The sequence below is a fragment of the Lactuca sativa genome, chromosome 5 (genome assembly GCF_002870075.4).
Source record: "Lactuca sativa cultivar Salinas chromosome 5, Lsat_Salinas_v11, whole genome shotgun sequence".
In the NCBI taxonomy this organism is placed as follows: domain Eukaryota; kingdom Viridiplantae; phylum Streptophyta; class Magnoliopsida; order Asterales; family Asteraceae; genus Lactuca; species Lactuca sativa.
In genome coordinates, this window is record NC_056627.2 from 316,144,424 (window position 1) to 316,216,512 (window position 72,089).

The 72,089-nt window shown below is 38.4% G+C and overlaps 5 protein-coding genes and 1 long non-coding RNA gene across 7 annotated transcripts; 2 read left to right on the forward strand and 4 right to left on the reverse strand.

Annotated features, from left to right (window-relative positions):
- The first annotated feature begins 7,405 nt into the window (after positions 1–7,405).
- LOC111904940 (protein FAR1-RELATED SEQUENCE 7-like) lies at positions 7,406–8,553 on the forward strand. The gene is made up of 2 exons (XM_023900640.1): positions 7,406–7,867; positions 7,942–8,553. Exons 1-2 carry the CDS (start codon positions 7,406–7,408, stop codon positions 8,551–8,553), a joined length of 1,074 nt encoding a protein of 357 aa, XP_023756408.1.
- A 5,119-nt stretch (positions 8,554–13,672) lies between these two features.
- LOC111904939 (F-box/LRR-repeat protein At3g03360) lies at positions 13,673–16,176 on the reverse strand. Its single transcript, XM_052763817.1, has 2 exons — positions 15,427–16,176; positions 13,673–13,990 (listed from the first exon to the last, which is right to left on the reverse strand). The coding sequence occupies exons 1-2, from the start codon at positions 16,174–16,176 to the stop codon at positions 13,673–13,675; spliced, it is 1,068 nt and encodes a 355-aa protein (XP_052619777.1).
- A 2,630-nt stretch (positions 16,177–18,806) lies between these two features.
- LOC111904932 (serine/threonine-protein kinase Aurora-3) lies at positions 18,807–20,420 on the reverse strand. Its single transcript, XM_023900629.3, has 6 exons — positions 20,253–20,420; positions 19,907–20,149; positions 19,735–19,830; positions 19,338–19,552; positions 19,177–19,249; positions 18,807–19,090 (listed from the first exon to the last, which is right to left on the reverse strand). The coding sequence occupies exons 1-6, from the start codon at positions 20,358–20,360 to the stop codon at positions 18,992–18,994; spliced, it is 834 nt and encodes a 277-aa protein (XP_023756397.1). The 5' UTR covers positions 20,361–20,420; the 3' UTR covers positions 18,807–18,991.
- A 17,270-nt stretch (positions 20,421–37,690) lies between these two features.
- On the reverse strand, positions 37,691–39,537 carry LOC111904930 (protein RETICULATA-RELATED 3, chloroplastic). The gene is made up of 2 exons (XM_023900628.2): positions 39,313–39,537; positions 37,691–39,016 (listed from the first exon to the last, which is right to left on the reverse strand). The coding sequence occupies exon 2, from the start codon at positions 38,959–38,961 to the stop codon at positions 37,864–37,866; it is 1,098 nt and encodes a 365-aa protein (XP_023756396.1). The 5' UTR covers positions 38,962–39,016; positions 39,313–39,537; the 3' UTR covers positions 37,691–37,863.
- Positions 39,538–63,698: 24,161 nt separating this feature from the next.
- Positions 63,699–64,842, forward strand: LOC122194511 (uncharacterized). 2 transcript variants are annotated; one of them, XR_006183332.1, is made up of 3 exons: positions 63,699–64,025; positions 64,110–64,151; positions 64,527–64,842. It is a non-coding gene; the product is annotated as an uncharacterized LOC122194511 (long non-coding RNA). The 2 variants fall into 2 exon arrangements; XR_006183333.1 differs by having other exon boundaries at positions 63,699–64,151.
- A 342-nt stretch (positions 64,843–65,184) lies between these two features.
- LOC111904948 (uncharacterized) lies at positions 65,185–67,071 on the reverse strand. Its single transcript, XM_023900646.2, has one exon. It carries the CDS (start codon positions 66,353–66,355, stop codon positions 65,393–65,395), a length of 963 nt encoding a protein of 320 aa, XP_023756414.1. The 5' UTR covers positions 66,356–67,071; the 3' UTR covers positions 65,185–65,392.
- Between the last annotated feature and the right edge of the window lie 5,018 nt (positions 67,072–72,089).

Sequence of the window (72,089 nt, forward strand, 5' to 3'; positions counted from 1 at the left end):
GTTGATAACTAATGCTAGCTGTTTCTTGTCTTATAAAAAAAAATGCTAAACAAAGGTTTTAATTAAATATGAGTTGTGCCTCCTATTTTTCAGTTAGTTGATGAAACACTGGATTCGTTTAGGCTTTTTTAATGAAGCAGTTTAAAAAAAAAACACAAGTGTCAAAAAAACTGAAGCACTTGAATTGAATCACTGGAATCGGTAATACATATATGATGAAATGGATTCGTTTCGGTGTTTTTAATGAAGCAGTTAAAAAAAACAAGTATAACAAAAAGTGAAGCACTTGAATTGAATCACTTGAATCACTTGAACAACTTGAATCAGTAAGTATAAAAACAATGATTTTACAGCACATATAATATGTATAAAAATTAAATAATGTAAGATTTAAAGTATGTGAATCAGTTTATAGATGAATCATTTTTTAGATTAAAGATGTTGTCTGCATCATTTTATGATGTTTCCTAGACTACATTTCTAATAAACCCAGCAGGAAATAGCTTAAAGTTGGTAATCTTTATTAATTGTGTGTTAAATGAATCTGACATAAATCTTTTTATGTGTTACAGATATGTCTGAATCACAACCAACAAGTATTCAGTCTGATGAGGTTCAATGTCTAGAACTTGTGGAAAAAGGTTGGACACCAGAAGTGGAGTTGAAACCATATGTAGGGCAAGTGTTTCCTTCATATGATGAAGCATTGGCATTTTACAGAGAATATGCACGCAATAGTGGGTTTGAAATACGAAAGGCTACTACAGAGCAGTCAAAAAAGGGAGATGGTTATTCACGTAGGTACATAGTATGTAATAGGGAGGGAGAGAAAAAAAAACGTTCATTTGATAGTTTGAAAGACCGGAGCAAACAGCGTCGTAATCGGCCAAGTCACCGAACCCGATGTAAAGCTTGTATCCGATTGAAGGTTAATGATGAAAATCTTTGGGTGGTCAAATATTTTGAGGAGAAAAACACACATGAACTAGTTAATCCAGAAGATTTTGTTTTTTTGAAAAGTAACAGGAGGCTTACATATCATCAGAAACAACTTGTAAATGATGTTTCAGATATAAATATTGGTCCGGTTAGAGCATTCAAGATATTGAAGCAAACACAAGGTGGATTTGTCAATGTAGGGGCAATAGAAGTTGAATGTAAGAATTTGAAAAGGGATATGATAACATATATTGGTGAGAGTGATGCGGACATGGTAATTGAGAAGCTTACTAAAAAAAGGAGTATTTACACGACTTTACTTTTGAATATTGTGTGGATAGTGAGGGGAAGCTATGTGGGTTATTTTGGGCAGATGAAGAAGCAAAACGTAATTATTTTGTATTTGGAGATGTTGTTGGATTCGATGCTACTTACCGAACAAACAAGTATGCAGTAGCTTTACTTATTAAAAAATTATCATCTTTCGGTTTGGGAGTATCATATGAACTTATAGTGAGTAATAACAAGTTTAATTCATATCATATTACTTGTTTTACATTACCTTTTTACAGGTACTTCATGATTTTCGTGCCATTTACCGGTATCGACAATCACAAAAAATGTGTCACTTTTGTTGTTGGCTTACTTGCTAGTGAGTCAATAGAATCATATAAATGGATGTTAATGGCTTTTAAAAGTACTTTTGGACGGGAACCAACAGTGTTGATGACCGATCAAGACCCGGCTATCAAGCAAGCGATTCCAGCTGTTTTCTCACCATCATGTAGGCATCGATTGTGTATGTGGCACATATCACAGAAGTTCACCGATAAGGTAGAGAATATACCCACATAATACATTGTATGCATTACTTGAATTGATAAATTTTTATGTAATGATGATTACTAGTTTATTTTTCAGTTGGGTTCACATATGTCGTAGACGGGGGTGTTGAAACGTTTAAACAGTCTGATATGGAATGAACCACTACAAGAAAAAGACCCTTTTACGACGCGCAAACAACGACACTCGGAGATATATGTTACGCAAAAGAGAGTAACGTTAAATAAGTGTCATCTCTTCAAAAAAATTAAGGATTTAGGTCGCGCATTATTGCGTGCCCTTAAATTAGTGTCTAATGTAAAAAAATAAAAAACACGGAGGGCACTTTAGCTAAAAGGTGCGTCGTCTATGAATGTCGTTTTATATTTTTTTTAAGAAACGCGCTTCTCACTTCTCCTTAGAGGGAAAATGAAATCCCCAAATTTTTTAAACCCCCGCCTTCTTCTCCCTCGTCTCCACCCTCACCCACATCCATTGCCTCCAATCCTCGTTGCCTCTTCTAGTCTCAAACCCGATCCTCGCGTTAAATGGTTCAGTGACTGCAACTCCTTTCGATTGTAGCGCTGATCGACAACTACGACTCATCAACCGTCAATCGAAGCTACCTGTTGAACAACTCCTAATCGAAACCTCAACCTTCTCGTCTCTCCTTCCCTCAAAATTTTGAACATCCGCCTTCCTCTTCCTCTGTACTCTCTACACCCGCCAGATCAATTTCATTCTCTCCCTTCCTTCTCTCTACAAACCCCTTCCTCAACGATCGACTTTCACTCCTTCTCTATGCAAACCCTAATCAGACATAACGCATTTGCAATGGTAATATCTTCTTTCACAAAATAGACGATTGACCGAAGAACTAGGGCTTTTGATGAATCATGCATTACCAACAACGATAGCTACCCATCATAATTTGTGTTTTCTCTCGGACTCCACCATTCCAACATCGCACCACAACAACGATTCCAGCCACGAATCAACAGTTTTGAGTTTTTTGGCTTCAATTTTGAAGGTACGTAGACATGATTTTAAAGTTCTAAACTTTTTTCTTTCCTATGCTACCACTTCCCCCTTTCCTTTTTATTTCACTCTCCTTGTAATTACAAATAAATTGAGATAGAGAGTCGGTCTATCGATTAATCAACCATGGTGGATGATTTGGTGTAACTATCACCTGTTATAGTTTTTTGAATTTTTTTATTCGAACAATGCATGCCAACTGTTCGTTGAATTGCTCAAACAAAACTTCCATCACAAAAAATGAACTGATGGTCGACTTTTTTGTCCAGATTGCCCAGAGAGTGAAATATTAGCCGTTGGGATGGCACCTTATGCTCATCTGGCGGTTTATAAAGTATGTTTTGGTCTAGATTGGCCAGAGAGTGACATCTTAACCGGGCTTGATGCTGCAGTAGCTGATGGAGCTGATGTGATATCAATTTCTATTGGAGAAGAAAACATGCCTTTTTTTCAAGACAGCATTGCAATAGCCTCATTTCAAGAAAAAATGCCTTTTTTTCCCAATGTAATGTTCGGTAAACTGATGCAAATCACCAAGAGGAGCTAATAGTCGAAGTGGCACAATAAGACATTCAAGAGTATATTCTCAAGGGTAAGTCTCAAAGCAACCTTTATATAGAAAAAAAACTAATTATAAAGTATATAATGTAAATAATTTGCTTATATTTGGTATTACAGTAAGTCATATAGCATACTATATTTCTTTGCTTGATAACTAACTATTTTTATATTGGCTCCATGTGATATAAGAAATAGATACTAAATATTATTAGATTTATTATGTTTCGTATTTACAGAACTCTTTGGTAATTTGTGGTTCCATCCATTTATTTAAAATATCTACTTTTTATTATTATTATTATACATTGAATTATTTATTCATTGAATTTTTTTCTAAATTTTAGTTTACAAAATAATTAATATTTACACCTTCATATTTAAAGTTTGTTTTAATCTTATAATACACCAGTCTCATACTTAGTATATGATAAAGTTAGAAATATAGTAAACCAAATAATGAGAACTTCATTTAATCAATCTGATCATTCTTTTGTCAAATAATAGAAAAATTGGTGTTGGGTTTTATGTATTAACCGGGTATGATCGTTCCTTACGTGCCTGGGACTATAGATCTCACAGCACTGAGCCAATTCAGGTTTAGCTTTCTTTCCCTTTCCCTTTCCCTTTTCTACATCTACGTTTGTACTAAGTTTTTTTATATATATATTTATATTATCAAAAGTTGATGACAGTTTTAATTGATTCACAGATCATTGACACCTTTCTAGACAGCATTATGTCTATCTGTTTAACAAAAACTGAGATTATTGCTGGAAGTGTTGACGGAACTGTACGGACATTTGACATCCGGATTGATGGAACTGTATCTCTCTATCAAATGATGGTAACTGTGTATTATCTTGGAGCACAAGAGCATTGAATATTGATGTGACCACCATGCGGTTTGAAAGGAGTAGAAAGAGGGGCATAACAGTCTTTTCAGATTATGCTTGGAGTAGTGGAGATCAAGTTGATGTTTGGGTACAAGATAGGTAACCATTTAACTCAACTCATTACATTTTCAATCGTTAATACTTATTAATCATCACAAACTCTATTTTTTTACTGTTTTTTGTAGCTGGCATGAAGCAATTGTTATGGACACAAATAAGATTGATTTGACTTCTTTAACTGTCCAGTTTCCTGGTAGGTATTGTTATACGACTTTTCTTTCAAAATTTATAAAATGTGTTAACTTTTTACCTTTTTTCCCTTTCCAGCTCAATGAAAGACATCAATTGTTAGGTCATGGCATGTGAGGCCAACTCTTGTCTGGAAGGATGACAAGTAGATTGAGTGGTCTAGTTTGAAAGGACTCCATTCTTTTGAGGTTAGCTACTATCTCTTTTCCCCATTTATTTGGTTTCTTAATTTTTTTTATATAAAATATGTATATATATTCCTAAAGGCTAAATCCAATCCTCTCAAATCTACTAGAAAACCACCAATTCCAACGATTGTCAGAACTTTAGCTCAAAACGACAAATAAAAACCCTCTCTTAGTGATAAAAATGTCAAGGATTCTTCTGTTAGTGCTGATGAAAACATGCCAGGTCAGCAGCAAAAGGATATGGGGTTTGGTTCTTCTTTTCCCCATTTATTTGGTTTCAATTTATGTTCACAAGTTTAATAAATTCTCTAGATTTAAAAAGAAGTATTGCTATTTAGTGTGCCCTTTAACTGACCTATTACTATTGTAGATTGAGGAAGTAAGTCATTCAGTGATTCAAAATATGGAAAACATGTCTAAATTGCTTTACTACTTTTTTTCAAGTTTCTTTTCTTCATATCATGTCATCTCTTCTATTTGTTTCAGTCTTTTACCACTTTATATTCCTATCATATTCAGTCTTTTAACATCCAATTATCATCTTTGAGTATTGGGTTTTCTTTCTTTTTTGCTGTTGTGTTACCCTGCGTTAGGCTTTATAAAATGAATTTCTTTGCTGAAAATTGTGTATAATTTTTGTTAGAGCTTCTTTGGGCAGTTGGAGAAGGACATCTTATCTTTAGGTACTACATAAAATGGTGTTTTTATCTCTGATGATTCCCCTAACTTTTTGTTGTTTGATGATTTTATGGACCCAAATAGAGAAGAAAAAAGGTACATTTTTTTTATTTTTCCACATTTACCCTCCATGATCAATGAAACTAACATCATCCAATATCTATACATATACTTCGTTATCTGGAAATAGTAAGACCACATCAATTACTGGAGCAAATGGTGTGTACTGCTTTCAGAGTTGCAACTGACACTCTTAACCAGACTAGCTTATGAGAATAAAAATCGACCAATTATACTTCACCGTTGCTTCTGGATTGAGGCCTTTGCAAGGTATGTGTAATGTCTCATTTACAATTTTTTGACACAAGGGTAAAGTAGTCATTTTTTTAATCTGACTTATTGCATTGGCAACAAACAAGCTACCGGGTGATATGGAAATAATCCAAGATGTAAAACGGCTTTGTGTTGTATTCGAACACGTGGAGAAGCTGCTAACACTTGGCAGTGGCAGTGGGAAAAATAAATTGGAAGCAAGCATACCAGATCAGTATCAGGATCTGAGAAAGGCATCATGATATTAACTTCAGTTGCTTTAGTAGTTGTTATAGAAGTTTTGCCTTTTCTATTCAAAATTATAACTTAAAAACACCACTTGTTCCCTCTTTTCTAGCTTGTATTACTGTTGCTGGCTTCCAAATGAGGCCTTAATTGTCATAAACATTCTACTGTTAGATTTGGCCCTAATTTCTTTACTAGTCAACGATAGTGGGGTAGCATATTGAATTATTTGCTTAAGAAAGACACTGTATCTTGTCCAATTTATATTTGAATTCAAGTTATGCATAATGTCAATATTGTTGGATTAATAAATACATTATACCTAAAGAATAAAGATTGTATGATGAAAGAAAGATTGTAAATTACCAACTATTGGTTTATCATTTGCTGAGTTAACCTACATTTTTTTTTTCTGTAGTTTTATCTTGTTTCTGATATAGCCGTGAAAGAACTCATTGCAGTTGCCACCAACATAGAAGGTAAGCTATAATATGCCAAAGTTGAATTACTTTTTAAGAAATAGCAACCTACTTTTAGTTATTTGTTTATTATATCAACATACAACATCAGATTCAAAAAGTGTTGTAGAGCTAACAAATGGTTCTTTAGGTATGCAATACTCTAGGCATAATTATAATATAAAACTATAAAAAATTTAATTTTTTGATATATATTTTTTATTTTGTTTTGCAGAGGATACTAAAGAGCAAATCTTGCAAAGGATATTTTTTGTTTTGTTTTGCAGAGGATACCCCTCACATTTTCCCAAATTACCCCTTCCTCTACAATGTTTTTTTGTTTCTGTGTATTTTGTGCATCAGGTAAAGTTGGTGGAAGAAAGGAATATGAAGCCACTTGATTCAAATCTTGCAGCATTAGTCTTAAAGAATTATGAAAGGCAAGATGCAACTTTACTTAGTTGGAATTTGATGTAGAGAGTAGATTAGATGCAAATTTAGATATTGTAAAAAATAGAATTGTATGACATTAAATTTTATGCAATGGATTGTATTTTTTGTATATGATATTTTATTTCTATTATGAGACATTAAATGCAAACTTAATTTAAAAATTAATAAATATATAAATATTTTTTTTAGAACATTTAAAATTATGATACGCAAAAATGTGTGTCATCTTCATTTATGACATGGCCTTTCTTGACAGGGGCTTCCTTGATACGCATTGCGTGTCATAAACACGCGCGTCGTAAGGTTACGACATGCAAATGCGTGTCGTCTACCTTTATGACAGGGCCTTCCTTGATACGCAATGCGTGTCATAACCGCGCGTCGTAAATGAGCGTCATAAATGCGCGTCGTAAATGCGCGTCGTCTCTCTTTATGACAGGGCCTTCCTTGACACGCATTTGCGCGTTGTCTGAGCGTTTTACGACGCGCAATGAGCGTCGTAAAAGGCCTTTTTTCTAGTAGTGAACGAATCAGTGCAAGCGAGTTTGATATAGAATGGCAATCAATAATGGATGAATACGATTTAAATAGTAACAATTGGTTTAACGAAATGTTTGCAATACGAGATAAATGGATTCCTGCTTATTTTCAGGATTGCTACTTATCAGGGTTAATGCGAACGACATCAAGATCGGAAGGTGAAAATTACTTCTACGGGTTGATGACAAATGCAGATTTGCACTTAATTGAGTATGTCAGTCATTTTGAAACGGCAATGGAAGCACAACGTTTTTTTCAACGTAAAAACAATCATGACTCGCGTTACACGAATCCTAAAATTATAACTAAATTGCTTATTGAAGAGGAGGCAGCTCAAACATTCACACGAACTGTGTTCTTTGAAGTTCAAACAGAGATAATGGCATCGATGCTTACATGCTACTCAATTAAAGTAGTAGAATATGATGGAATAACTAAATTCAGCATCAAGGATACCAACAAAGATGTAAAACATTTTGGTGATTTTGAGGTATGTATAATATAGTCTGTTGTATCTAGTATTGGTTTAAAAAAATTGATATTATTATTTTGTAATATTGACAGGTTTCATTCATGAAATCCGATTGCACTGTTAGTTGCTCGTGTTTACGATTCGAATTAACTGGGTGTCTATGTAGACACTGCTTTTATGTATTAAGGATGTCGGGTGTGGAGCATTTCCCTAAAAAATATGTTTCAAGAAGATGGACAAAGGATGTGGTGCCGAGATCAGCAAGCGGATATAATACGTGTCAGTTTCCTACAAATGATGCAAATGAAGATTTTAAAGCAATGATCCGGGACATATACTTTTCAGTTGATTATTGTGTTGATCGGCTAGTTTCGAATATGGAAAAGCTGAAGTTATATAGACAGAAAGTAAAGGAGTTGACGAAAGATGTTGAAGAAGAAACACGAAATGCACGACCCATGACGAACACAGCCTTCATCGGATCGGTACTTGGTGTTGAGAAGAGAGATAAAGTAACGGTTAAAATTCCAGAAGGAATCAGAAACAAAGGTAGTGGCCCGATAAAGAAAAGGATGATAGGACAAAAAGAGACTGCGATTGTGAATGCTAAAAAGGGTTCGAGAAAATATGGACGATGCGGAAAGTATGTTGATCATAATGCTCGCACTTGCCAGCAAAAAGCTATTGTTTCTACTTTTAAATAGTTCGGTTTTTCCTTCTTATATATTAAGTTTTCAAGAAAAAAAATGTTATTTTACAAATAAAAATGAATGTTTGAGTTCTACATTTATGCAATGTACTTGCAAGAATAAATGCAGATAGTTGAAGTGTTATTTTTAATAAATTACTATCTATGCCTGAATCCACGTTATGGTATTGTTAATGCTTAGATGATACGTGATGTCATAACTACATGGAGCATCGGTTTATGTGGCATACGCTAGTTAAATGGCATGAATTAAAAAATGATTTAAATATATTAATTATTGCTTAAAAGGATTGGTCAAGAAATAAGTAGACTTGATCTGACATGGTAGCAGTATTTGTAAATGGTAAGAGTATTAATAAATTAAGCCAACTTTTTTGGATGAATCCAATATTTCATTTTGTCCATATAACACACTAAGTAGTAAGACATGAAGCTAATTTTGTTTACTTAATGTATTGAGACAGTAAGTGCATTTGTGTAGGTCACATGCTATACTAGCTCTAATTCTTACATGATAAGTTTACTTAATGTATTCACATGCTATAGTAGCTCTAATGTATTAAGACAGTAAGTGCATATGTCTAAATCACATGTTATAGTAGCTCTAATGCTTATATGATAAGTGATGCCTTAACAAACTTGAGAATTACTTTATGTGGCATATGTAGTTTAATGGCATGAATTATAAACTGATGAAAGTGATTCATGACAACCTAAGTAATAAAAAGAATCAACTTGAGGCTTAAGGTTTAGTTTTATTTTAATAATCCATGTGATTAATACATACATCATAAAAATGTTATTAAACAGGTAAGTGCAGTAAATATCAAAGACTGTAACTTCGTTTCGAATTTGATATCAGAAATATCATAAACGATTTTGATAGGGGAAATTACAGTAATCATCAAAAACTCATAATAAATTAATGAATAATAAGGAAAGATTGGTCACTTAAAACAAATAACATATAACATAACACTGAATCATTTTCACTTGAAACAGATAACAAAACACTGAATCATTGTCACATCAAAAACAAAGCCAAATAAAAAAGAGAATAAAACATGCTTGAAAGCTTAATGAAAATCTAATAAAACAAATTGATTTTGCATTCAATCCGTTGGAGATGTTCTTCGGTGTTGAAGTTTTCCTTTTCTAAGTCAGATAACTTATCGTATGATGCCAACTTTTTGTGCAGAGATGGTTTGATAAGGTTTCAATCGGATGTCAAAATTTTCGTAACATACTTTTTTCTCAATTCATTTAACTGCATCTATTGGTCATCGTTGTCTGGGAACTCAGGCTCCAAACCAACATTCCATTTATCCAAATCCTGACCTTTATATGTTTCCATGTGCCTCAAAACGAATACTCCACAATCTATGTAGTTCATTTTTGTCATCCATGCCATGGACAATCGAACTGTGACCGCACGCTTAATTGAATTTCTTTTTGGATGATTCAAAGCGTCTATGTACAGAGTAAACAATATTTTCTGGAATAAATATGATAGGTGATTAGAATATAATATATGATCATGGGTAAGTTAAATTAAAATGAAATTTCCTTACCAGATCGTTAGGCACATTTCCATAAATTACTTCAATCAACTCTTCAGAGTAAATGTTGTCTATTATTATGCATTCTGATTTTTTGAAATCAAAGACAATAAGGTAGTAATGATCATTTTCAAGCACCGGGAAGAATACCTGATGTCCATAACAAAATTGGTTGAATGCAGTTTGTCTAAAACAAGTGAATTAGTGTAATGAAAATGACTTACAAGGTCCACGTCATTAAAGCTTGTGCATTGCTTGAACTTTTCGATATGTTCATTCATGCGATCAACGAACATTTTGTATCGTTGTTCTATACAAATCGCCTCATCCAGTATGAAGTTGCTCTACAATTAAAATGTATATATTATTGAATCATTTAAAGTAAGTATACACCCTAAGTGTAATTTTACCAGGAGTGTGCATGATAAAAACATCCTTGCCGGTGACTTTTTATTTCTATGCAGTTCTAGATGGTTTAGAATAGTAGCCTAAATGTCAATTATTGTTCCATGGATTTTGGATCCAGGAATCATACTCTCAAAAATTCCCCGAGGTCCACTATCTCCAAACATTGTTTCAAATACAAGATCCCTAAATCAAAATAAGCTTGCATCAATTTCATTATAGTTAGTGTGATTATTTGTTTAATGTAGAGGGGATATATTAATTTAGAAAATGTACCATTCATCTTCCAGCCCTGCGAAAATCCAACCTGACACTCTCTCCTCAATTGATCTAATCGGTTGGTTTGGATCAACGGTCCTCCTATAATGAGGTGATCTAAGTTTGTCGGTTAGTTGAACCAATCTTCTCGACCGTCTTGGTGCCACAATAGTAACAGGAACAATGTTTACATCATCATTTTTGATATTTGGTTCACGCTGATCCGAATGAGTGAGACTTTGATGACTTGAATGTCTAATAGAGGTAGCTAATGCTGATTCCAACAGCATGTCAAAAGTATCTTCGTTTAGAATTTGAGTAAAAGGTGTACACACAACATCAGCAACTGCATCATCATCACCCACCATTGTTGATTCCTGAAACTGATCATCTTTAATTGTGGTTGTATTTTGTTGATAATGCATAACAGGTGTGGTGGTGCCATTGAAAGTTGTCCCATCGTCAGAATCATCGGAAGTTGAAAAATCTGGCCATGCCAGATTGAATTCATGATTTGTTTTTGTTACTAGCATGCGCAGTTCGACAGAATCGGGAAACTTCTTTATACCTCGCATCAACAACTTATCTATAGCTCTCTTTGCATTGTGATATGCATTGAAATTGAAGTTTATTTCCCTCATAATTTGCTGGGAAGAAACATAAGATAAGTAGAATGCTATAAAAGTAATATTGTGACAATATATGAACTAGAATCAGTAAAAATATGTGATGAAGCACTTGATTCATTTTGGTTTTATAATGAATCACTGCAAAGCATAGTTTTCACAAGTATCCTATAAGTGTCACAAAAAAGTGAAGCACTTGAATCAGTAAAACAAATTGCATAATTTTCACTAAAAAGCACTTGCATCAATAAAACAAAATGTGATGAAGCAATTGATTCATTTTACTTTTATAATGAATCACTAAAAAGCATAGTTTTCATAAGTGTCACAAAAAGTGAAGTACTTGAATCAGTAATTAGGTGAATCGGTTTAAAAATTAAAGAACGTAAAATAAAAATTATGTGAATGAGTTTATAGATGAAGCACTAAAACCACAATGTTTACCATGTGTAATGCTATTGATAAACAAAATGGCATCACAACTTGAATCAGTTTATACATGAAGCACGTGAATCAGTATTTATAAAAAGAATGTTTTTTACCTTGACGTTGTTGTCTGCATCATTTTCTGATGTTTCTTGAACTACATTTCCAATAAACCCATCAGGAGATATGCAATCTCTTTCAGATCCAACAACATCATCATCCTCGCCATCTTCTGTTTTGTAATTATCTTCTGTGAATTAATATTTTGTACGTTTTATTTGTTTGATACCACAAAAATAGTTTGAAAATGCTCGAATATACCTTGTTCAGTGCGGTTCATGTTCATGTGTTGTAATGATATGGTTACATTTCCGAAACCTCCTTTAGATAGCTCTTCTAATTCCCTCCTTTTCAACATGTCTGTTGTCCAGTGAGTCATTCCAGCAGTTGGACTTTGAATTGTGCCATCCTCAACTTTTGTAAAATTAAGGTAAAACAACTGCAAAGAATATGTTGATGAAGAATATATAAGATATATATAAGCATCTTGAATAATGTTTTGATACATTTAAGGAAATTTTTTTACCAGAAGAAATACAATGGGACCGGTGTAAACGCACTTATCGTCCAAGGGTTTCCACATCTTTCGGCTTGATTTCAAGCATGACACGACAAATCCGCACCAATCTAGTTGTTTGATATCCATATCACCCGGAATATTTTCCAAAAACCCTTGATTGACAATCCCCATCGTTGAATACTCAATCATCACCGATACAAACAACACAAGAAAATTCATGACAAAAAATGGACCGGCATTTGTATCCTTTACTATCATGTTAATAACATGTGTTAGCCGTATTCTTTTTATTGTTTTTGGAAATTGGGATTTCCAAAGTTTGACAACCTTATTTTGAGAATTTGCTTTGGAAGGGTTAGACATTGGTATGTCACCCATTGGAATCCCATATACCTCGTGCACTCTTTCCCTTGTCACTAAAAGTCTTTGGTCTTGTACATGAATGGAATTGCTAGTTGGGTTGTAGTTTTCAACGACCCAGTAACATATCCTACGAGGTAGCTTTTCTAACTGCATATTTAGAGCTGATCCAAATCCAATAGATTGTACACATCTTTGTTGATCTTTGTTCAACAAGGGCATGGTTTTGGTTATGTGTTCCGAAGGGAACCTGGTATTCAAACATCTTAATGAATCTTCCACGTTTCTTGGCTTTTCTATTCTGGTTTGCTTTTTCACAATCTTTTGTATCGGCATTGTAACAGGTGGCGGGTTTACAAAATCGTCGTCATCATTATTTGGACGCTTTCGAGAATAAGTATCTGATGTAATCACTTTAGAACCAAATATGTAAAAATAAATTACTTAAACAATTATTAATGTAAAATTAAAGAGAAAATATAATAAATTTGACGTGCATACCTAACTGAATATATGTTACAGTATTTTGAATCAGTTAAAGATCTATCAATATAACTTATACAGCCCTAATACCAAAAACCTGTTTAACCGGATTCATTTGACAGATAAACATTGGTAACCAAAATCATTTCTACTAACATAATCACTTTACTACCTAGGTTTTATTACCAAGACTCTAAATTCACATCATATATAGTAATAAAAAAAACACTCGATTCACTTAAACACTTGACAACTATTATCATTAAGAACAAATATATATATAACTTGCATAAATAATGTCAAGCGCTGATGTCTTGTTGACAACAAGTGAATACTAAAAAGCTTATCAAAAAGTACTTACCCATCAAGTCTGTATGAGGTTGTGCTTCACGAGGATACTCCATTAGTCAAAAAAATTCAAACACCAGCGCAAAACCCACAAGAAATTGTATCTGATTGCTGAATTTCGGTATGAAGCCTTCGACCATCTTTATATTGCTTTACCAGCCATTTAATCTTTGTAAAACCATCATAACAGAAAAATCCGTAGTACAATATCTCCAATTTAATGGTATCCGATCTCCAATAATAAACCATCAATTCTTCTTTTTCAATTTGCAAATACGAATGATTTTTTTGGGCGAAAATTATGGTTTTGTATAACCGGATTCGTAGAGGAATATTGAAGTTTGGTATAAACCCTTCGAGTAGAAATTCAATATCGTAGAGCATGATCTTCAATTTTATAGTTTTCATTTAAACTATTGATTTTTCTTTATCAATCACTGATGCCGACTTCGGTTTTGGGCGGAAATTAGGGCAAGGAAGACATAAAGACATGTGATAATATTAGGGATAACAAAGAGATAAGTTTTAACCGTATTTATCTTATTTTAATTCATCATTTAAATGAAAGTTATTATTTGCTGGAAGTTGTAACGTATTTATATATTTCATTATTTAACTGTAGGATAACTTCCATATATATATGTCTTCCTACCTTCCTACAAATAATTCAGTTCTTATTTGATCTAGAATCTATATATATATATATATATATATATATATATATATATATATATATATATATATATATATATATATATATATATATATATATATATATATATATATCTCGATGTATTCTGTTTCACGGGAATGAGAATGATACGTCTCAACAAACTCATTTAAATCTATGTCATGGGTAATTCCTTATCTAACATTTTCAAAGCATCAATAGAAACCAACTGAGAAAAATAGAACAAAAAACCAATAGCATCCTACTTGTTGTCTTCAATTACGTCATGCAATGAGCCAACAAATTTGCTACTGAAAAGTAATAGAAAATAATTCACGATAACTTAAATGCGTAAACATGAACTTAAAGCATCATTAATCAGTTAAGCTCGGTGACTTCAGGAAACTTCACATTTGATGGAAAAATGAAACCATTAGCTTGTAAACAAGAAACAACCTACCAAGTGAGAAGACAACAAAAGTGATAAAATAATTAGGAATACTAATTGAGACAAGTTTATCTAACTAATTGCCCCAACTGGATTAACCATGCATCCATGTAATGTCATATCAGTAAAACATGACTGAAGAAAAGAGTTTGATCTAGCATAAACTCAGACTCGAATCAGTTAGTCCATAAAGAGTATTTTTTGAAAAAAAAAAATTATTCTTAGAGTTTGTTAGTGTAAATAAAGGGGATGCTTTCGATTTGCACCTTGTGCACCAAGGTAAAAGAAACATATAGAACAGGGGAAAAGAAGGGGGGAACAACAATTGATTGGAGCCTATAAGTATTTAATGGAAGAAACTTGGTTCCGAATGATTAAAATACCACACGTTGGGATCTATTTAATATTTATACTAGACAAATTAGAACCCTAGTCATTGGTAGTTTGGAATGCTTTAATCATGCTCTTCTCCAAAAATAGAGGTGCTGGTTTCAGAGCTTATACATGGTGAGCGGAGGATAAAAGAAAAGCTTATACATGGTAAGTATTCTTACTTTTAAGTTAGAATTCATGGCAATAATTATTTAAAAAAAAAAAAAAAAAAAAAAAAACAAGGGAGAAAATAAGATAAGAAAAACTAGCAATATTTAAGCTGCTGTAAAACAAAAGAGTTAGTGATTTCAACTTAATATCATTATTGGAAACCAATTTGAATTTCTTGAGCTTCGGTTGGGGACATTGAGTTAGTGATAAACTATTAGAAGCGTTGCTTTTCATGATATTGGCTTCAGATTCATCATCTGAAGTAGTATATATCCCCGTATAATCATCTAAATCTACCAACACCAAAGTTTCCAATAGAGGACTTCCAGATAATATATTTACAATCAAGTCTTCATCTAATTTCATATAAGAAATATACAAACTCTTAAGATTTTTCCAACTAATCGCCCCACTTGGATTCAACTTGCAGCCTGCTAATTTCAGATCAGTAAAACAAGAATTGATGAAAATAAATTCATCTAACCAAAACTCATCCGGATACATAAACTCCAAGTTAAGCTCTTCAACGTTACAACTTATGGCATGACGAATCCAATTCTTGAACAGAGATTTAAATCGAATATCATAATGGGTTCGCAGTTCGAATTTCTTGAGCTTCAAATGGCAACATTGAGTTAGGGTTTTCTCCACCGATCGAGCGAAGTCGTAAATTGAGTTAGGCTTTCGTAAGCACTTACAACTGGACCAGGGATAGGGATGATTGTAATGTGCAAAAATAAGAGTAGGTACCCAAGTCCAAAGATGTGCCCATCGCTTAGAGAGTGTCCCTGTTCTAATGGCATCTTTTGTGGAGGGTAAACGAGAGAGGATTTCAAGAAGCAAACAATCAGGCAACCCACTAATTCCATCCTCTTCCTCCTTTTGATTTTGACCTTCTTCCAACATCTTCATGGTAGCAACAAAGCCCTCGGTGTTTTCTCCATAAAAAACTCGATCCGTAAATTTATAAATCTCAAGTTTTCTTTTACCCCCTCAACTTTGAAAATATACTATTATTTCTATATATTTTTACATTAATGAAGCCAAAATGTTAAAAACTAGGGTTGTTCACTGTTTGGATAAAACCGAATTGTCCAATTGGACAATTTGGATTGAACTATTTGGTTCGGATATTCGGATTTTTTGATTGGTTTTCAACAAAACATAATTATTATTTTGAATTTCGGATTGGTTTTGGTTTATAAAATAAGAACCAAATAGCTCAAAAAAACCGAATAAATATTTATTATTTATTTATTTATAATATATACTTATAGTTATTTATTATTTTTGTAATTTATTTTTTTAAATATGGTTCAAAACGTTTCACCCGAGAAAAAAATATTAATATGCATTTCTCTCAAAAAATTTCTATCTATAAAATATTTAATTATAATATATCTTCTTAGTAGTTGTTTATAAATTTCGAATCACAACTAAATAATTTGTTTTTGTTTCTTGTGTAAAGCTGGAAAATATTATAATTATATGTCGTTTTAAAATGTTATGGTTTTTGAAAACCAAATTATAAAAACCGATCCAACCGAATTGTAATCAGATCGGATCGGATCGGATTTGAATTTAATTTGGACTATTCGGATCCATGTTTTGAAAACCGAAATCAAATGGGATTCTCTTGATTTGATCGAATCAAACTGATCCATCCAAACAAACACCCGTAGTAAAAACTACAGTTGCGGAGAAAATTCAATGGAACAACTAGCAATGTATTGTTGTTAATTTATTTATTATAACATCTTATTTATTTTTACTGTTTCGAAAAATCTATCCAAATACAACATTGTGTGAAAATAACAATAAACACTGGGTAGAGTTTTCAAACTTTGATGTTTTAATACGAATTTTTTTGGGTTTCCAATACATATCTTTTATACTATCACAATAACAAAGTAGCAAAAATAAACCCTAACCTTTTTGAAACATGTAGGGAACGTGAATGATTCTTCATAAGACATCATGAGTCCATATTTACGCTTATCCAATTGCGGTGAATCTACTACAAAAGTCCTAGTTTTAAATTTTGAAATTAATATTACTAAAAAATGAATGATGTAATAAGATTATATTCTTGCATTTTGTATTGTTTTCAACCTAAATGATAAAAGCAAGGTAAATCCAGCAGCTACATAGACAAGTTTTAAAAGCAAGTGCTTATGATTACTCATTTCATAGACATGTTAATTTAATGAAACAAACTACAAAGATACATACCTAGAACAATTCTTTTTCGAAAAGCCATACCTACAACAATTAACGCGCGCGCGCGCACACACACACATAAATATATATATATATATATATATATATATATATATATATATATATATATATATATATATATATATATATATATATATATATATATATATATGTTTTTTTTGGAAATATGGATTTATGCATAATCAGCAGTTATAGACTGGATTTGCACAATCAACATTCATATGGACTGCTGATGAGCACAATTAGCAGTCATCAGCAGTCATAACTGTTGATGAGCACAATCAATAGCTGATTGTGCTCATCAGCAATCCATATAACTACTGATTGTACATACATGTAAATTTCCAATATAAATTAAAAAAAATTCTCAAATCTTTTTTTAGCCTGAAAATAGCTTAAACGCACCATTTGGAAAAGATTGGTGTTTTTGGTTTTGAAAAATAATAAGCAGATTACGATGTGTTTGGTTGTGGAAAACTATTTTCTTTTTTTAAGAAAATGTTTTCAGAAAATAATACTGAGTTTTCATTTTTAGTTTGTAATGAAAATTTTAGAAAACACGTTTGGTTGGAAGCGGTGGAGCTTTCATTTTCCACCTTAGAAATTTGGAAAATTTTGAAAAACTATAGAACTCGTTTTTCTAACTTGCATACAATTTGGAAAACTAAAAATTTTCATTTTCTTAGAAAATTTTGGAAAACTGAACGAACCAAACGCGTTTTGAAAATTTCCGTTTTTCTTGGAAAATTTCCATAACCAAACGCACTCTTAGGAGTTCCAAAATTCTCACAAATCTTTTGTAATATATATATATATATATATATATATATATATATATATATATATATATATATATATATATATATATATATATATATATATATATATATATATATCACTTTACAATCTATATCTCATTTTAACTCTCTTTTTTTCATACTTGATGTGTGTCCAACAATATCATCCAAATACAAAGCAATTTCACTGCTATGATATAATTTCAAGCATGGTTTAGAGGTTATTGGGCAGTTTAAATTTGTTTCTTTCATTTAGCCTAAACTGGTTAGACACAAAAAATAGCAACTGTGTTCTTTTTTTTTGTCATTATAGGTCTCTACTTCCATTTCTTCATCTAGACACAAACAAGAAATAGCTCTATGTATGTTTAAAAAAAAAAGAAGCCAACACATGTTAGTATTTAGATATGTATTTTGATGAGAGTCAAAATGTTTTCAATAACAAAATATCATTTTTCAAAAATCACAAACCAACACCGATTGATACAAAAGGAGGCAACAAAAGATTGAACATCCTTTAATCATTTTCCTAACACTTATACAAATTTCTTTGAGGCCTAACAACATAAACACCCTTCACATACAGTTTCAAATCAACTTAATGATACCAAAAGAAGAAGCTGCTATTGGCTACCAATAAAAACTGTTTGTCTTAAATCTTAATTCTTATTTAAAAACTACAACTTGTATTAAGAGCAAGTACCATCAGGATCAGCATTCACAATAATCCAAGGATGCTCCAAGATCTTCTCAAGTGGAAGCCTTTTATCTGAATCCTTCACCAAAAGCTGCATTTGTTCAAATCATTGAATTAAAGAAAATGAAAGAATCAACACATTATTAGGTGAAAACCTTCAGTAAACACATAACTTACTCGAGTGATGAGATGTTTAGCTTCCTTAGATACTTGAGGGCTTGAAGGGAAGGTGAGATCAATCTTCATAATCCTGAGCACATACCAAATCTTGTTACTTATTACACAACTAACAAACACACACACACAGAGAAAGAAAAAGGAGCAAAGTTGTTGATTACCTTCTAAAGGTATCTGCTTGGCTATCTGCCTCAAAAGGAGGGACACCATAAAGAAACTCATAACACAGAATGCCTAATGTCCAATTGTCAACTGCATAATCATGAGCTTTTTGTTCCACCATTTCTGGTGCCAGATAATCTAATGTTCCACACATTGTGTGTCTCTTGTCTTTTGACCTAACAGACCACCCAAAGTCTGCTATCTTCAGTCTTCCCTACAACCAAAACTCTCATGTTATCATATTGCAGAAGTAATGGAAGATGCTGCTGCTAACAACTTCAAGGAGCAGTGACAGTATCACAGTGTTGTACAACAAACAGTCTTCCATGACTCCATAATTTGTTCAAATATGTCAATCACATAATCAACAGCTAGTGGAAATTCATCTTAACATACCTCATGATCTAGCAACAAATTCTCAGGCTTTATATCTCGATGGATCACATGCTTCTCATGACAATAAGCTAATGCCCGTGTAAGGCTAGCAATATACTGAAGATCACCATCAATAAATCAGATTAGAAAAATGGATATAAGAGAGAGATAGAGAGAGGGATAGGAATATTACAGTGGCAGCTTGCTTCTCGGACAAATGACCAGATTTACGAAGCTCTCCATAGAGCTCACCTCCATGAGCGTACTCCAAAATTAGGAAGATTCTTTCTGAATCGTGAAACCACCCGTAAAGTCTGAGAACATTGGGATGACGAAGGCTATTTTGGATCGCCATCTCTCTTTTGAGCTGGTGTTGGAGTTTGTACTTTTCAATCTGTTCTTTAAATATCACTTTCAGGGCGACTATGTACTTGCTCTGATAGGAACAGACAAAGCCATATCCGTCGAATTAAACCCTAATTTCATGGAAATCGAGTGATTTAACAGCCTAATTGCATAATTTGAAATGAATGTGTTACCTTGACTTCACGGGCGAGGTAGACTCGGCCGAATTTGCCCTTGCCAAGGGGTTTCCCGATCTCGAAATCTTTAAGAGACCAATCTCTTTTCACAGATCCGGAAGCCATTTACGAAAGAGTCGTAACACGAAACGAATAATAGGGGAACGGGGAGGGAAGTTCTGAATTTGAAATAAAGATTTGGATGGAGTAATTTACAAAGTTAGTCCCCAAACTCTCTTTCCCTTTTCATTTCTCCAAAATCCCAAATTCATACACAAACTCAAACTGTGGTTTCCAAATGGGTTAATGACATAGAAATGTAATGTAGTTTAGGGTTTGTACACATTAAGGTAACAATATTTTTTTCGTATACATTTGACAATTGAACGTGTTTGACCTATACACATTAAGGCAATATGTCTGATGATCTTAAGTTTTTGCTGATTTGGCATTTTACGTGGCATTAAATAAAATTACTTGACATTTTTGACACATTATATGAATGGTAATTGGAATTAGGGCTCATAAACAAAAAATAAAACAAAACCACCGCTTTCGTTCCTTCGTTCCCCTTTCTCTTCATTATCAATGTCGAACTTTTGCAATTGAAATCCCTTTCTGTTTCTTCAACTGTAATGACGAAGGGATCATCCCTGATCGTGGATGTCCACTATAATGGTGTATTTTCCCCCAACCCTCTTGTATATTTCGACCCATTCATTGCATCTGTACGAGATGTCGACTTCAATGCTATGGTATTTTCCGATTTCATTACATTCCTTGAAAAGCTCACAAAGAAGACCAACTGCAAGAATGTTTACTATTGTCTTCCACATGAAAGGTTGAGTGAAGGGTTAGGAGTAATTCAGAATGAAAGAGATTACAAAGAGTTCCTTAATGTTGGTAATGGAAGCCAACAAAAAAGAATTAATGTGTCCATTGATCAGTACAATGAACCCATTTTCGATTGGATCAATGAGGAGAATCATGATGAATATGATTCGGTTGTAGAGGATGAAGACGAAGTTGATGATTCTACATTTTCAAGCGCAATTTGAAGTAAGATTTGGTTTGGGGTGTTAACTTGCTTTTTTTTTTAATTTACATTAGCTAATGATTGATTTGATTTGGAGTGTTAACTTGCTTTTTTTTTTGACAAAATTTTGGGAGTTTATCCAAGTGGCTATCAAAAATTTGAAGTAAGATTTGGTAATGATGCATTTGCTATGGATCTAATCATAAGGGTATGTGAATATAGAAGTTGGCAGTTGAGAGGTATCCCATGCTTGCATGGCTTGGCTGCAATTGCATACCTGAATCATAATGTAGAGTCGTATATGGCACCTTGCTTTAGCAAACAAAGTTTCCTTTCAAGCTACACTTACAATGTCCACCCTTTAAATTGTAGTCCAATGTGGTCGAAAACAACTTATCGAAAGCCTTTACCTCCAAAAAAAAAAGACTACCAGGCAAACCAAAAGTTAAACGAACAAAGGATAAGTCAGAATTAGAAGGTACTGGTAAAAAGAGGCATACAATCTCACGTGAAAAAGGGTTGCAAAAGTGTAGTACTTGCAGGGGCATTGGACACAAGAAATCAAGTTGTCCACGAAAAGGTAAAAATGAATTTATTTAGTGTAATTCTATGTAACTGGAAACTAATATTAGTTTGTTTTCTCAGGAAAGGGAAGTACAATTGGAAGTGGAAGTGGACATATTGGATCTCTAACCGTCCCCGTACTGAAAAAGGATGGGAAGGACTTATCTTTTAGAAAGCTAAACTACATGTACCCGTACAAGAACCTACACAAGAATACGTTCAAGAACGTGTACAAGAACATGTACAAGAACGTGTACAAGAACTTGTTCAAGCTCCCAGAGCTTCAAGAATTGGAAAAATGCATGTGCGAAAGAGGAAAGTTTCAAAACATATAACCGAGATTGGTCTAAGAAAGAAAGTTGTCCCCAAAGGAGGGATTGGTTGCAGTCAAAACAAGCCAGAAACTTTAGAATGATGTGCTTGTTTACTACTAGTTCTTTTGTCTAACACAAACTTTTAGTCTTTTGCATGGAATTGGTCACAAACCTTAAGTCTTTTGAATGTAACTATGCTACCTTACTACTAGAATTATGTAATGCTACTATGATACTAGTTGAGGGGTAGTTTGGTCATAACATGCTTCAAGGTTAAGTTGATTAATGTGTTAAGGGTATTTTGTAGTACAATTGTTTCTATTAATGTGCATCCTACTTTGAAATCTGTTTCTATGAAATTTGTTTTACCAAAATTGCAAATCCAATAGTAAATTGGTCAAAACAATTTCTATTTTATCATAATCTGTTTCTGTGAAATCTATTTCATATCAAAATAATATAACAAATTAGATCCCATTCATATCAAAATAAGTGTTACAAAGTACATTACATCTTAATACAACTTCAAAAGATTAGAAATACTATTTCACAATCTAAAAGATTACAACCAACACAACCTTAGCATCAATCTACTTCTTGATGATTACAATTATTACTTCAAAAGACTAAATAAACACATCACAATGAAAACAACCAACAAACACTTAATAGTAAATTGTTTATTCTTTACTTATCCCGACTCTTTTCTAAGGCTCAAAATGTCACATTGCACAACTTCAAGTGTTTCATCAGGTTCTACCCATTCCCAAAAACCCCACTTTTCTTCTACTTTCTACATAAACCAATAACATAAAACAAAGGATCAAGGAGTGAAATAACCAATACAATAACAAATATGAACCAAACTCTAAAAATCAAAAAAATGGCATACCGAGCATATCATAAACTTACTTTCAGGGTTGTTTTCTATAACGCCTCATTCCTGATACACATTTAATTGTAATTTGTTTATTTTCGTAGAGCTACTCGAAGAGTTGGGAGCCCCATAATCATCGAGTAGAAGCGAGATTGGACACGAGTTTTAAGCCATCTACTCAACGAGTTGAGAGCCCTCAACTCGGCGAGTAGGCCCACCAGAATGAAACCCTAATTTTGGGGTTTTGCACCCTATCTAAGCAACTTAATCCCCACCTTATGGCCTCATTTCCAGCCGCCAAGTCCCAAACCCTAATCCACGAAACCCTAGAGCATTTTGTGAGTCTGTGAGCCATTTGTGAGTAATCTTGTGTGTTCTTGAAGCTTAAAGAATAAGAAGGAGTTAGAAGGATCAAGGAGAAGATAGTGGATCCAGAAATTGTTGGGTTTTAAGCACTATAACACTCCTATGGTGCACATGCAACCCTAAATGCTTTGGATCTATGTTTTGTCTAATTATACATGCAATAAAATTTCCAAAGCATGAAACCTACATCTAGCATACAATTTGGTTCATGAATCATAAAACTAGTTGGAATAATACCTCTTTATTGTAGTTTATAGTTTTGGCCTTTCAAGAGCTTAGCACCTCAAGTGTGATGCCTCAAATGGTTCACAAACACCATGAACAAAGGAAGACTTTGAGAGAGAGGTTAGACACCACCAAACTCGGTTATGATTCTCTTAGAATGCATTAAGCACATGATTTTGGCTAATAGGCAACATTTATATAGTGTAGGATTCCAAGAGTCATGGTTAAACCCTAATCCATACACTTGGGTTATGATCCATATCTCATGTGGGTTAATTCTTATGGATACTTTCATAAACTTAGCCCAACATGGATCAATAGCCCAAACACTATATATCACAGATTTACATAATCAGTCCCCGTTAATTTAATTAGTCTCGTTTGATCACTAAATTAATTCCAAATTAATTCTTGATCAATACTAATTAAATAATATGATTTCATATTAATATATTATACTTGTAATATATTAATAAATCATAAATAACCTCATTGTCAAATATCCATCCTATCAAATTGTTCTAGTGAAGGCAACCCAAATGGACCATGCTACTCTCGGGTCGAGTACATACCAATTATATTTATGGGCTTAGACATCAAATCCAACAGAAACTTCCTTCCATCCTCATCATTTTCTGGTAATCAAGTCTTCATCTTGGCTTTTAGTTCATTAGATATTCTTATGTCCATTTATGGGAGATTTTGACTCAAGAACCTTAATCCTTGGGATATGGACGTCCCAAGTGGTTTACCTTTTAGATTTGGGATCTAGAAGGGGTTTCATGGCATAAAGGTGCAAGATTTATGATCATGGAAGCCCCATGCAAGCTTAAGGATGTTTTTATGGCCTTTTGAGCCCAAAAGGGCCATGCATGGAAGTAAAGTCCGAGACTTTACATATTCTTTGGGTGCTTAGGACCTAGATCGGGTTTTCATGCTTTGGATTGGAGTAACAAGGCTTTTGGACAAGGATCTATGTCCTAGAGAACTAGGGTTTAAGCTAAACCCATTCAGAAGGATTATAAGCGGGTAAAGTTGGAAACTTTACCCTTAAGAAGGCATTTTCATTACTTAGAGGAGTTATGGTATCTGGATCTGAAGAGAAGAGGCTTAACCCATTAAGATGGCCTAATCAAACGGAGGAACTCGACGAGTTGAGTCATGTTTTCATGTTTTCTGTTTATGGTAGAACTCGTCGAGTCTGAGGATAACTCAGTGAGTTTGTGACAACCCGAAATTTCTATCTTGTACACCTATTCAAATCTAGCAAAGTTAGACTCGTTTTGCTATCTTTTAGCGCAGTTTATGGTCTATTTGAGTGTTCTAAGCCTAGTATAATCTAGGTATGGGTCCAGGGATGAGTATTCATGAGTATATCGCCTTGCAAATAAGCCAAACACACCAACACAAGGTGTGTGCAGCCACACACCCAGCCCAACCGCACACTCCTACGTATATATATATGGTCCTTGGTCATTTTGAACACTTTTTCCACTTCTTCAAGTCTAGAACTCGTTTTCTCTCAAGTATCCACCATCTTTTCTCTTCAAATCTTCAAATCAAGTAATTATTGTTTCATTGAATCATTAATACAAGGCCTTAACTAGCCTTTTCCTTTGATTTGATCCATGAAAACACCTATTTGGTGTTAGATCTTCAAGAACACCAAGAACACACACTACTTTTTGGACTTTAACTACACTTTTAAGCCTCTAAATCGGGTATACACTTGCAATAGCTTGATATAAGATAAGGACCCTTGAATTTATGCATGAAAAACGCCATTTCATATGATCTTCAAGTGTGTACGGCCGCACACACCATGTGTAGCCGTACACACCCTTTTAAAGGCCCAAAATGGAATCAAACTTCCATTTCGGCTAAGCAATGGTCAAAACACCTTCCCTAGAACATTCCTAAGGCTTGGAAACACGTTTTGGCACACTTCATAGTGAGTGTGCGGCCGCACACACATGTGGCCACACACTCTGGCCGCACACACATAAAACCCATGATTTTGTGGCCTTACACTCCAATATAGGGCCACACACCCCCTTATGTGCAACCATAGGTGTTGGTAACACTTAATTCTAAGTGTTTTTATGTCCCTAAGGCGTGTCCCTATCACCATTAGTGGTTATATACATTAAATGTATTCATATATGTGTAATTATATGTTAAATAGGATTCGTTTGTGCTCAAGACTCCAATTGACACCCAACAATCCTATATCGATCTTTCATTCGAGTTACTCACTATAGGTGAGTTCATACCCCTTAATCTACATTTTAAATGATTTTAAATGTTTTTATGGGGGGGGGGGGGGGGAATACAAGTTGAAACATTATAATTATTATATCAATCACATGTGATTAATAACTATCAAACAAATGGATTTACTATGCTTTTAACTATTTTATCAAACAAACTACTTCAAAATGTTATCAAACTCTTTTACATACTAAACCCCTTATCAAACCCTTTTATGCTTAAACTCTTTTAAACCCTTTTAGGAATGATAATTCGCTTTATTTCTTGTTCCTTGTTTGGTTGTGGACTTAGAGTATTCAGTTGTTTGTCCGAGTGTTGTTTGAACCTTAGTTATATATTATGTATATGTATATATAGATATAAAAGATTTTATTTCAACTCAATGCATATACACATTCATTCAAACAACATTAACAGTAAACTATAATAGGTATAGTTTAAGAGATTACTACTCACTATTACTAGTACAATGAAACATACAAGAGTCAGTTCATTTATGAGTCAATACAAACTTACTAATATCATAAAGAACATACTATGATGAGAAACTAAGAGAACATACACTATACTATACAAGAGAGCATACTATACAAACACTAGAATACGATAACTAGAATGTGAAATACTACTTCATGATACAACAATACATTGTTATATCACAATGTAACCAGAGTCTACTGGAGGGAGAGCGGGCATCATGTGTATAGATCTATACGGGACATACACTCTCACACCCCGACTGCTATCTACAGTCCTAGTCGGTAAGGCCAAGGGGTGACATAATGTCACCTCACTATTTTATGACCCCGAAAGGTCGTCAGGTATTCAGCCGTCAATCAGCATGGTTACAAAATAGTTCACATCTAAACCTTTAATTAACCAAATAAGAATTAAAGGCAATAAGATTCCCCAAGGAGTATAGCACATTTAATACGACCTTGAGTCTTCATTTTATCACCTCATAGTTAGTAGTGTCACTGCGGAGATAAAACGTTCCACTTTCCCTAATAGATGATAGTGATAAATGGGAGAAAACATACTTTTTACATAGTAATAAGTAATACCATATTTTTCTTACTATAAAAGTACAAATACAAACATTACATTCTTATACAAAAACAAACATGTAAAACAGTCGAGCCTCGGGTATAAGGTTACTTTATTTATAAGCAGGAAATATAGGATTTTCTGGGAAAACTTTTCAAGGTTTTAATACAAACATTTTGAGGTTTTTAACTACTAAATGACACTAAATACTTATGAACTCGCCAACATTTTATGTTGATTCTCTTTATCAAAATAATTTGTATTCTCAGGGAACCAGTAAGACAGGTACACCCAAGCAGCTTTTGAAGGACGAAGTGGATCCAAGACTCGTCTTTATTTTGATTATACATTTTTGGTGTCATTTAAACCTTACAAAAGAACACACATGTATTTAACTATTTTATTAATTCAATAGATGTTGTTGCTTGTTTTTACTGTTATGCATTGTTATGATATTGTACATGACGTCCTCCACCCCCGAATGTTTCTGCCAATTCAGTTTGGAGGTGTGACAGATTGATATCAGAGCATTGCTTATAGTGAATCGAGTATATCAACCCATAAAAGATATACAAACTATAAACACAACGGGATTAAAATACTCTGACCAATAGTTTATACTATTAAATAATAAAATATTTAACCAAGTATACATACCTGCATTCATACTAAAATCAGTGTCACTAGGACAGAACAAAAGTATTACGATTGTTGAACAACACAATTAGGCTTAGAGACATATAGTCAAATTTGGGGTGATATAGCCTAATCAACTATATTTTCCGAGGAGTGACTAGCATGTGCCTAAGAATGATTGTGAGGTTGCAACAAGTCTAAAAACTTACCAACACTACTACAATGAGAACATTAGAAAAAAAAAACATTAACCTAAAATACTATAGGAGTATTTTGTGTACTATAATTACTTAGTTGAGAACTAAAAAAAAGGTCTTTACTAGTAGGTCAATAGTTGCTAAGTGGATACGCTAAAGTTATATGTGACTAAGGTGTCATAGACTTAGAATCTGTGATCTTTGCTTTACTTCATGTTCCTTGTTTGGTTGTGGATTTGGAGTTAGGGTTACTTATTCGAAGGTCTATCCTGTTTTGGTTTCATATAACTGGTATGCACTATCCAAGTATCGAAGTAACTGGTAAGGATCATCTTATAATTATCTTAAGTAGTACGTCTATTTTTATAAGATTCTTATACCCCTTTTCTCGCGTAGATATCATGGTTGGATTCCATCCTCCTGGTGACCCGTATTTCCCAAATCAAGACAATGCTGGATGGCTTGAAGAAGAGCCAGAAGATGATCATCCCATCCCTTTGGATGATCACCTTGCATAAGGCTTTTCGGATAGTCCTGACTCCGGTCCTGAGGTCAACAACCTACCACAAGAGGCTCCAATCCCAAACCTTAACCCCCGACCAGCATTTCAAGGTCCCACACCCTTGTGGGCGACAAACTTGAACCGTTGGAGCGATGAACAGGGTCAACCTTTACCCTTTAATGGAGACTGAAGCTTTTACAATCTAAGCGAGGGGGCTCAGCTGACCGAGTCCTGCTCGGAACGTCGAACAAGGTCGGTCAACCATCGACCGAGTCATGGAAATTGACGCTAACTCTAGTGTTAACACGGTCCGCATTCGCCAACTCGAAGAGGTTATGGAAAGGACTAGGAGAACCAATAAGGCTCTGCAGCAAAAGCTAGCTTCATCCTGAGAAAAAGTCATAGAACTTCGAGTGCGTCAGAGGACTCATGAACGACATCTTCAAGAAGTGGTGTGTCAAATGGCAGATCTGAGGGTTCACCCGAGGAATGCCCGTCGCCGGTAGAAGATGTCTGACTCGTATTTTCTTTTGGTTTAAGGAATATCCTTTCTTATATGTGCTTTATGAAGCACTTATCTGTAAAATATTCCTATCTTTCAAGTACTTTAACTAGACTTCTAAGCTGTCAACATTTTCCCTATATGGTTTGATGTAAGACTTACTATTAGGTCATTTTTCCCGAACTCATTTACATCATTAATACCAGTAATACTGGCAGTTATCTAATCTATTGGAAAGTCTTTACTCTTGTGTGTTCCCTACTCTATTGTTGTGTCTCTATTTCGATCATACACTCATTCTAACGGTTGGGCTATGATGATTTAGTCCATGGATTACTCTCATTATACTTACAGTTGATTCTTACCATTATCATCATCTCTATAAACTTTCAGTTAAAAGATGTCGCCTTGCAAGCGTCCAAACAGAGGTGTAACATCCCGGTATAGCAAGGGTAAGTTGAAGGGCTAAAAGAGTAAGGTGGGAAGAAGCGACTCGACGAGTCCACGAGTGGAATCGGCGAGTAGGGTCGCGATTCTAGTCGTGTGTTAAATGACCAACTCGGCGAGTAGCATGGGTGGACTCGGCGAGTTGGTGCTGAGTGGAGAAAACCCTAAATCCGGAGGTTGAGCCCTATATAAAGAACATAACATCCTTTCCCCCAGCCTCTCTACTCTCTCTTAAGTCCAGAAACCCTAGTTGTCACGTGTGAGAGGATCAAAGTGCATTTGGAGGCTTGAAGAAGTAATTATTGAGGAGATCTTGAAGGTTAGGAGGCTTGGAACAAGGGGCTTTGCTTAGATTCGGGTTTCATTGCTGTTGGGGCTTCTTTTTGAGGTAATTATCTTGTTCTTGGGCTGTATTCATATAGATGCATCATTTTGGGGTTTATGGGGAAACATATCTTGTGATGAATTGGAGTTTAGAGGTTAAATCTGAGGTTGCTACCTCAAATCTGGAATGGAGAAAGGCTTGAATGCATAAAAGTCCCTGTTGATGAGTGTTTGAAGGAGCCATTTGTCCCAAACCCTAGCCCTAGAGTGTAAAAGGCCTAGATCTGTTTGGATTCACATAAAGTTTGCCACTTTACGTGATGGATGGCCTTAGGAAGGATAGATCTATGGTTTGTATCATCTGCATGGCTTGGAGAGCCTCTGTATGGATTCAGACCCGGTGGTACTCGGCGAGTCACATGGGTGGACTCGGCGAGTTGCTTGAAGATAGGTTGGAACTCGACGAGTTGGAAGAACAACTCGGCGAGTTGGATGGAGATGGCCTGGAACTCGACGAGTTGAAAGAACAACTCGGCGAGTAGGTTGAAGATAGCCTTAGACTCGACGAGTCTGTTCTTGGACTCGGCGAGTCTTGTCGAAGAGTCCCAATCTTTTCTGGTCGAGTCGTGAATCGGTGAGTCAAGGGATGACTCGGTGAGTTGTGTGTGAGTGGACTCAGAGTTGTTGGACTCGGCGAGTCTCAGGGTGACTCGACGAGTTGAGTCGCGGATTGGGGAATTCTGAGCATGGGGGACTCGGCGAGTCATTGGGTTGACTCGGCGAGTAGACTCAGTCAGGGGTTGACTTTGACTTTGACTTTGACCAAGGGTTAACCAGTGGTTTCCAGGGGCATTTTGGTAATTGTTGGATATTGTTTTGAGTTCAGTGCCTTGGTGGTTGTCCAGTGGTGGAGATCGTATCAGGGATCGGAGCGGCTTGAGTTATCTGTTCAGTCGGCAGTTTCGAGGTGAGTTATCCTCACTATATCAACATGGTCTAAGGCACCAAGGTCGGCCCTTATCGGATTGAGATCCGGGTAGTTGTTATTATGTTATTGCTTTGATATGTTTGCATCCTGGTAGCTAGGATGGTATATGTTAGAGACATGGTTGAGATAGGTATCCCGAGATGTAGGGTGATGCTATGCTAGTGACCGGTTAGGTCGGTATCCTGGTTAGGATGATGATATGTTATGTGATCTGTTTGATCGGCTTGTTGACTGTGAATTGCTATATGATTGTATGTTTATGTGCACATGGTTGTTTGGACTGGAGTTGGGTTGAGGCGGGTCCTGCTTTGTGCTGTAGGCCAAGATACCCAGGGCGGACCGGTTGTCCCGAAGGCCCAGCGAGCGGTCCGGATAGGCTGTAGGCCCCAAGAGGGCGGACCAGACGTGCCGAGGCTCGGAGAGTGGACCAGGCCGACTGAAGGCCCGGTGCGGACGGACCAGTCATACTGTAGACCCAGAGAGTGGACCAGGTGGATTGAAATCCCGGTACGGGCGGACCAATCACACTGTAGACTCAAGGTATATGGCTAGACTCAGAGGGTGGACCAGGTGGACTGTTGGCCGGTGCGGCAGACCAGTCCCACAGTAGACCCGAAGTGCATGGCTGTTCTGTGATCGGATATGTTATGGCATGTTATGCGTGTATGGTATATGTGGTTGGTATTTTGGGGGTATCTCACTAAGCTTTCGGGCTTACAGTTGTGGTTTAATGTTTTTCAGGTTCTTCAGGAGACCGTGGCAAGGCGAAGGCGTGATCGTACCGCTCCTCGTGTTATTATATTGTGATGAGATTTTGGGAATACTTAATATAAATTGCATTGAAAACCTTTTTGTAATAAACTTTAATGGAATCGGGTTGTTTTCGAAAATTTTAAATTGGTTGAAATTTTGGTCGTTACAAGAGGCACGCCTGTAAATCAAACTCCACCACCACCACCCCATCCGCAGTTCGATGCGGTGATGCTCCAAGCTGCTGTGACCGCAGCCATGACTCAAGTAAACTCTGGTGGTGCCAGTGGAGCTGGAACGGGCACCAACTCTAACCATGGTGAAAGCCAATCACGTACACGGGAGTGTACCTATAAAGACTTCATCAGCTGCAAACCGGTGTTCTTTAACGGAACCGGAGGAATCATTGCACTATCCCAATGGATCGAAAGAACAGAAGCAATCTTTGAGATTTGCTCCTATCCCGAAGGAAACAAAGTAAAATTTGTTGCATGTACCTTCTCTAAAAGGCCCCTGACATGGTGGAATGGCCATGTCAAGTCACTTACTCTGGTAGTGGCTAACGTTATGGGCTGGGAGACACTGAAGGACCTAATGACAAAAGAGTACTGCCCGAGGGGCGAGGTGTAAAAACTTGAAGAGAAACTTTGGAGCCTTAAGATGAAGGGTTCTGACATAGTGGCTTATACAGCCAGATTCAACGATCTGGTGATTCTATGTCTAAATATGGTCCCCACAGAAAGCAGGAAAATTGAGAGGTACATTTGGAGTTTAGTACCCCCCGTATCAAGGGAACGTTATAGCATCAAACCCTGCAACCTTTGATAGTGCCAAGCAATTGGCCCAAAGGCTTATCAATCACGGGGTCCCTCCTCCAACGACAACTACAACTGCTGTCTCAGCACCATCCAAAGCGGTCGACAACAAGAGGAAGCGTTGGGACCGAAAGAAGGGCAAGTCAGCTCAACCCTCTTCCAAGAACCAACAGGTTGTGACTCGTACTTGGATCAAGGAAAGTCATAAGGTTACCAAGAAGCTAGTAATTGATTCCATTTTATTCATGTATGTCATTACCATCGTTTTGGTAATGACTGAAAAGATGATTGTTGTTCCGACCATAGTGGTCATACCAAATCGAGTCCGACTAAGATGAGTATGTTAAATGGTTCAGAGAACCAAGTTCGATGTCGCATCTGACTTAAGCCAAAAGATTGAAATAAAGGATAAACAAAGCGATCAGTAGAAGTACCGCGATCGTTGTTAAAGTAAGAAAATTGTAGCTAGAAGTTCTATATGCTAGAATGTGATTATATCACATTAGAACATGAAAGAAGGTATAGTCTGTTCTGGAATTTGACTCTAAAGGACCTGAGTCTAAGAGTCGCATCATACGATGAAAGGTCATTAGAACATGACCCATTGGTCCATGGTGGGAATCAAAGAACTTATCTTAATTTTTTTAAGAAGAAGGAGTCTCTAATAAGGAATCTATATTGTGACTCGAAGGTCATGATTGGAAGACTAACGTGAGATAGAGAGTGCGTGCACGATCGAGTACTGCGTGTAGTCAATAAGTCTAAGAGATAGATATTGATTCGAAGGAATATAGAAGTTACGATTATTACCTAGGATGAAGAGATAATGTATGGAGTCATTATACAAGACATGTTTTGTTGATGATTCCAGGACGTAATCATCCTAAGGGGGGATAATTGTAACGCCTGCAGATTCGGGCTAGTCAATTTAGAGACAATAACCATCAAAAATGACTTTTTGATGGACGATTATTTTGAATGAATAATCTTAACCAAGTTATAGTATATGTCACAAGGGTTCCGTACATATAAATAACGTCAAAATCCGAATTATAACGAAGAAGTTATGGCTCGTCGAAGTTTTACGGCAAAATTGACACAACACTGCGTAACGTAAAAAGTGAATTTTTAATAAAGTACTTTTTAGCCTTAGAGATCTAAATGAAAGTTGTAGTATACGTTAAACCAAGAGTGTGCATAAAAAGAACGCCCAAATCTGACTTCGTATGAGGAAGTTATGATTTTTCTAAGATTTGGCATAACAGTTCACAACCCGGAATTCGAATTTTAGATCAGTCCATTTTAGGCCAACACAACCTAAATGAGAATTAAAGATCTCTTTAATAGTAGCTCGACGGTAAAAAGGCAGACAAAAACGGACGTCGGATGAAGAAGTTATGAATTTTTAATGGACTTTTCTTGTCCCGGCCTCTTAAAAATATAACTTTAAAAATAAACTCAAAATTAGACAATGGAGTCTAAACGAAGTTTTAGAGTACGGTCCCACCTATAGACCTGGCAATGGGGCGGGTTTGGAGCGAATCGAACTTGATCCAAACCCTTTTAACAAATTTCAAAATCCGATCCAAACCCGCTCCGTAATCCGCAGGGTTTTGAATAATCAAATTCATACCCTTATCCACCGAATCAGCAAATATCCATACCCGCCCCGTAACCCGTAGGTTTTTTTGAATAATCAAACACATTTTACTTAAATCATAAAATCACATTTATTAAATAAAACTAAGTTTTGATTTAGAAAACACAGTATGTACTCGAGAACTTTCTATTGGAATTAAAATCATTATTTTAGTTACTTCCAATTGGTTTTTGATCGTCAATTGCATTGATAGAGAATAGAAATTACAAACTTTCTTTCGGTTGATAAATGACCTTATTGATTTATAAATGAAATTTGTGATTACATGATGAAATATAAATGAATTGAAATCATGACTCTTGGGACAAGACTGAAAGTCTAGAAATTGAGTCCTCGAATCCTATGTAAAAACAATTTAGTCTTTGGCCTTTTCTCTTTGGACTTCTGATTGGAATTTAATGTAAACTTTAGGTAATATAAAATATAAATTTATATTTCTAAAATTTATATGGGGCGGGTTATAAACGGAGCGGATCGGTGATGATCCATACCCAACCCTTTTAATAAAAGGGTTAGCGGGTACGGGTCGTTAATGGGTAAACGGATCAAAAATTATGCTCCAAACCCATATAATTATTAAGGGTTTGGATCGGATCAGGGTCAAAACCCGCTCCATTGCTAGGCCTACCCACCTACGTGTGGATATAAAGAATGTTAAAAACGGAGCTCGTATGCAAAAGTTATGGATTTTAGAATATACGAAGTTTTAAAGTACGATCCCAATATAAGTGAGTTATGTATACCCTACTTTAAGTATAGCTTATGTTTAAATATAATATCATTATTATGAACCTATAAATAAGATTTATCAATGATTCAAAGTCGTTATACTAATTGATCTACTTACGGGGATGATGTCTAGGTTGTGATTTAGTGAGGTGTTTAAAGTGGGATTTCCAAACAGTATACTTCGTATACCAAACGGACACTACCTCCGATATGATCCTACCTGGTTGTTCATTACTTGATAGATCATGAAAGTATACTTTGAGTTAACGATGAATCTAAACTAATAATTAGTCGCAATAAATATTAGACTAAAACTTAGCGATAATAATGTTAGGTTTCGTCGAAGGAAAATAGCTAGAATCGTTAAAAGCGAAGCGCTGCCCGAGTTTGGAATCATCACTTTAACAATTAGTGCATAGTTACTTTCATCTTACACATAGATATGAAATATTTTATATAAATTATGTTTTATGTGTGCATATAACCTGTATACTTGCTATTTATGCTGGATGAGCGATTTTATACATGTTTTGAATAATTTAAACTGTATATGTATTTTATATCTACAATATGTTGGATAAAACATAGGTAGATGAATGATGAGAGATGAAAGATGATATGAGTGAACATTGGCAACTATAGACTTAGTGCCTAATAAATAACATCGATATCTATGGACTTAGTGTCTATTGGATAAACGTTGGTAGCTATGGACTTGGTACCCGATAGATAAACGTTGGTAGCTATGGACTTACTACCTATTAGATAAACACTGGTAGCTATGGATTTAGTACCCGATGAATGAACTTTAGCAGCTATTGAATTAGTGATTTACGAATGAGCATTCGCAACTATGGACTTAGTGTCTGTCATATAAACCCTGGAAGTATTGGACTTCGGAATGAACGAATGCAGGATAGATGATTCTTAGGGTAGGCCCTTAAGAGTAAATAAGATAATGGGGATGGGTAATTGAGTTGATTGTTTGATGTTTAAACATAATAATTATATTATTGTGGGTTGAAAACCCTATGTGCTCACCAGGTTTCCCAACCTGACCTACTCAATTTATTTGTATCATTGGTGTCGATATGAAGCTACATTACACCGAGAGATTAAAGAGATGCAAATCACTAGTGTAAATGAATGTAAGGTCTGTTTATGCTTATGTTTCTGTATTGACGATGACATCCCAAAATTTTAAAATGAATAAAATACATTTCTTCGTAAATGCTTTGATAACATATTATCATGTTTTTCTAGGAACAAATTCCGCAACACTTTTCTTTAAAATGTTACTCTGATTTTTTTTATAAAGCATAAACAAAAAAATCGGTCATTTATGGCCGTGAAAATAGGAATGTCACACACGCTGCTCTGCAACCCACACTAATGGTCACCTTTACGAATAACAATAACCAAAACTCAGACTACCATTCAAATATCAAAAATACCCCTAGGTCAAACCCTATACAAAAATCCAAGTCAAAGTCAACTGAGTCACCCGGGTTAACTTAGTCAGTACGCGGGGCGTACTCCTCGTGTACACAGGGCGTACTTCACAGTTGACCAAGGATCGAGGAGCTGACCTCGTACATGTAGTGTACCCCTCATTACGCCCAATGTATGCAACTGCTCACCACCCCTCTTATTAAGTGCTTAATCCTTTAAGCACTTACGTTAAAACTTCAGATCTGGGCAATAAAAGATGTTCTTGACTATAAAGTTTCCAACTTTATGGTCTAACATGGTATTAGTTGACTTGGGTTAAATGATAATTTTAATGTTTTTGGTTTTGAAAAAGTAAGTTTTTTTTATTTAATGTAATAAAAAATAAAATCAAATAAATAAGTATTGATGACGTGGAGTGTTAATAATTTTCAAAGGTTTATAAGGAGGTAGTAGAGATGTGATGAAGATGATTTGACATTATTTTTCTAATATATATGTAATGACCATACCCATTAGCATAAGAGTTTCTTCTTAAACGAATTCATGGATTTATTATTTTTATTATTATTATTATTATTATTATTATCTTTTTTTCATTGAATTTTTTTCTTCGTCTTTAACCTTTATTTTAGAGTTTCGATCATAGCCATTGGTCTATAATATATTTGTCTCTTTGTATTTGGCCATTATGTTATCATTTTCTACGAGCATTTATGAGGAAGAGGTTAAAAATTAAGGTGAAACTTCTTTTTTTTATTCGATCATACAGGAAAAATGATATTCCTTAATCATTTGAGATTTGGCTATGCCGGAGGGTGTAAAGCAGAAATATGGATGTTGGTCGGATTCCATTCAGGAACACCATAAACACCACAAGTGTGAGGTAGGTCTAATCATCAATCGTCATCAAGTATATAAAGCCAAATTTTTTATTGAATACACCAACTCTAATGAATTTATCTATCATCAAAAGTCAAAAACATTGTACTTTTGTTGCATAGTAATCACAACACCTACAATTATGCATTAAAAAAATGTGAAAGTTACACTTAAAAGGGATTGTAAAGTTAGAATGTTAAAAAAAATGTTTTCCACCTATATAATAATAACATTATATTCAATCTTGTATCTTGAAATAAAGCTTGTTATTAATTATTGTTGTTTTGTCATTACAGGGACCAAACTTGATTAAATGCAAGTTGGTGCAATGAAGTGTAACAATTAAGACTTAAAGGGAAAAAGATGGTGGGTCCATGGCATTACTTGGTGTTTGAAGGTTGAAAGAGACTAATCTTCAAAGATAAGGGACCTTCATGGAAATCTGGAGTAAGGTCATGTACATAATAAATAGTATAATACTTGTATTTTGGAATGGGAAGTATATTAGGAGAAGAATATATTCATTTTGGATGATGATGGTTCTAGTCAAATTCAAACCACTATAACATCCAAATACGTTCTCTAATATAAATTTCCCTTTTGTCTTTTGTCGTTGGCATTGATGCACAAATCTATTTTGGTATCAAGTTCCAAGTATGAATATGATGTAGGGACAGATCAAATATGTTAAAAAGCCGAGTCAAAACAGATACGGAAAAAACAAGTAACTTATTATTGGTACGTGTAACATCAACTTCACATACAAACATTTTTATTTTTAATCTTTATTCATTCAAACTTTCGACCCATTTTCTCAACAACTTTTAATGAATAAAACATATCTTAAAACGAGGTGTGTTAGTTGGCTACTAGAGTTGGAAGGCATAAAATGTATTAATATATAATACAAAAGCTTATTCAAGCACTAAACTCTAATCACCCATCAAAACTACAATTACACATATAATCAACCATCACAAAACCCCTAAAAATCTTTTTTCTTTTCTTTAATTATTTTGTTAAATAAACATAAAACAGTAAAACAAAATTACTTGGAAGGAATTTCATTGCTCAACAACTTCACTTTCTCCTCTGAACTCTCCTCTTCATCACTGCTAGCCACCATCTTCTTCTCCTCGGTTTCTCCGCCGGCGTTTTGTGATCCGGTCATCCTTGCCAGAATCACAAACGACATCCCTCCAAGCACGTTATTCACCAATCTCAACCCAACCACAGAGGTCTTGAACAACAATGGCGGCATCCCTTTTGCTAAAACGAACTCAATCCCATTCAGAGTTTGGTACCTGAAATTGCTGCTTAAACCCATATGAATCGCCCATGTCATGGCGTTTAAAACAGTTGGTGGAGCTTTGTTTGGTGACTCGAAGCTCGGATCCATCTTCTTCCTCATCTGGATTAGTCCGTTTGACAGAGCAGTTCCGACTAAACCGGCTGCAAAACCCACGGCGGCGAACACTGTTCCTTTGTAAACGAAAGTTCCTAACCTGTTGACAAGGCTGTAGGCGCCGGGCTCGAACATGTGGCTTGTTGGAGAATTGGAGAAGATGAAAGGGAGAGTTGCGGATGAAGATGCCATAGTCGGTGCTAGAAGATACATCAAGGTGAAATTCATGATAGATCCGACGACAAGAGTGGAGAAGACGAAATCAAGCTCGTTTAGGCCAAAATTTGGACGGGATGCCATGTCGCCGAGAACGCATGCACTCACACCAACAACTTCCTCCATTAAAACCTTGAAAGGAAATTGGGGATCAGCAGCAACTCTTGATCTCCATCCACTAAGAAAAGCCCCGATTGGGCCGAAACCGTCGAAGGAAGAAGAGTCGTCGGATTTTCCACCTCCACTCCGATCGCCACTGCCACCGTCACCTCCTCCACCACCACTTCCATGGCCGACACCAGAACCGCCGCCGCCGCCAGCACATGGAATAGGTTGTCTTTTAGATAGTAAATCAAGGTTGATCGGTTTTAATCGGAGGGAGGAAGAGGTAAGATCTTGAGAGGAATTGCAGACAAATTTATTACCAGTTAGATTCGGTAACTTGATGTTAGGGATATGCCTAGCAGGATTCAAATGACGATCGTTTCCGACATGAGAGCAATGAAGCGGAGCAAAAGAAGCCATATTCCGTTTCGAAAAGAACGGATGTTGATCGCTTCTTCTCTACGCGAAAATGAAGCTGAAAATCAAAACACGACATAAATACACAATAAAAATCTACAGATCTAACAAACATATTAAAAAACTTCTTAAATCAATGAATAGAAACTAAAATGCAGAGAGACATAGTTTATAACGATCTTCATAAATATATACGATATATCAAAGAATGAATGAATCACCACAAGAAGAATTAAACAACTGAAAAAATCCCTGATTAGGATATATAAACGTATAGAGATACAAATTCAGGTATCAAAAATATATGAAATTATATTTTTGTGATCATTAGAAGGAGAAGGAAAGGCATATAACCTTTAAATGTAGAATGGATTGTAGCGTTTGAAGAGATGATGAGCGGTATGATCTATTGCCGGCGGCGACAGAAGACGGTGAATCGAGAGAGAAAATAGAAGAAGTAAATGTGGAAATGGGTTTTATATGAGAAAACTAAGGAAACTAAAAACCCTAAAAAATGAGAGAGAGAAAGAGTGGGGGGTTTGGTGAGCAGGGAGAAGAGAGACGGAATCCGAAGATCTGTGCATTGTCTGACTGACACGTAACTATCACCCTATTTAAAGTGTTATTATTAGCACTCCTTGTTTGCTTAATTTTATTTTTAAGCAATATTCACTCAAGTAATTACAATCAGAAAGTCTTTGTCACATTATCAATACAAAATATTTAATAGATGTTGTTATATGTAGTTATGTACTTCTTGTATTCACCCACTTATAATAGATGTTGTTATATGTAGTTATATAACAAGTCAATTATAGTGACCTACCTTTTTTTTTTTTATTTCATTCTATAATTGTTAGTTTGTAAAGAACCTAAGATAAAATTTTATAAAGAATACGAATTAAGAAGGAGAAAACTAGAGAATTTTGAAATTGCTTAAAGAGATAATGACTTGATAGAGTAAGATACTTTTTGAAATGTACATATTTAGTCATTATTCTTTTTTTTCTTGTAAAATAAACCCTTATACTTTATTAATATGTACACATTAGGTTCTTTTCACCGGATTCTACAGGTTTTGCTGACGTGGAAGGGTTTATTTTACAAAAAAAAAATAAGGACTAAATGTGTACATTTCAAAAAGTATCTTACCCTATCAAGTCATTTTCCCTTTTTTTTATTTTGTTGAAATGAAATACTCAGGTGGCATCCACATATCCACAACGAGATTTTTTCAACTTTTATTCATCATGAAAAAGAGGGAGAACCCCGATCTCTGATGACTCCTTTGTGTATTCCTACACATCATGGGTAGCAAGGAGGAATGATGGCAAAAACAACAAGGTCGAAGGGGGAGGCAGGAGGAAGTAGAGACGGTAGTTGGCTGCGAGGAGCTGCTCTGGTAGCCCCTTCATCGATTCTTTCTTCTTTTCTGGTAACATATCTCAAAGATGGATGCAAAGAGAGACAGGTCGGAGAAACACAACATGTAAAGGGTGTTTGGTTGTTGTTGTTCGACTGGAAGGAAGAGAGACGAGAAAGAGAAGGGTCGCCGCCCTTTTCTTGTTGCTGGAGGATCACCCACCTCCGATGACTAAGCTAATTAAGTGCCAATTATGCTTCCACATCAGCAAAACCTGTAAAATCCGGTGAAAATGACCTAATGTGTACATATTAATAAAGTATAAGGGTTTATTTTACAAAAAAAAAAAAGAATAAGGACTAAATGTGTATATTTCAAAAAGTATCTTACCATATCAAGTCATTTTCCCTAAAAGAAAATTCGTATATGACCGATATACCGGGTATAGCCGGTCACAAGGACTGCATTGTTACAAAAAATAAAGTATAAGGGTTTATTTTACAAGAAAAAAAAATAAGGACTAAATGTGTACATTTCAAAAAGTATCTTACCCTATTAAGTCAGTATCCCTTGCTTAAACATGAAAACCTCTTTAAGCAATTCCACAAGAGAGTGAGTTTTTAACAATATATATTGACGAATGACAAAGGCGAAGCTATGAGAGGGTCTTTGGCTCTTTGCCAATAGAGTTTCAAAGTTGCATTTTGGTCTCTTTGGGTTAGTTTGGTTATATATTTGGTCCCTCAACTTGTAGTTATCAAAAAGAATATTTTAACCCTTCCATGTACCCCTCACATGAGGGTATCTTTTATCTTTTTAGCTTTCTCTCATCATTTTTATAAATCTCTTTCTTTTTATATTTCAAAAAGAATATGATGTCTTCTTCTTTGACATATTTCTTTTCTTCTTTCATAACTCTTCTCTCCATCGAAATGGTTCGCTGCTTTTTCAGAAGATTTCAATTGTAAAAACTTTATAGATGTCCATTTAAATTAGGTCGGCATTTTATATGTGCCTAAAGAGGTAACTGTTCATCCATTTTCTAAATCGAGAACTAATTTTCGTTGTTTGAAAGTTAAAGGAATCAACAACGTGGTTTAATTAGATAGGTTGACCCATCCATAAAAACTTTGTTTTTCTCATGGTTGACAATTGGAAAACAAGGCCTAAATAGGCAAAAACATAAGAAAGGAAAGACACTAATCTAGGCACTAATCTAGGAATAAAGAAAGAAAATAAAATAAGAAAATATTTTTCATTTATACTCCCCTCAAGATGGAGCGCGTAGATTACAAACGCCCAACTTGTCAAGTAGAAGTTTCAGTTGTTGTCCAGGGCCTTTGCGAACAAATCTGCAATATGGTATTTAGATTTAACATGTAATCGCTCAATCTCCGTTAACTCAACTCGTTCTTTTGCAAAGTAGCAATCCATCTCAACATGCTTTGTACGTTCATGAAAAATCGGGTTATTAGCTATGTGTTTCACAGTCATATTGTCACAAAATAATTGAGTTGGATGATTCTGATCAACATCAAACTCCTTTAAAAGCCATCATAACCAAAGAACCTCATTGATTATGGTTGCCATCGTCCAATACTCGGCTTCTGCTGAAGATCGTGATACAACTGATTACTTTTTCGATTTCCAAGATATTGGTGCCCTCCTAGAAGAAGTAAAAAAACAGTTCTTGATCTTCTCGTGTCTTGACAGCCAAGCCAATCTGAATTTGTGTAAGCAATAAGGCTTGTACCACCTCCCTTTGGGAGTAAAATTCCTTCCCCTGGAGTAGATTTCAAGTACCTCATAACTTTGAAAGCTGCCGCCATATGACTTTGTCGTGGATCAACCACAAATTGACTTAACACATTAACTGAGTATGCGATGTCTGGTTTGGTTGCTTGTAGGTAAAGGAGTCGGCCTACTAACCTTCAATATTTGCTAGCATCAACATACACTTATTCATCATCCCTTTTAAGTTTCGAATTATGTTCCATTAGAAAGGCAGTTGGTCTGCACCCCATCATTCCACTATCCTCCAGAATATCCATTACATATTTTCTTTGACTGAGAACTAGTCCTTCCTTTGTACGGGCAACTTCGATTCCTAGAAAATATTTAAGTGCGCCAAGATCCTTGATGCTAAATCTCTCATCAAGAAATATATGTTTTCCCTTAATGCTCTTAGAGTCATCACCTTTGATAATAACATCGTCCACATATATGAGTGCTGCCATAAAGGAATTTATGGTTTTATATATGCAAAGAGAATGATCAGTGTGTGATTGTTTAAAACCCACTTCGTTTAAAGCTGATGTAAACTTTTGGTACCAATTTTTGGATGCTTGCTTTAACCCGTATAGTGACTTCCTTTGCTTACAAACCTTTGCCCATTTACCCTTTTCAAAACCTTGTGGAATTTTCATATAAACCTCCTCGGTCAAATCACCATGTAGAAAAGCGTTATTGACATCTAACTGGTGTATCATCCGGTTCATCTTTACTACAACCACCAAGATAGTTCGAACCGTAACAAGCTTTGCTACCGGAGCAAATGTGGCGTAGTAGTCAACTCCTTCCATTTAGGTGAAGCCCCTTGCCACCAATTTGGCTTTGTATCTCACTACCTCTCTATCTCTCCATTCGACTTGTACTTTATTTTATACCTACTAACCAACATCACTCACCATTCAACCAACTCCACCACCCACCACCACCACATACCACCCATTACCACCAACCACCTACGACACACCACCCACCACCTGCCACCAACCACCCATCACCACCACCATCCACCCACCCCTATATACCCACCGCTAACCACCATCCATCATCACCCCCCACCAATCCACCATCCACCATCACCCATCACTCACCTCCACCCACCACCCACCACTACTACCAACCACCCATCACCACATCCTAAAACCCAATACCACCACCCATCACCTCCACTGCTAACCACCACCTACCTCCACCACTACCAATCACCACCATCCCACCTCTACTACCCGTTACCATCATCCCACCCATTACCTACCAAAACCAACACCCATCACCCACCAAAATCACCACCAGCTATCACCACCACCACCCTCATCCACCACCATCACCACCACCACCCCACCACCTATCACCAACACCCACCGCCGCCACCCATCACTACCACCCACCTCCATCACCCATTACCACCACCCCACCATCACCACCACCCGCCACAACAACCAACCACCACCTATAACCACCACTACCACTATATATTCTTGATTAATATATGTTTCGGTATATATAATCACATGTGATTATATCTATTGAATCACATATGATTTATATGGACAATATTTTTTTCCCATTTGTGATTCTATAATTTTTATGTATTTAATCACATGTGATTATATGTATTTAATCACATATGATTAATATGGATAAAGATTTGTTTTCTTGTTCTTAATTCAATATTTGTTATTGTATATATTATCTCATGTGATTATATGTATTTAAGCACATATGATACATATATATATATATATATATATATATATATATATATATATATATATATATATATTAAGATTCAACTTTTTCTATATAAAACATATGTGATTAGATACATATAATCACATATGATTACATGTATTTAGTCACACATGATTATGTGGACAATATTCACTTTCTGGTTTTCTATTCAATTGTTGGTCTGGTATTTTTAATCATATGTGATTATATGTATTTAATAAAATATGATTTATGTGAACAAAATTAATTTGTTTTACGTATAATCACATATGATTAAATACATGTGAAAAATTATTGAGCCGAAAACGTGAAAATTAATTTTCTCCATATTAATCAAATGTGATACGAATCTTGTCCACATCAATCACATGTGACTCAATAATTTGTCTCATGTATTTAATCACATGTGATTATATGTATTTAATCACTTATGAGTAATATGGAAAAAGAACAACTTTTGAATCAAGAACACAAAAACAAACCTTGCGCACATAAATCATATGTGGTTATATACATATAATCGATCAAATAGATGAAATATTGAATAGAAAAATGCAAAATGAATATTGTCCATATAAATCCTATGTTCCGAGCTTACCATCGTACCAATTACTCAAGCTAAACGTAGAGCTAACAACTTAGCAATAATTTTATACTAGTCATGCTTTCATGAGCATGGGTTTCATGCATGGAGATTTTCAATCCCCTTAAATCACTTTCGGTAGGTTTCAACCTCTTGAAATCATCGATGGACTTCTCAAAAACTCTAACGACCCAATTTTCACGTCCAAAAATTTCGTTTTTAAAACATTACTTAGAAAACATTAATAATTAAAAACATTGTTTGATCAAACCACATCACAACATAAACCATGTCTAAAAGCCAAATCATATAACCAATCGAAATATCAGAGTATAAATCCCAGAGAAATCTCGTAAATACGGAAACCAGTGTATGTGTATGATGTGCCGCTACCGCGCCAGCTCCTTCCCCTTTGATGAAGAGGTACCTGAAACCAAATATGTAAACTGTAATTACAAAGCTTAGTGAGTTCCCCCATCGTACCACATACCATACAACACAAATCATACATACTGCCAGGCTATTCTGGGGTGCCTGACTACCCGGTACGGCCATTCTGGGGTGCCGACTACTTGTGCGGCCATTCTGGAGTGCCGTCTACCCGTGCGGCCATTCTGGGGTGTCGTCTACCCGTGTCAAGCCATTCTGGGGTGCTGACTACCCTTCGGTCCTAACGACCGAACCTCGATGACTATTTCACCCCTACTACTACTACTATCACATATCATAACATAACATATTATCAGACATATCTGGGGTGTCTGAACTACCCTTCGGTCCTAACAACCGAACTCGGGGACTGCTCCCCTCCTACTACCTCTAACTCATATAACAGATCATGCTAGCATATACACATAACATCACATACTGTCAGACGTATATGGGGTGTCTGACTACCCTCTGGTCCTAACAACCGAACTCTACTACTGTCACACATAACATATCATGCTAGCATATAACATATCAGGTAGTAGCAAACCTAGATGACATCACTGTAACAACCCGTTATTTTCGGGCATTATAAATCGAGTCTTGTAACCTCTTTGGAATGTAATAGGAATATCATCGATAAATGAATTATTCAAAAGCTCTGATTGGAGTACACTATGTAGTAGATATCGTCTTAAGGTTTCCAAATATATAAAGAACACTAAAATCCGAGTTATGACGAAGTAGTTATGACCATTCTAAGATTTCCGACAAAACCGACAACACCGATTAAACGGAAAACGCAAAGTTTCAATATGATAGCATTTAGCCTTAGGTATCTAAATGAAAGTTATAGATAACATTAAACCGTGAGCGTACACAAAAAGAACGTCCAAATCTGACTTCGTATGAGGAAGTTATGATTTTTCCAAGATCCGAATATAGCAGTAGACAGCTAAAAACTCGAATCGGAGATCGAGCGACTTTTGGCCGGAATGACCTAAACGAGAATCGAAGGTCTCGACAATGGTATTTCAGCAGTAAAAAGTCTGGCAAAAACCGACATCAGATAAAGAAGTTATGAATTTTCAAAGAAATTTCTTAAACACGTTGAGTTATAAAATAAATAATAAAAATAATTTCGGAATTTGCCAACGGAGTCTAAACGAAAGTTGTAGAGCGTAGTCTCACCTACGCGTGGATATAAAGACCATCGAAAACGGAGTTCGTATGAAGAAGATATGAATTTTTGAAATTTATTAAATAAATTATATATTTATTTAAATCAAAATTTCGGACCTTATCCGAAGAGGAGTCAGCGTCCTCATCCGGGTACGCGCTGCGTACCCCTGTACGCCCCGCGTACCCGAGAGACTTGGCCTCTGATCGTCCACGTCGCCCTATCCGAGCCATCCGACCCGTCCGACCTGTCCGAAGTACCCGACCCGCCGTCCCATCCGACCCGCGTACCCAGCAACCCGTCCCATCCGAAGCCGAGGCAGTCGAGGCTTCGGTCATGCATGACGTACGCGTACGCGCTGCGTACGGGCGTACGCCCCGCGTTCGGAGGCGGTTCAGCCTTCCTATAAATAGGATGCGAGGGCTTCCGAGAAAAATGCTCATTTCTCTCCTCTCTCTCACAATCTTGCCTCGTTTTCCGTGCCCGTTCAAACCCGAAGCTCTGGTCTTTTTGCTCTAGTCCCGAGGGTCGATTTTACTCCCGAGATTCCCGAGGAAAATCCGTTTCCCGAGACGAAACTCTGTCCGGTTTTCCATCTCGCTATCTTCAAACTATCAGGTGAGTTCATACCCCTGCAAGCACACTTTAAATGCGTTTTTAAATGCTTTTTATACTCTTTTAGGGGGGGAATACAAGTAAACACACGACTAAAATCGTGTGAAACATCGATCTTTTTATATACTTCTCATACTGTTGTCTTAACTGTCTTATGAGGTCATTATCATGCAAAACACCTCACAACACAACTTTACCCTCTTGGGATACAATATGTTTATAAATAGAAATATGTTTTATTTATACGTTTGCATACAAATACATCATATCAAGGGTAACATTCTTTACTAAATCACTTTGTGCATTCAAAGAACTTATGATTTATGCTTTGTCAAACATTGTGAAAAAGGATAAACTTTGCATACAAACTACTACTTTAATACAGACTTAGTTGAGAATCCATGAGACGTGTACATCTTCAAACACTGCCTTTTTGATAAAAGGTATCGCTACAAGTCCTGTCTATAACCAGAGTCTCCCGTTCGGAGAACGTGTCAAATGTGTATAGATCTATACGGGAAGTCATGATCCCGCGCCCTGACTGTTAGCTACAGTCCGTCTTTTGGGGTGACAGTTGTCATAACGCTACGACGCCTGAAGAACGTCGCTACAGGCATATTATGTTTAGTATGGTTATAAAATTCATCGGATATACAATTATTATGGTATTATGCTTTTATGAACGAGTAGCTATTAAAACTATTCTTCATCTAACAAGTGCGATCTTCGTATAGCTTTACTATGTAAAACTATGACACAACTTACAAGCACGTCGTTTGCTTGCGATTTTCGGTCTTAGAGACTGCCAGTTATGTCAGGAAAATAAGGGTTTTTCCTGTATACAAACCAAACAACTAATAGGAAAATAAGGGATTTTCTTGGTACAATTAGTTGCAACTTATATCACGAACATTCATATGCATTTCATACTTTTATAAGAAAATAAGGATTTTTCTTGGAAAACACAACAAATCATATCTCAACTATCAGGGAAAATATGGGATTTTCTGGATCTAATACATTCATTTTCAACACACGAATCATAACTCATTACAATTGAAATACTACATTTTCTGGAAAACATACAAACACTTCCGAATGGCATACATTTTCTCAAAACACCACTTACGAACTCACCAACTTAAATTTTGACACTTTTTCTTTGAAATAACTTGTATTCTCAGGAAACCGCTAGACCAGGTAGCAACTACTTCTGAAGACTAACGCGCTGGCGTTAGTAACATATTTTGGATCACCATTTTGTATTTGATTTCTTTTGCAAACATGTAGCATATACAATCATGTAAACTTTTCAAATATATTTATATTATGGTGGTGTGTACTTTCCTTTATATGAACTGTTATGATACTGAATATGACGTCCTCCGCCCCCGAACGTTTCCGCCGTTCTGGTTTGAGGGTGTGACAGATTGGTATCAGAGCATCGTTTATAGTGAATTAAGTATATCAAAACCATTTTTGGTATACAACTATAAACTCAACTGGGCAAAAACACTCTGAGAAGAGTCATACTTTTGAAATTAAATTTATTTAGTTTTTGTAAAGTAAGCATGCATTCATTTCGTACTAATAACAGTTTCACATCGGACTATCTTAGAAGTATTATAAATAAGTTGTGCAGTGCAGGTACGCCTTGGGACATGTAATCGGAACTGGGAAGGATATAGCCTGATCAACTATATTTGTCCGAGAGCCGACTAACGTGTGCCGAGGGGTGTCTGCAGTGGACAACAAATTTTAAAACTTACCAAACCGTTACTAGAATCAATCACAATAATTTAAATACTATAGGAGTATTTGCTATCTAAACTAATTTAACTTACATGTGTTGCATGTTTCGACTTTATTCAATTCTTATGACCCTATTTCTCGTACAGTCAAATGGCTGGATTTCACCACCCCAATGACCCCTACTTTCCCAACCAAGGCAACGGAGGATGGATCGAAGATGATCCCGAAGAGGATGAGGAACCCATAGAAGTGGGTGATGACTCCGGTACTGACTCAGAGCCGGAAGTGATCGATCCACCACCCATTCAACCTCCTGTCCATGTGAGGAACTTCCAAGGACCCACTCCCGTCTGGGGGAGTCACCTCCATCATTGGAGCCAACAACAAGGCATACGCCCTCCCTACGACATGTGTCGGGATTTCTATGATGTCTGCGGTGGAAGCTCAGCTAATCGAGCACTCCCACTAATGGTGGGTAAGTTAGCCAATCAGTCCTATCAATCCGGAGTTCAAGCAAGCCGACTTCGGGATGTCAACGTGGAAGTGCAGGTTCACACTTCTGACATCCGTAGGCTGGACAAGATACAAGATTATGCTCAACTCCAGTCTGAGGCATTTCAGGCACAGATGATTGCAGCCCTAGCCGAATTAAGGGAGCAACAAGCCGCTTTTGATCGGCGCCTAATGGAATCGAAGCAATCAGATGCGGAGTCAAGCTCCAAGTCAACCTACGTCGCAAATAGTGCCTGCCAGGATTTCAAATTTTGTTATAAATTAGGACTTCGGATAAGAGTATTCTTTTCTTTAAAACTTTCTGTAATCGGAGACCTTTAGAAAGGTCAAAAAGTTTTGTCTAAACCCGGATGTAACACAACTATATGTTTAATATATATAGGGCATATCTCTTTCTTGTTTTAATCATGTGTAGTTCGTTCAATTCATAAGTGCATCCATTCAAACGTTATTAATGAATCAAGCTCAAAACCCAGTGTTGGTCAAACCAAATTCTTAATCTATTTAAGGTAGTTAACTCAATAACATTCAACTCGCAACCACCGAAACTTATAATATCTCATTTTTTTTCTTTTGGCAGCGCAACGCCTCCTCGTAGATCAGCACGTACCAACGCAACCCCACCACCACCTCCACCACTAACTTATGATCCGGCAATGGTCCAGGCCGCTATCACAGCAGCAGTAGCAGCAGCTCTCTCTCAAATAAACTCCAATGCAAATGGAGGTACAGGAAGCAACACGAATCATCCCAATCGTGGCCCCGGCCAGGGTCATGTAAGGGAGTGTACTTACAAGGAGTTCTCCAACTCGAAGCCAAAGACTTTTAATGGCAGTGGCGGAGTCATTGCACTAATGCAATGGTTCGAAAAGACCGAAACGGTCTTCGAGATCTGCTCGTGCCAAGAAACAAGCAAGGTTAAGTTCGCTGCCTGCACCTTCATAGATCGAGCCCTCACTTGGTGGAAAAGCCATGTGAACTCACTGTCGCTAACGCCATGAGCTGGGAAGAACTGAAGGTACTACTACTGGAAGAATACTGCCCGAGGGGTGAAGTGCAAAAGCTTGAGCAGGAGCTCTGGAATTTGAAAATGACTGGGTCCGATCTAGTCGCCTACACAGCTAGGTTCAACAATCTCGCCGCTTTGTGCCCTACCATGGTCAACCCAAAATCAAAGAAGGTCGAAAGGTACATTTGGGGGTTGTCACCCCAGATTCAAGGGCATGTCCTAGCTTCCAACCCTATCACCTACAACAGCGCTAAACGCCTGGCACAACGACTCATCGACCACGGAGCGAAACAGAGTACCATCACAGCAGCCGCAATTCCACCTAGGGAGGCTCAGGGCCAGAGTAAGCCTTGGAACAAGAGGAGGGGACAAACCCTCCAGGAGAACCCCAAGAAACAACAAGTGATAGCGACCCACGCTATTACTGTACCTACCAATTCGCCCCCACTGCTAATACCGGAGTAAGTCGCGCTTGCTTTGAGTGCGGGGGCACAGGGCACTACCGCAAGGACTGCCCGAAGGCAAACAACAGGAATACCGGCGGAAGAGGCCGAGTTTTCGCAATGGGACAAGATGAAGCCATTGCAGACCCTACTGTTGTTACGGGTACGTTTCTTCTTGATAACTCGTATGCATGCATTTTGTTTGATAGTGGAGCGGAAAGGAGTTTTGTGAGTCACGACTTTAAAAGCTTGCTAAAACCAATACCACAATCATTAAGTGAACCGTTCATAGTAGAAATGGCCAACGGGAAAACCGAAGGCACTAAGGAGATATATTTAAACTGCACCCTAACTCTAAACGATAATCTCTTTCAAATCAACCTCATGCCAGTCTCGATTAGGAGTTTCGATGTCATCATTGGCATGGATTGGCTGAGTTCACATCGTGCGGACATCCTATGTTACGATAAGGCCGTTCGGCTTAATCTGCCAACCGGCGAAACCTTCCTTGTTTTGGGCGACAAACCTAGTACCACTCTTAGTATCATCTCAAGTATCCAAGCTCAGAAGTACCTACGCAAGGAGTGTCACGCATTTTTAGCGCATGTTGTAGACGTGAAACGCGAAGTCCGGAACATCAAGGATGTGCCCGACGTATGCGATTTTCCCGACGTGTTTCCCGAGGACCTTCCAGGGATACCACCTGTAAGACAAGTCGAATTCAGAATCGATCTGATTCCCGGAGCTACCCCAGTAGCCAAAGCGCCCTATCGATTAGCCCCGGCAGAGATGCAGGAGCTGTCCAGCCAACTGAATGAACTACTTGGAAAAGGATTCATCAGGCCGAGTTTCTCACCTTGGGGAGCACCCGTGTTGTTTGTGAAAAAGAAAGATGGATCGTTCAGGATGTGCATCGACTACCGAGAACTCAACAAACTTAGCATCAAGAACCGATACCCCCTACCCCGAATCGACGACTTATTCGATCAACTCCAAGGAGCCAACTACTTTTCCAAGATCGATTTGAGGTCGGGATATCACCAGCTGCGAGTCCTAGAGAGTGATGTTCCCAAGACGGCCTTCCGGACGAGGTACGGACATTACGAGTTCGTAGTGATGCCGTTCGGACTAACCAATGCCCCGGCCGTATTCATGGATCTAATGAATCGGGTATGTCGTCCATTCTTGGATAAATTTGTGATAGTATTCATAGACGACATACTCATTTATTCAAGGAATAAAGAAGAACATAGTCAACACCTGAGACAAGTCTTAAAGACATTACGGACTGAGAGACTGTATGCAAAATTCTCAAAATATGAGTTTTGGATTAGAAAGGTGGACAAACTCGGTCATGTGGTCAGCAAGGAAGGAATCCACGTGGACCCCTCGAAAATCAAGGCTATCGAAAACTGGTCTGCACCAACTACACCAACATAAATTCGCCAATTTCTAGGTCTTGCTGGTTATTACCGAAGGTTCATCCAAAATTTCTCCAGCATCGCAAAGCCTCTTACCGCTTTAACCCAGAAAGGTGTGACCTACAACTGGGGAGAAAAGCAAGATGTTGCATTTCAAACCTTGAAACAAGCCCTTTGCGGTGCACCTATCCTTTCTCTTCCGGAAGGGACCGAAGATTTTGTGGTGTATTGCGACGCTTCAAAGCAAGGGCTGGGTTGTGTACTAATGCAGAGGGGAAAGGTGATTGCATATGCCTCACGACAACTGAAAACGCATGAGGTCAATTACACCACTCATGACTTAGAACTTGGAGCAGTGGTCTTCGCTCTTAAAATCTGGAGGCACTACCTTTACGGTACCAAGTGCACAGTCTTTACGGACCACAAGAGCCTCCAACACATCTTTGACCAGAAGGAATTAAACATGAGACAACGACTTTGGGTCGAATTGCTCAACGACTACGAATGTGAGATTCGCTATCATCCGGGAAAGGCAAACGTCGTAGCCGATGCCCTTAGTCGAAAGGAGTACTCAGGCCGGAGAGTGAAGTCATTAGCTATGTCGATCCATTCGCACCTGTCAACGCAAGTCAAGGAAGCTCAAATAGAGGCCTTGAAACCCGAAAACGTGGCAGGTGAGGCCCTTAGGGGAATGGACAAGAATTTAGAAATCAAGAGTGATGGAGCACGCTACCTCATGAACCGGATCTGGACACCCAAGTTTGGTGGATTGAGAGAGGTAGTTATGAACGAGGCACACAGGACCCCATACTCCGTACACCCAGGGTCAGACAAGATGTATCTAGATCTCAAGCAACTCTACTGGTGGCCAAACATGAAAGCGGAGATCGCTACGTATGTGAGCAAGTGTTTAACTTGTGCCAAAATAAAAATAGAACACCAAAACCCTTAGGTCTACTCCAACAACCTGAAATACCTGAGTGGAAATGGGAACAGATTTCCATGGACTTCATAACCAAACTGCCCAAAACTCAGAGTGGCCAAGATACTATTTGGGTAATCGTCGACAGATTAACCAAATCAGCCCATTTCTTACCGATCAAGGAAACCGATAGGATGGAAAAACTATCAAGAACCTACATCCGGGAGATCGTACGACTTCATGGAGTACCGATGTCCATCATCTCAGATAGAGACAGCAGGTTCACATCCAGATTTTGGCAATCATTGCAAAAATCCATGGGAACAAGGTTGGACATGGGTACAGCATACCACCCTCAAACTGACGGACAGAGTGAGAGGACGATCCAAACCTTGGAAGACATGTTGCGAGCATGTGTAATCGACTTTGGCAAGGCATGGGATATTCACTTTCCTTTGGTCGAGTTTTCTTATAACAATAGTTACCATACTAGTATCAAGACCGCTCCATTCGAAGCCCTTTACGGCCGTAAGTGCAGATCACCCCTGTGCTGGACGGAAGTGGGCGACACACAATTGGCAAAAGGTCTAGTCCCTAATAGCACCCTCACTGGTCCGGAGATCATCAGAGAAACTACCGAAAAGATCGTGCAAATACGAGAACGACTGAAGTCCTCAAGGGATAGGCAAAAGAGCTATGCCGACAGGAGACGTAAACCCTTGGAATTCCAGATTGGCGACCGTGTACTACTGAAGGTCTCACCCTGGAAGGGCGTGATACGCTTTGGGAAGCGTGGAAAGCTAAATCCCAGGTACATTGGACCCTTCGAAATCATTTCGAGAGTTGGTCCAGTGGCTTACAAACTCCAACTTCCAATCGAGCTTAACAAAGTGCATCCAGTATTCCACGTATCGAACCTGAAAAAGTGTTTGTCCGACGAAACACTTGTAATTCCACTCGATGAAATCGAGTTAAACGAAAATCTTAACTTTGTGGAAGAACCCGTCGAGATCATGGATAGGGAAGTTAAACGGACTAAGCAGAGTCGCATTCCAATAGTGAAAGTTCGATGGAATGCTAAGAGAGGACCCGAATTCACATGGGAACGGGAAGACCAAATGCTACAGAAGTATCCACATCTCTTCCTCAGCCCCTAAAGCTTTTATCTTGTATTTAATTTCGGGACGAAATTCCCTCTAACGGGGGGATGATGTAACAACCCGTTATTTCCGGGCATTATAAATCGAGTCTTGTAACCTCTTTGGAATGTAATAGGAATATCATCGATAAATGAATTATTCAAAAGCTCTGATTGGAGTACACTATGTAGTAGATATCGTCTTAAGGTTTCCAAATATATAAAGAACACTAAAATCCGAGTTATGACGAAGTAGTTATGACCATTCTAAGATTTCCGACAAAACCGACAACACCGATTAAACGGAAAACGCAAAGTTTCAATATGATAGCATTTAGCCTTAGGTATCTAAATGAAAGTTATAGATAACATTACACCGTGAGCGTACACAAAAAGAACGTCCAAATCTGACTTCATATGAGGAAGTTATGATTTTTCCAAGATCCGAATATAGCAGTAGACAGCTAAAAACTCGAATTGGAGATCGAGCGACTTTTGGCCGGAATGACCTAAACGAGAATCGAAGGTCTCGACAATGGTATTTCAGCGGTAAAAAGTCTGGCAAAAACCGACATTAGATAAAGAAGTTATGAATTTTCAAAGAAATTCCTTAAACACGTTGAGTTATAAAATAAATAATAAAAATAATTTCGGAATTTGCCAACGGAGTCTAAACGAAAGTTGTAGAGCGTAGTCTCACCTACGCGTGGATATAAAGACCATAGAAAACGGAGTTCGTATGAAGAAGATATGAATTTTTGAAGTTTATTAAATAAATTATATATTTATTTAAATCAAAATTTCGGACCTTATCCGAAGAGGAGTCAGCGTCCTCATCCGGGTACGCGCTGCGTACCCCTGTACGCCCCGCGTACCCGAGAGACTTGGCCTCTGATCGTCCACGTCGCCCTATCCGAGCCATCCGACCCGTCCGACCTGTCCGAAGTACCCGACCCGTCCGACCCGCTGGCAAGTCCAGCCTATACGCCACCTTGCCCACCCGGGCTACAACCCTTAACAACCCAATATACCTCGGGCCCAACTTGCCCCGCTTCCTGAATTGAATGACGCCCTTCCAAGGCGACACTTTCAGGAGAATCATATCCCCAACCTGGAACTACAGGTCGAATCGGCGCTTGTCGACGTAACTTTTCTGCCGACTCTACGCGGTCTGAAGCCTGCTTCGAACCTACTGAATCCTCTCGGTAGTCTTGAGTACCACTTCGGTGCTCCCCATGACCCTCTGACCAACCTCTCCCCAGCATATCGGGGTCCTGCACCTCCGTCCGTACAACATCTCGAATGGAGGGCGGTCGATACTCGCGTGGTAGCTGTTGTTGTACGAGAACTCAGCCAAGGGAAGATAAGTATCCCAGCTACCACCGAAGTCTAGCATGCACGCCCGCAACATATCCTCCAGAGTCTGGATGGTCCGCTCGCTCTGACCATCTGTCTGCAGGTGACAGGCGGTGCTAAAATGCAAACGAGTGCCCAACTCGTCATGAAACCTCTTCCAAAACTTGGAAGTAAAACGCACATCCCTGTCCGAGATAACCGATACCGGCACCCCGTGCCTCGCCACAATCGCCCTAATATAGATGTCGGCCAATTTCTCGGCCGATATGCTCTCCTGAATCGGAATAAAATGAGCACTCTTGGTCAATCGATCCACGATGACCCAAATCGAATCTACTCCACGCACGGTCCTGGGAAGCTTCGTGATAAAATCCATCGTGATATCTTCCCATTTCCACAACGGGATGTCCAACGACTGCATCTTGTCATGCGGTCTCTGATGTTCGGTCTTGACCTTCCTGCAGGTAAAGCACCGCCCGACGTACCAAGCCATATCCCGCTTCATAAAGGGCCATCAATAATCTATACGAAGATCCCTATACATCTTCGTCGCCCCGGGATGAATAGAGAATCGGGATTTATGTGCCTCCTCCATCAAGATCTGGCGCACGCCTCCGTGATACGGCACCCACACCCTACGGTGTAATGTCAATAGTCCTCGGCTATCATAATCGAAGGAGGAAACCTGACCCACCACACGCTCACTCTTCCGATGCTCCTCCTTGATAGCCTCCTGTTGAGCCTCCCGAATTTGCTCCAACAGGGGAGTCACTACGGTCATTCTCATACAAATATCCCTGATCGGTGCCGCCTTGCGGCTAAGCGCATCGGCCACCACGTTGGCCTTCCCCGGGTGGTAGAGGATCTCGCAATCATAATCCTTCACCACGTCCAACCACCGACACTGCCTCATGTTCAGATTCGTCTGATCCATAGGGTACCTCAAACTCTTGTGGTCCGTGTAGATGGTACATCGAACCTGGTAGAGGTAATGCCGCCAAATCTTGAGGGCAAAAACCACTGCCCCCAACTCCAAATCATGTGTCGGGTAGTTCGCATCGTGAGGCTTGAGCTGCCTCGAAGCGTAGGCAATGACATGCCCCCTCTGCATCAGTACCGCGCCCAACCCTGAAATGGACGCGTCACAGTAAACCACAAAATCCTCTACGCCCTCTGGCAGGGCTAAGATTGGCGCCTCACACAATCTCTGTCTCAGTGTCTCAAACGCAGCCTGCTGCTCGGGTCCCCACCGAAACACCACGGCTTTCTTCGTCAGCCGCGTCAGGGGTACGACTATCTTGGAGAAATCCTGAATGAATCTCCGATAGTAGCCTGCCAATCCTAGGAAACTCCGAATCTCAGATGGAGACTTCGGAACCTCCCACCTCATCACGGCCTCGACCTTGGCCGGATCGACCAGAATCCCGTTCTGGTTGACAAGGTGTCCGAGAAATTGCACATCGCGCAACCAAAACTCACACTTGGAGAACTTGGCATACAATCTGTCCCTCCTCAGGGTCTCCAATACCTCTCTCAGATGCTCCTCATGCTCCTCCTGTGTCTTGGAATAAACCAAGATGTCGTCAATGAAAACTATCACAAACCGATCCAGCATCGGTCTGCACACGCGGTTCATGAGGTCCATAAACGCGGCAGGGGCATTGGTGAGCCCAAACGGCATCACCACGAACTCATAATGGCCATAGCGCGTCCAAAACGCGGTCTTTTGCGCATCCTCCTCTCTTACCCTCATCTGGTGATAACCCGAACGCAAATCAATCTTGGAGAACCAAGATGCTCCCTGAAGCTGGTCAAAGAGATCATCAATCCTCGGGAGTGGGTAACGGTTCTTCACTGTTACCTTGTTCAGCTCCCGGTAATCTATACACATCCTATGCGACCCGTCCTTCTTTTTCACGAACATAATCGGGGCTCCCCAGGGTGAACTGCTCGGTCTAATGAATCCCTTGTCTAGCAGCTCCTGCAGCTGCGTAGACAACTCCTGCATCTCAGGAGGAGCCAACCGATACGGTGCCTTGGCTATCGGAGCCGCACCAGGAACGAGGTCAATCCTAAAATCCACCGGTCGCTCCGGAGGTATCCCAGGAAGCTCCTCTGGGAAGACATCTGCGAAATCTTGCACCACCGGAACCTCGCTCACTGTCGCCTTACCCGCCTCCCGGGTATCCATCACGTACGCGACATATCCTGCGCATCCCTGCTGAAGGTAGCGTCTAGCCCTCGCTGCCGAACATACTGCAGGTCCACACTGCGGCCTCTAGCCATGAATCACTAACTCTCCCCCACCTGGGGTCCTGACTCGCACTAGCTGCTGTGCGCAATCTATCACCGCCCCATTAGGGCTCAACCAATCCATGCCTATAATCACCTTGTTCCCACGCAACGGAATGGGAACCAGATCCACCAAATAGCGCTCCTCGAATAACCTCAGAACACAATCTCTGAATACTGATGACGCCCGCACGGATCGATCGTCGGCAATCTCCACCTCCAAAGGGCAATCTAACATGTCTGAAGACTCAGGAAACTTCTTGCTAAGCGCAAGGGAAACAAATGATCGGGTAGCACCCGAGTCGAACAACACCTGAACTGGGATATCGTTCACATGGAACGATCCTAACACATATATACATACACCGAGCACATATCAATATCATAACATCATAAAATAAAATAGAGGGAAAGAATCATACCCGTCACCACATCGGGTACGGCGCGTGCCTCCTCGGTAGTCAGCTGAAATGCCCGGCTCCTCACCACTGGAGCCTCTGTCTTGCCCTGCCGGCCATCAGTAATCCGCAAGGTCGCTGGTGCTGGCGCCTTCACTGACGCTGTAGCTGTCAACTGGGAACAATTGGCCTTCTTGTGGCCTCTCTGGTTGCAGTGGAAACACAGCAACTCTGATGTCTGTAACACAGGTGCAGGGGCGGTACAATCCCTGCTAAAATGCCCCGTCTTGCCGCACTTATAGCAGCCTGATGATCCCAGTCTACACGCCCCCTCATGAGGCCTGCCGCATTTCCTACAGCGGCTCGGTCCTGACTGGCCTTTCGGCCTACCATCTGATCCCTTGGGCTTCTTCCCCGAAGCCCCTCCTATCTGTCCCTCCTCTGACTTCCGTTTCCGGATATGCTCCAAATCTATCTCCCTCTCCCTCGCCTTGGCAATCATGGAGTCCAAGGTGGGGTAAGCTGAAAAACTAACATGCTCCCGGATATCAGCCCGGAGCATGTCATGATAGCGGGTCCTCCTCATGTCCTCATCGCCCGCATACTGGGGCACCAACAGTGCCCTCTCCCGGAACTTATCGGTGATCTCCGCCACAGTCTTCGTCGTCTGTCTCATGTCCAAAAACTCCTTGGCCAGCTGCTGAAGCTCGATAGCCGGTGCAAACTCTGCCCTGAACCTGGTCACAAAGTCCGACCAGGTCATAGCCTCGATAGCTGAGGCTCCCAACGAGTCACCCACTGACTCCCACAAATCTCGAGCTCGGTCTCGTAAACACCCTGCTGCATACCTCACCTTCGACCCCTCGGGGCAGAAGCTAGTCAACTGTGCAGACTCGATGTCCGCAATCCATCGCCTGGCAGCAATGGGGTCTTTCACTCCTTGGAAATCTGGCGCACCACTGCCCCTAAAGTCCTTAAAGGACAACGTGCGAGATCCCGACTGGCCAGATGCCATGTCACTCCTGAACGCCCTAAGGCGATCCTCCATCAACTCGATGATCCCTTCCTTGATCGACCCGAAGATAATGGGGGTTGACTCAAGGATACCCCTGGTCTCATCTTGGCCTCCCTTGGTTCGGGTACGGATCCTCTGCTTTCAGTAGTACGGGCCCATACTACCTTCCACATCTATCCGTACCTTCTTCAAGGACTGCCTCGACTCCGCCAGATCCCTTTCACTATTGCTGTCCTCTACTATACTCATCCTAGGCTTGCCCTAGGGAAATCTCTGACTCTACTCCATCCAGTCCCCAGCTTCTGCAGGCCTCCTTGTAATGCCAATTAGCCATTACCCGAATACCATCACATGTGATGAGGCCCAGATAATCCTTTGAGTAACAGACTCGTCCCTACAACGGTTGGACTCAAACAAGAGCTGCGCAATAGGATCAAATCCAACACTCTAAGATTATTCAACCCTGATCACATGCGACGTGTCGTATTCACCTAACGGCTAACTCCCATTATTCAGAGTCCCACAAAGCACGAAGCAAGTAGCATTTGGACAAGGGTAACAATCTCAATCAACTCTATCTGCTTACAGGAACTGCACTAGCATACAATGCTAAGTTCATACTATCAGGCATAACCTAATCAGGCTATCCTACTTGCTGCCTACTCAACACTAGCATGCAATTTCTCATACAACTGAAACATATAAAGCAGGCACATAAGGCATCACTCCTAGATCCTTATTCCTATTCTAGCATGCCGTTCTACAAAATCTGATAAACATAACATAAACTTGTATGGGTACTTTGAGGAATACTTACTTGAGCTCGGCCGGTCGCGCACATCACACACTTCGTTCTTTCTCAAAACTCTTTTCTTAATCTTTAGAAAACATTTTCTTTTTGGAAAATCTTTTAATCCCTCGATTTGAGTTCAGACACCCCCGAATGTGTGTCCGAATCCCTCAAACCAGGGCTCTGATACCAACTTGTAACGACCCAATTTTCACGTCCAAAAATTTCGTTTTTAAAACATTACTTAGAAAACATTAATAATTAAAAACATTGTTTGATCAAACCACAGCACAACGTAAACCATGTCTAAAAGCCAAATCATACAACCAATCGAAATATCAGAGTATAAATCCCAGAGAAATCTCGTAAATGCGGAAACCAGTGTGTGTGTATGATGTGCCGCTACCGCGCCAGCTCCTTCCCCTTTGATGAAGAGGTACCTGAAACCAAATCTGTAAACTGTAAACACAAAGCTTAGTGAGTTCCCCTATCGTACCACCTACCATACAACACATATCATACATACTGCCAGGCTATTCTGGGGTGCCTGACTACCCGGTACGGCCATTCTGGGGTGCTGACTACCAGTGCGGCCATTCTGGAGTGCCGTCTACTCGTGCGACCATTCTGGCGTGCTGTCTACCCGTGCGGCCATTCTGGGGTGCCGTCTACCCGTATCAAGCCATTCGGGGATGCTGACTACCCTTCAGTCCTAACGACCGAACCTCGGGGACTATTTTACCCCTACTACTACTACTATCACATATCATAACATAACATATTATCAGACATATCTGGGGTGTCCGAACTACCCTTCGGTCCTAACAACCGAACTCGGGGACTGCTCCCCTCCTACTACCTCTAACTCATATAACAGATCATGCTAGCATATAAACATAACATCACATACTGTCAGACGTATCTGGGGTGTCTGACTACCCTCCGGTCCTAACAACCGAACTCTACTACTGTCACACATAACACATCATGCTAGCATATAACATATCAGGTAGTAGCAAACCTAGATGACATCACACAGACAATCATCTAACATACGACTCCTACTGGTGGGCCGACATTGTGGCCGTAGACCCACCGCTACTGGAAGGTAACTCACGTCGAAGTAGCTGCTGATCTGATCGGGAACTGACTGTCTACTGTTGCTGCTGCTGCTCCGGAAATCCTCCGGCTGTAATTCCCACAACATACTCAATCAAACACTGCTAACTGTCCTTTGGGTAAAATGACCATTTTACCCCTGATCATGCCCTAAGTCAAAGTCAGAGTCAACTTTCAGTTGACCCGACTTGCCGAGTTGGCTCGCCAACTCGCCGAGTCCCTGTCCAATCGACTGACCTGGATCCCGTCTCTACTCGTCGATTTAGGCATTGAATCGACGAGTTCTCCTTCCAAACTGATGTTCAAGTCATTCATCCTACTCGCCGAGTTGTATGAACAACTCGCCGAGTCTGATCTTGATCTAAGGAGATTGCCTTGAATTCGCCGAGTCAGGGCCATGACTCGCCGAGTTCCTTCATGGATGAGTTCGGCTTCCAACTCACTGAGCCACTCCCCGTGACTCACTACTCTACTCGACACAACGAAAAGGGAATAAACTCGGAGACTCGCGAGCAGACTCGCCGAGTCAGATGAACGACTCGCCGAGTCGCTACCATGCAGTCTCTATATGGTCAATTTTGCTTGAATCCAACTTATGCTATCCACAGATCTGGGTTCCTAGAGCATGAATAACACGTAAAGTTTCCAACTTTACGTGTAGATACTCACTAATGAGGGTTTTAGGGCTCAAAATGCACCAAAAAGGGTAGATCTAGGGTGTACATGCAACATGGGTCCATAAAGGCAGTAGATCCAAGCTCCTGGAGCTCGATCTCACCTAGATCTAGAAGTTACCCAGCTTATTACGAGTCCACAAGCATACATAAGCTTGGAAACGGATCAAAAAGGGCTTTAATGGAGCCATAAGTATGAAAACATGGGGGAAACGAGCCATACCTTAGTGAACACTCTGAGATTGCTCAAAGGTGCTTGACCTCCTCTTCTTCTTCTTGATCTCCTCTCCTACTCACTCCAAAGCTTCAAAAGAATACACCAAAGGTTTCAAATCCACAAGAAACAAGGCTTGAATGAGGTTTAGGGCTCTGAGGGTGAATGGGGGCTGGCTTGGGGCGGAAATGAGTGCTTAAATAGGGTGCAAACCCCTGAAACTTAGGGTTTCATCCAACAGCGGTGACTCGCTGAGTCCAGGATATGGACTCGCCGAGTCGCCTACTTAAACATATCCCGGGTCCCGTTTCTACTCGGCGAGTCGGACCTATGAATCGCCGAGTCCAAGGCTAAAAAAAATGGAAAACACTCAAATAAGATTAACGTACCAGGAACCAGGTGCTACAAAAACCCCTAAAGTCACCCAGGTTAGAGTCTTTGTTTTTGGCTATTGGTTGTGTGTTTTGTTGTAGAGTTTTGTATACATAAATTCAATTAAAATATAATAGTAAAATAATGAAATTTGAAAACTTTAAATACCCTAAAAAAAACCACATGAAGCTTATTTTTAGTGCTTATAAATACATTATGAAACAAAATTTTGATAACTTTGACACTTAGATAGTTAGACTACAGGGTGAGCATGGTGCAATTTTAAGGCCAAATCGAACCGCAAACCGCAAGGTGCGGTTTTTGAATTCTAGAAACCGTTGGGTGCGGTTTTTCAATGGTTCGGTTTTAGTGTTCTTGAGTGCGGTTTCGGTTTGTACCGGTTCGGTGTCGGTTTTAAACTGAGCCAAACATATGGTGCAATTTTTTACGTTCACCGTTATGATTTTTTTAACTGTGGTGTTCATGTGAAGATTTATGATTGTATGACATGGTGTCATTTCGTTTCCTCACATTTAGAAGCTGTAATTTTGAGTTTTTTTTATGTTGTTTACTTGATCACTTCATTTGCTACCCATATTACTAGCTCATTGTTATTCAATTTGTGCTTAGAAGTTACAAGTTTGCAAGTTGTAGCCCATATAGTGTTTACACTTTACACATAATCATTAAGTCACAAACACAAAGTGACAAACTCACATATTAAACCTAATACCTATTTATTAATTACCTTCAAGTTCAATACATAATATATGTATAAATTATAGTTTATTAGTTTTTAAAATAATATGTATCATTATAATATATATATATATATATATATATATATATATATATATATATATACATATTTGCGATTTATTTTATTGTTAATAAGCGTGCGATGCGGTTCGGTTTCTAGATAAAAACCGCACCACAACAATAAATTCGGTTCTTTCAAAAAAATAAAATCCGCACCATTGGTGTTTGCGTCGGTTTCGGTTGGTGACGGTTTATTGCGATTTTTCTTTTATCGGTTTGGTTTTTGTTCACCCCTAGTTATGAGGATGCGCCAAGATTGGGTCACTGGTAGCTTAGAGAGAGAGAGAGAGAGAGAGAGAGAGAGAGAGAGAGAGAGAGAGAGAGAGAGAGAGAGAGAGAGAGAGAGAGAGAGAGAGAGAGAGAGAGAGAGAGAGAGAGAGAGAGAGAGAGAGAGAGAGGATAAACGATGTAGAAAAGGTTTAGATGGATTGCAATTGGCTCTTTTAATTCTTTATTTTCTTTTAAACATGCTAGCACACTATCGATCTTTAGTATAAGGGTGATATCTGGACTTCTGACCGAACCTGTTGAGACTTATCAGGTCCAAGTCGGGTTCCTATTCTTAAACGTAAAAGTGAGCATTTTGACCAGACCTGACTCGGAAATTGGTGGACTTAGGACCAGACCTATTGAGCTTACCACCTATTGAAGCTTACCAAATACTGAGCCGGGTCGATGTCGGGTCCGATCGGAAAGTCAGAAATGCTTACCCCTACCTTAATAAAATGTCATGCTTAGACGAAATATAAAAATATAATCTTTAACATCTTGGTTACTTAGAAAAACAAATCAGTAATAGTTCATTCACTTCATTGTGTTGATACGCTATAAAAATGTTTGTTCTTTATTTGTGTGTGTTTGGGGATTTGAGAGTTGAGGGATAGATGGAGGCGATTCTGCCGTTGGGGATCATATTGCATCGCCGGCAACGTCCAATATTTTCTTCACAAAGCCGCTCATCATTTTCTGTGTTTTTCATTCGTATCTGAATCTGATTTATTTACTATTTACTATTTACTATTTATTTGTTCTACATCGGTAATGATTTGTGGGATGTCGCCATGTGAAGACGTGATAACAACATCGTCCACCAAAAACTCTCCTTCTAATTTCGATTTTATCCACTTTCAGGTTCTATTCCTAAACGAATCTCTTTCAACTTCGATTTTCAGAGCTTCTCTACCTAAGTAACTAATAACTAATATCAACATCTAGGGTTCACTTCCATTCATCATTTCGATCTCTAATAATAGTATGGTTAGTACCAACTTACTTCATTCATCTTTGTATTTTATAAACCTAACAAACTATACCGATGTCATACAAACACAAACCACTTTTCATTTCATTGCCATAAATATAATTGGATCGATTCTTTAAAATATAATGTCGTGATAACATAAAATTTAAAATTATAATGCTACATAATGTGGCGGTTTTCTTCTTGATACATGTTTGTATTTTATAAACGATTAACCTATCCAAATATAACGATGTCATACAAACACAAAATAGTTTTCTTTGCTATAATTGACTAGATTTTTAAAGGTATGTTGTAATAAGAAAAAGAACGGAAGTATAATGCTATAATGTGGTAGGTTTTTGTTGCTGATATGATTTTGATTGATGCAGGAAGGAAGTTTTAAGGAACAAAAAAAAACGTTCATCAGAAGTTTGACTTTTAGTACTATATATCGACTTCCATTAGATTTCATGTGGTAATTTGTTACAAATACAAAAAGCTCATGGTGATGTGTGTTTGAACTTTGAATTTGGTTCTTTCAAATAGTTTCTTACAATTTATTGATGGATTTGTTACATCCAAGAGATTGCTGGACTTTTAAGCACAACCACTAAGTGTCAGTAGTCAAATCCATAGTGATGATATGGTCAAAGTTGTAGTATATTATTACTCTTGGAGAAAAAAGTTTCTATTTTTGGTAGGTAATTGGTTGATTGTGTGTGCAAAAATGGCAGCTGCATTTGGTGCTACTGTACAAGCTAAAAATGGAAATACAATGCAGGACAAAGAGTAGTGTGGTTTGTCAGGTGCCTTGATGGCAATAACATACTTTCAAATCTAACTCCACTGTAACATTAATGTTACACATTACACTAAAAAACATACTTTTAAAATGTGAATGTAACAATACAAAAATTACAACATGTTTTCTACACATTACACTACATAACACCTTAATTAAGTGCTATATTTATTTTGAAGCAATTTCAATTCTGTAAAATGAGCATAGGAAAAGCAAAACTATATATTCAATTGCTACAAAAGATATAAATCCCATGAAACAAGTTTATTCCTTGTTCAAAATTCAACAAGAATGGACCCGAGCTTACAAGATGCACATAATGCATGATGAATGTATGAATGGTGTATTTACACAATTACCCTAGAACTAGAATATAAACGCACAAAGATATAAGATTTGAGTACACCTACAGAATATGTAAAGAAGCATGACCTGATGAAGAAGAAGAAGAAGTCAAGCAGTAAAGTCAATTTCAAGGTCTGGCATTGTTCTTGTAGCCATGGCATATGGAACTCTCATGCTCCCAACTCTTGTCATGCGTAATGCTTCACCAGAATTTGCAGCTCTTTCTAGTTCTTGGATTCTCTTTCTTTTCTTGTATCTCCATGCCCATAATATCAGCAATGCAAACAACACCACCAATATGATTCCACCACCTGCTATGCCAACAATAGCACACACTCTAGGCATGTTGTCTAACTTACTACTAGATGCAGTTTCTTCAGGTGATGCAGAAACTTCAGGTGTTGCAGGAGGAGAAGGGGGAGGGGATTCGACTACAATGGAGAAATGCCCCTGTTCATAAGTCAAACATTGATTGTCTGATACTAAATCTGTGAAATTGACCTGACCATGTAGATCAAACCAGACACACTTGGGATGAGAACCAGAACCTTCAGGTTTTGACCTTATTTGTCCAAACTTTATTGTGATGGCATCATCGGAAGCCCAAAATTCCAGTTCAGGTAGATTAGTAGCTGATAAGTCTGAACCATTGTAAGCAAGAAGACCCAATATAGGAGCTAGATAAGTGTAACCAGGTAAAGGGTAATATGTAGTGGACCAATTCCCCAGGTTTTGATACACCAGAACAAGTCTCTCCACATATGGTTGCTCTCTTACGCCAATGGGGATTCTGAACTCTTTAAACGTTTCAACACCTCTATGAAATAGGCTACCACTTCGTAGTCTCATTGCTGATATCTCAATCCCTGTCAAATAGGGAGGAACGAGTCCATCAAACGGAATACCAGTACGTGGATGGAAGAATGCACGGTAGGCGTATTCCTGGAGAGTCGTATCAAGAGCCCTTGCAGGCTTTGTTTCAGAATTAGATAATGGAGATCCAACTCTTGGCCAACAGAGGAAGCAAATAAGCAGAACAAGTATCGTTAAACTTCGAAATTGAGTCCCCATTGATGCTTCAGATTATTGAAAATTGGAACAACTGGCAAGAACTGGATTCTCTGTGTGTGATTTAATGGCTAACTGAAAATCAAAATTCAAATAAGCAACTATAGAGCGCTAATGCATGTCTCAAGGAACATTCCACAGACAAACCCTTACGATACTTCAAGAATTCCGCAACTGGAATCTGGATTCTAAACCGCAGATCTTGTAGAAAAGAGAAAATCCAGAGCAATGTACTCAAACGAACCCTAGAGTTTCGGCAAGAGCAGTTGAGTTTAAAAGCAGCAACAAATTGATTTATTCACCTTACAACCGTTTTCGAGTTCATCAGATTTCGCAAGAACACGCATTCATCTTCAACGCCCAAACAAATTCCTCTGCATTTTGACGAAACTGGAGCCAAAAACCGTAACTAGCGTATGAAAATTGCATAAACTTACTAGCTCCGGCGATCTCGATCGTGAAAACCGTTACTATATTCGTTTCTCCTGTTTTAGGAGTTGGAACTAACAAGAACTTCTTCTCCTGATGCGAACAATTTCTCAAGATATCCAAGAATCAAGTTGAAACACGATTTTGATATGCACACGTCAAACGAAACAATCAACGAAGATGAAACAAAAATGGAACAGAAGTAAATCAAGCGTATGTTCTAAGAAGAAATGAGTAATGAAGAAGGAGAGACGATATCCAAGAAGAATTGATGTACAAGAGGAGAGAGAGTGAAATATACACGAACATGTATGTATGGATGTATGTGGGGATTTGCAGAGTAACAGCTAACAATATGGGGAGGGGGAGTTGACGTAAATGCCCTCGTCCTTTTTCATTTATGGACAAATGTGTACAACAAAAGGTGACTACTGTTTTGCATGCCAATGGAAATGGGTCAAGTCAAACTCTCAACTTAGTCAGCGACTAGTCCTCTTCTTATTTTATTTTTGGGTAGTACGTTCCATTTAATATTATAACAATTTACTTTTTTTTTTTTCAATATAAAATGGATTTTCATATGGAGTACTTAGGAATTAGGATAGAAATATAATATTGGGAAAATGACTTACGAGCCTAACGAAGTTTCCAAACCGTTTAAAAAACCCCAATCATGGTTTGTCTGTTCAAAAAAACCCAACAAACTTAACATTTTTTCTAAAAAGCCCAGCTAAGTTAGGGCCTGTTTGTTTGCATCTTAATACCTCTTAATAAGGGGTGGGTCTGAATCTTTAAGATTCAGACCGTTTGTTTATCTCTTAAGTTTTGGTCTGAATCTGAATTTTAGCACTTACAAAATCAGATTTCAAATTTCATCCGAAAAAATAAAAGACGTGCTATGCCCTTGACACAAAAACACGTTCTCTTTCTCGCCCCTTCTCCTCCTTCTCACCCCAATTCTTATCCCTCACCGACCTCCAATAATCATCGTCTGCTTCCTCCGATCTACAACACCATCGCCGCCAATTTCGTCGCCCCGCCTCCGCCATCTGTTGCAGCAACATAGACCTCCACCTATTTAAAACGATGCCAACCTCTGGTTGTAGGTAACGTTTTTGTCATTTTTTGGCCCTGAAAATCACATAGCAATAGATATAAACTTGGTTTTTGCTGTTTTTTCTGGAATGTGTTGTTGATTGTCGGCGTCTTCTCTACCTCTGGTGACTGCTGCGCCTCCGGCAGCTTTGCCTCCCACATTCCCTCTTTCTGAAAATTGATGTTATAGTATATGATGTTTGATAAATCTGAAAACTGATAAATCTTAAATGCTGATATGGGCTTGATTTCTGAAATATAAGTTGATGATCTTGCTGATTTTATTGATTTCTAAAATGAATGTGAAATCAAAATATATGTGAAAACTGATAAATCTTAAATGCTGATATGGCTTGATTTCTGAAATATAAGTTGATGATCTTGCTGATTTTATTGATTGCTGAAATTTGTTGCCCATCTTGCTGATTTGTTATGGGATTTGTTTATTTGGATCTTTTTTTTTTAAAAAAAAAAAGTGGGTTATGATTAGTGATTAGTTGGTAAGATGATGGTTCAAGATCATGTTTGCCAATTTGATGGGTTTCATCACATATGTTTTTAAGGTGTGGTTTCAGTGGTTACAGACATAGGAGGAAGGAAGAGAAAACATGTTTTTTTTCCCAAAATGACCTTGTGCTAAAAGGAAGACAGATGATTAGAAAAGGGAGAATTCCGTATACGCCCTTGCTAAATAGCTAAATATTGTATTTGCCCGGCCTAAATTCTAAATATCGTATTTGCCATTCTTAATGTTTTTTAATATCATAAATACCCAAATCTATTTTTTGATTATTTTTATTGATTTATAATATTTTTTTACCATTTTAAAGCTAAAAACATTTGAAATAGACAATTTTGCCCTTGGCATCTAAATTCCAAAATCATCTCACGTGAACAAATAAAAATCGCAGATGCCTTATGAATTATAATCCCTTTGCGTCTTCCCTTCCCTTGCGTCTTCATTGATCAACGATCACACACAATCCTCGATCAGCAATCACACGTTGAGCAATCACACTCGAACTTAGTTGTTATCGGTTCTCCTCTTCACTGCTGCAATCGGATCAGGTTAATTTTTATCTTTCTTTGTAAGTTAAACATTCAATTCATGATTATATGCGTGATAAACCAAAGTTGGACTTATTCCTATTTTTCCTTTCTTTAATTTCGTTTTTGATGTTGCTTAATTTGTTCACGTGACTGTTTTGGAACCCTGTGTTATATTGATGTTTCAAACTACTGTATTTACAATCTTGAATTACAATTGACAGAGATTTTAATGCAAGTATTTTTTTACGGTTTAAAAAACATTAATTAATGCGAATAATGTGTTCAAGCTTATACTTGATTATATTAAATTCTTTCCATTGTGTCAATTTTTTGTGAGTTTAATATTTCAAGCTACTGTATTTAAAATCTTAATTACTAACTATCTGAAATGATTGAAGTCATGTTAGTGAGCGCCCCACTTCAATGCAATCCATTAATTCTTTACGTTTATTTAAGCATACATTTGGTATTTTTGTTATACCTTTATATATGTATTTCTTATCACCGATTTAGAATTATGTTTTAGACGTGATACAAACCAATGTCAGAAGAGCATTCTCAAACAGAAGATATTACCCTTGATGTAGCACCTGGTTCCTGGTATGTATCCTTGGTTATTAACTCTCCTTATATATTGCATTTTAACCTTGGACTCGGCGAGTTGAAGGACTAACTCGCCGAGTAGAAGCGGGACTAGACACGGGATCTACTCTGTCTACTCGGCGAGTAGGCTCGTGGGACTCGGCGAGTAGGCTCGTGGGACTCGGCGAGTAGACCCTGTCTGGACTAAAACCCTAACCCGGGTGTTTGCACCCTATTTAAACGATCTAACCCAGCCTCCATTTCCCCTAGCTCACCTAGAGGTCTGTAGAACGAAACCCTAGCCCCCTTTGTGTCCTTGTGGGTGATTTTTAGCTTTGTGAAGGTGGTTTGGAGCTTGGGAGAAGAAGGAGAAGGTTGAAGAGTGCAAGAAGGGAAGAAGATCCGGAATCTACTCTGTGAAGGGATTCTATTCAGGTAGAAAAGTTCCTACCTTGATCTTTAGTTCATTAAATCCCCTTTGGTCCCTAAAAAGTGGTTTTAAGCCCTAAGAACCTAAATCTCTATGTGTTTATGGTTAATGTTCTGCAAGGACTTCGGATTTGGACCTTTTGGACATCCTAGTAGCATAAAGTCTCTGTGGTTGAGGTGATTGAGGTCCCTATTGAGTGTAGGACCTCTTAAAGAGCTTGGAATTGCATGTTTGAGCTCATAGGGCCATGCATGCACGTAAAGTTTGCAACTTTACATGGTAAACATGCCCTACGACCATAGATCTATGGGTTTGAAGCTTTGCATGTCTCAGATCTGGCCTACTCGGGAAATGGGTCGATGGACTCGGCGAGTCCCAAAGGGGAACTCGGCGAGTTCTATGAAGACGGTCCTAGACTCGGCGAGTTGGATGAACAACTCGGCGAGTCCTATGAAGATTGCCTGGAGCTCGCCGAGTTGTTCTTCAAACTCGGCGAGTCATATGAACTTTCACAGAGAAAGAGGGGTTTTAGCGTTGAAGGTTCAACCCTTCGTACCTGCACGCGGAATTAACCGTGTAACGTAGTCCCCAAACGCCAAACCCTCGTATGGGGTGTTCTGGTGTGGATTGGAAGCGAGTAGGGGATCCGCTCGAGGAACTCGACGAGTTGCTCGCGGACTCGGCGAGTCGAGACTCGAGTCGGCCCCATAGTCCCGAGTGGTGAGTCAAGGGTGACTCAGTGAGTGGGGCGTGGGACTTGGCAAGTAGGACCGGATTAGTAAGGGAAGGACTCGGCGAGTTGCTCGCGGACTCGGCGATTCCAGTCAACTGGAAGTTGACTTTGACTTGGATTTCGACTTGGTCAAGGGTAAAAGGGTCATTTTACCCTAAGTACATCTAGCAGTGTTTGACTGATCGTTTTGTGGGAATTATAGCCGGAGGACGTCCGGAGCAGCAGCAGCAGCAGTAGACAGTCAGTTCCCGATCAGATCAGCAGCTACTTTGAGGTGAGTTACCTTCCAGTAGCGGTGGGTCTACGGCCATAATGCCGGCCCACCAATAGGAGTTGTACCTAAGATGAATGTCTTTGTGATATCATCTAGGTATGCTACTACACTATATGTTATATGCTAGCATGATGTGTTATATGTGATAGAAGTAGAGTTCGGTTCTTAGGACCGAAGGGTAGTTCAGACACCCTAGATATGTCTGATAATTTGTTATGTTATGATATATGTGTAAGTAGCAGTAGGGGGTGAAATAGTCCCCGAGGATCGGTTGTCAGGACCGACGGGTAGTCAGCACCCCAGAATAGCTTGACTGTAGCACCTGATTCCTGGTACGTAAATCTTATTTGAGTATTTATCTTCTTTTAGCCTTGGACTCGGCGAGTCACAGGTCCGACTCGCCGAGTAGATGCGGGACCCGGGACACGTTTAAGTTGTCGACTCGGCGAGTCCATATCCTGGACTCGGCGAGTCACAGTTGTTGGATGAAACCCTAAGTTTCAGGGGTTTGCACCCTATTTAAGCAACACCTCCGCCCCAGGCCAGCCCCCATTCTCTCCCCAGAGCTCCCACCCCTCGTTTATGCTTGTTCTTTGAAGAATTGAAGCTTTGTTGTGTGCTTTTGAAGGTTTTGAAGGAGGAAGGAAGTAGATCCAGAAGAAGGGAAGCCATCCAAGCATTATTGTGTTCTTCCAGCAGTTCCTTTGAGGTATAACCCGTTTTCCCCATGATTCTATGCTTAGTACTTCATTTAGGTCTTTCTTGGACAAATACCCAAGCTTGTATGTGCATTATATGTCATAATAAGATGTTTGGCCTCTGGATCTAGGCAAGATTGAGCTCCAGGAGCTCATATCTGTTAGCTTTATGGCCCCATGTTGCTTGTTCACCCTAGATCTACCCTTTTGAGGCATTTTGAGCCCTAAAATCCATATTGGTGAATATCCACACGTAAAGTTGGAAACTTTACGTGCGATTCGTGTCCTAGAAGTCTAGATCTGTGAATCGCATGGACTGGAATCGAGCAAATCTGTGTATTTAGTGGGTGCATGGCAACGACTCGGCGAGTCGTTCATATGACTCGGCGAGTCTATTCGCGAGTCTCCGAGTTTGTCCCCTTTTCGTAGTGTCGAGTGAGCAGTGA

Coding starts and splice junctions, on each gene's coding strand:
- LOC111904932 (XM_023900629.3), bottom strand. CDS start 20,360: ATGGCTTCCGGATCTGTGAAAAGAGATTGGTCTCTTAAAGATTTCGAG. Junction 20,150..20,252: donor ACCTCGCCCGTGAAGTCAAG/GTAACACATTCA, acceptor TGTTCCTATCAG/AGCAAGTACATAGTCGCCCT. Junction 19,091..19,176: donor CTAAACATCTCATCACTCGA/GTAAGTTATGTG, acceptor GAACAAATGCAG/CTTTTGGTGAAGGATTCAGA.
- LOC111904940 (XM_023900640.1), top strand. CDS start 7,406: ATGGATGAATACGATTTAAATAGTAACAATTGGTTTAACGAAATGTTT. Junction 7,868..7,941: donor AACATTTTGGTGATTTTGAG/GTATGTATAATA, acceptor TAATATTGACAG/GTTTCATTCATGAAATCCGA.
- LOC111904939 (XM_052763817.1), bottom strand. CDS start 16,176: ATGAAGATGTTGGAAGAAGGTCAAAATCAAAAGGAGGAAGAGGATGGA. Junction 13,991..15,426: donor AGCTCAAGAAATTCAAATTG/GTTTCCAATAAT, acceptor ATAAAATTGAAG/ATCATGCTCTACGATATTGA.
- LOC111904948 (XM_023900646.2), bottom strand. CDS start 66,355: ATGGGGACTCAATTTCGAAGTTTAACGATACTTGTTCTGCTTATTTGC.
- LOC111904930 (XM_023900628.2), bottom strand. CDS start 38,961: ATGGCTTCTTTTGCTCCGCTTCATTGCTCTCATGTCGGAAACGATCGT.